A 72,089-nucleotide genomic window follows, 5' to 3' on the forward strand; every position below is an offset into this window, starting at 1 on the left:
CACTCATCTTTGCAGAATGGTTGTAATTCAGCCACATTGGAGGGTTTTCCAGCATGAACCGCCTTTTTAAGGTCATGCCACAGCATGTTTTGGCCATTTGTGGATAATGATTCTCACCGTGGTTCGATGGAGTCCCAAAAGCTTTAGAAATGGCTTTCTAACCTTTTCCAAACTGATAGATCTCATTTACTTTGTTTCTCATTTGTTCCTGAATTTATTTGGATCGCAGCATGATGTCTAGCTTTTGAGGATATTTTTGTCTACTTCACTTTGTCATTTAAGTGATTTCTTGATTGAGAACCAGTGTGGCAGTAATCAGGCCTGGGTGTGGCTAGAGAAATTGAACTCAGCTTTCCAAAGATGTGATAAACCACAGTTAATATATGTTTTAACAGGGGGGGGCGCAATGAATTTTTTTAACAGGGCTATGTAGGCTTGGATTTTTTTTTACCCTAATAATAAAAACCTTCATTTAAAAACTGCATTTTGTGTTTATTATGTATGTATATGTATTTGTTTGATGATCTGAAACATTTGAGTGCGAAAAAAAACATGCAAAAAAAAAAGAAATCAGGAAGGGGGCAAACACTTCATCATACAACTGTATATAATGTATACACACACACACACACACACACACATTTATACATATATGTGTGTATATACATATATGTGTGTATATATATATATATATATATATATATATATATATATATATATATATATATATATATACATATATATACATACATACATACACACATATATGTATACATACACGCATTATATAAGGATCACCTGCGGAGTGTAACCATCCAGCTGTTCACCAAGGAACACTGACCGACCAGACCAATCTAGTCTTTAACTACAAAGATCCACGTGAGAGGCTGTTTTGTGTCCGGGCAGAGAAACATTGTTAAAACATTTAACAAGTTTAGCTGTACATTCACAACTGTCACAACTGTGTTTATTAGTTTAAGTGTGTTAGGTTTATTTTATCGTTTGTCTACTGCTACATCCACGCTGCTGGATCTTGATGACATGTTCTTCCACAACAGAAAACAAGAGTGCACATGTGAAGCTCCTTTCCTCCGTTTGTATCTTCTAGACTAGATTACTGTAATGTGTTATTAGCAGGATGTCCAAGTTATTTGCTGAATAGGCTCCAGCTGATCCAAAATGCAGCAGTGCGAGTGCTGACAGGAATCAGCCAAAGAAGCTCAAGGACTCAATACAGAGTCAGATGACACCACCCACTACTCTCTATGTCAAACCATTCAAAAGTTATAGCAGAAAATAGGGACAACCAATCAGAAGAAGGGGCGGGGCTAATTGTCACCAATTATGGTCAACGACTCAATACTGAGTCCGATGACCCCACCCACGACTCTTTATGTCAAACCATTCAAAAGTTATGGCAGAGAAAAGTATTCTAGGGGGCGCTGTTGAGCCGTTAGGCCACGCCCATTAATGCAAACCATGAAATATCAAATTTATCCCCAGGCCTGGCTTGCATGCAAAATTTGGTGACTTTTGGGGAACTATCAAATATGGACCAATCAGATGAAGGGGGGCGCGCTTTTTGGCGTCTAGCGTCGCCACGGTAACACTTTTGAAAGTAATGCGCGTCGTTGCAGGATGGAGACGCATATTTTGATGTATAACACACCTGGGTGCACGTTACGGTTCGGGCCGTATTAACTGTCGAAGGAATGACATAAATTGCTCCTAATTACGCGATTAATTCAGAATGTTCAAAATGGCGAATTCCTGTTCGGTTTCGGCTATGGCGCCAAGAGACTTTTCTTTAAGTTGCGACATGATACAGGTGTGTACCGATTTTCGTTCATGTATGTCAAACTGTATTGTGGGGCTTGAGGCACAAAGTTATTTCTGTCTGAACCAATCAGATGAACGGTGGGCACGCTTTTTGGCGTCTAGTGTCGCCACGGTAACGCTTTTGAAAGAGAAAAGTAATGCATGTTGTCGCAGGATGGAGACGCACATTTTGATGTATAACATACCTGGGTGCACGTTACGGTTCGGGCCGTATTAACTGCCGAAGGAATGGCATAAATTTTGCCAAAATGACACGATTCAAAATGGCCGACTTCCTGTTCGGTTTCGGCCATGGCGCCAAGAGACTTTTCTTTAAGTTGCGCCATGATACAGGTGTGTACTGATTTTTGTGCATGTACGTCAAACCGTATTGTGGGGCTTGAGGCACAAAGTTTTCTAGGGGGCGCTGTTGAACCATTTTGCCACGCCCATTAATGCAAACCATTAAATATCAAATTTTTCACCAGGCCTGGCTTGCTTTGGTGATTTGGTGACTTTTTGGGTACGTTTAGGGGGGAAAAAAGGCCCTCCTTTCGTCAGAAGAAAGAATAATGAAGAAAAAATTCCTACAGATACAATAGGGCCTTCGCACTGTAAGTGCTCGGGCCCTAATTAATATAAACACACAAAAAAGGTTGTTGTATGGTTGCTGCACAGCTTTTTTCTCAATTTGAAAAGTACCAACAGTTGTAGAAATATTATCTAAAAGAGAGAGAATTGTAAATTGCTTTGCTGTAAATAATGATTAATGAGAAATATTGAAGATATTCTCTTCATTAAAATGTATATATACAAGAGGAAAGCTTTTCAAAATAAAGTGGGCTTGAGTCTTTATCCAAAGACCCAAGAGCTTGTGTGGTGTAACAAATCGCTCACGCTGGGATTACAGTGTTTAATGAAAACTTGAAAGCAAGAAGGAAATGTAATTTTCATGCTGTTGGATTAGTTGGAGGCTTCTTCATTTACTTCAGAAGATTAAAAAATCTGTGGTTTGTGTAGTTGATCTTCACTCTGCTCCTGCTTTGTTTGCCGGCAGGTGTCTAAACAAAGCTGACGCAGTGAAAGAGAATGGAGTTTAATAGGTCTTCACCATTTAATGTTGAGTTTGGGGCACTGCATGTCCAGGGAAATTAATTTATAAAGTTCTCCAAATGAGAGGATTTGGAAATTAATTGAACTCCAGTGGCTGAGCATGTTGAGTTCATTGGCTGTCTGCATGGTCGGATCTCGTACAAGCAGCTGTAGGGAATGAACAAATCTTTCCATTATTTTTAATTAGTGTCAGACCCTTTTCATGAATGGTGACTGATTAAAACGGTCTGGTTTACACCAGTGTGACTGTTTATAAAAAGCACTGTCGCACACCAACCTGTTCTCAGTCCCAACCCATCACAAATGAAGCTTGATCAGAGGACTACTGTGTCTTATGAGCTGTAATAGTCATGAGATGTGTCACCATGGTGACATGAAAAATTCCTGCAAAGCTTTCTACGATATTTTATTGTATATTTTAATGTCTATCATATTGATCTCATATCAGCAACGAGAGACATTTAGTCTTTCACTTTCCTATCACATCTTTTCTGTATAATTAATTTATTACATTAAATCAAGACTCCTCTCTCTCTCTCTCTCTCTCTCTCTCTCTCTCTCTCTCTCTCTCTCTCTCTCTCTCTCTCTCTCTCTCTCTCTCTCTCTCTCTCTCTCTCTCTCTCTCTCTCTCTCTCTCTCTCTCTCTCTCTCTCTCTCTCTCTCTCTCTCTCTCTCTCTCTCTCTCTCTCTCTCTAAAAATGAACACAAAGAATTGACTGATCTGAAGTTATAATTGGGTAACATTTTATGTCCCTATAATCATCTGCAAAAGTTAGTACCACCTCTTTTAATTGTATAATAACCATAACAAAGATCCCCTGACCATACTAGGCCTTAGTTACTTTTTTCATTGTCTTGTGCTATGATTTACTTGACAAAAACAAAGCCAAATCTTAAAAGTATCATGTTAGCTCACCTGTGTTACCTACTGTGATGAACGACATTCCAGTTCACACATGATCTCTGGTGAGTTCAGCCACGTATAATATCCAATAATTTCTGACCTCCTGTTTATTTGAACGGAGTGACTATTTGCACCAGGGTACAAATAGCAAGCCCCCACCAGCTGAGCTATTCACACCCTGTTAACATATGAAAACAAATGCGTTGCCCATGCGCATGTGCACCACTCTAAAATTGGAACCATGTCAAACAATAGAGCCAGGCAAACGTCTTCTCTCACACTTTTGTATGAACAATTTTTGCTCTTATGTCATTGTAAGATATTTTGAAGAGATTAAATTAAGTTTATCAAAAGTGGTGTGAATACCTGTCCATCACTGTTGAGCTGATTTAAAAAAAAATTTTATAGATAATTTTTTTAACATTTTTTTTCCTAATAATACATGGGTGCAATAGCATACATTGATGTTGGTAGCAGGGTGTAAATAGCCTACACATCAGTACATCAGCCTTATTTGAACTTGACTGAATTCTGTTTTTTTTTTCTTTTTTAGGGCCCGAGCAAATGACAGTGCGAAGGCCCTATTGTATCTGTAAGATTTTTTATTTTTTTTTTCTAGTTTTTTATTTTATTTTTTTCGACGAAATGAGGGCCTTTTTGGCCCCCAAATGTGCCCCAAAAGTGACCAAATTTTGCACGCAAGCCGGGCCTGGCGAAAAATTTGATATTTAAAGGAGCTTGAGGCAGGATTGAGGCAGGATTTATGAAAAAAATTCGTATACGTTTTAAGTTTTCTAGTAATAATGTCAGATGAAGCGTTCCAAATCAAAACGAATGAGCCCTCTAGCGTATCTCTCCATTGCCTTGAACAGGCTGTGTGCTGCAAAATGTGCTGCAATTCGGAGGCCAAATTTCCCGCCCTGTCCTGCGGATGTGACGTCACATAACGCTGCATGCACGTTCTCCCCGTTCTCCCCGTGCCGGCTTCGCTGTTGGCTGCAGTACCCCCGACGGCCGTCGTGGCGAAGGGTGGCGCTAGAGAGTCTCATTTCTTAAAAGGAGTCTCATGCTCCTTTAATGGTTTGCATTAATGGGCGTGGCCTAATGGCTCAAAAGCGCCCCATAGAAAACTTCGTGCCTCAGGCCCCACAATACGGTTTGACGTACATGCACGAAAATCGGTACACACCTGTATCATGTCGCAACTTAAAGAAAAGTCTCTTGGTGCCATGGCCGAAACCGAACAGGAAGTCGGCCATTTTGAATTAATCGTGTAATTTTGGCGCAATTTATGCCATTTCTTCAGCCATTAATGCTGCCCGAATCGTAACGTGGACCCAGGTGTGTTATACATCAAAATGCCCATCGATCCTGCGACGATGCGCATTACTTTTCTCAGTCAAAAGCGTTACCGTGGCAACGATGGACGCGCCCCCCCCCCCCCCCCCTTCATCTGATTGGTCCATATTTAAAAGTTCCTACTTTCTACCATAACCTTTGAACGGTTTGACATAAAGAGTCATGGGTGGTGTCATTGGACTCGGTATTGAGTCCTTGAACATAATTGCTGCAAATTAGCCCTGCCCCTTCTTCTGATTGGTCGATATTTGATAGTCCCTATTTTCTGCCATAACCTTTGAATGGTTTGACATAGAGAGTCGTGGGTGGTGTCATCTGACTCGGTTTTGAGTACTTGACCTTCATTGGCATTAATTAGCCCCGCCCCTTCTTCTGATTGGTTGATATTTGATAGATCCTATTTTCTGCCATAACTTTTGAATGGTATGACATACAGAGTTGTGGGTGGTGTCATCGGCCTCGGTTTTGACTCCTTCACCTTAATTGGTGAAAATTAGCCCCACCACTTCTTCTGATTGGTTGATATTTGATAGTTCCTTTTTTCTGACATAACTTTAGTGGTTTGACATAAAGAGTCATGGGTGGTGTCATCGGACTTAGTTTTGAGTCCTTGACTTTTATTGGTGAAAATTGCACGCGCGAGGGCCCGTTCATCGCTGCTTGCAGCTTTAATTTCAATTAACATTGTTATTTAATAACATAACAATTCGAGTTCGGCTGTTTCCTACTTTTACTTTGAATATTTTAACTACATTGGGATAATAGTTTTGTACATTAACTTAAGGATAGTATTACGTATATATATATGTATTATTAAACCTAATTTCCAATATGTTCTTTTGCTTAAGTAAATGATCTGAGTACTTCCTCAATCAATGTCTAGGCAATGAGCAATGCATTGTTACTAAATGTGTTAAGATTCAAGGTGATGATTATAAGATGTGGTCTATACATAGAAGACAGACACTACTGCATTAATGTTAGTAGATGATTGCCAGCTGTAGGAGCATCGGTCTAGATTGTTTCAAGCTGAGAAAGTAAAGGGTCCCACTAGGCCTGGGACGATAATCAATAAATCAATTAATCGCACGATAAATGAAAATGGACTCGATAATTTTTACGGCCTCGATAAATGGCCATATGCACGCATATTTGTTTTCTTCGTCTCCGGCCTCCAAACACACTGGATGACAAGAGGGCTCACTCTGTGCAAAAAAATGAACGGAGTGAACCATCTTGTCAATCATTCAGACTCTTTGTATCTGTGGGGGGAGGCGGAGCCTCGGGTTGAACTGAGGGAATCCTTGTTAGTTTCTTTTCCTCCGCTTAGTAATATGCTTAAATTCAGCAGGTTGTCTCGTCTGATCTGAGGTCGTAAAAAAAAAAGGAGAGCGCAGGTGGAGAGGAGAGGGGCGGTGGCGGCCCGGAGGCCGGCCGTCTCTCTCCCTCCAGCCCGCGGCTCAGTGCTCGGGTGATTGCCGGGCGCGCCGGCGCGGCGAGGGGACGAGCCGGAGCTCCGTCACCCCACGCGTCAGCCGGCAAGATCGCCCAAGTGGATGGGAGCGTGTGTCCGCCTCCGCCGGCCTTCGCAGGCGCAGTGGTACGCGGTCAGCGCGGAGACCTGAGTCCACCGACAGCCGCGCCCACCGCGCAAGCGGGGGGCTCGACGGAGACGGCACTCCCTTTTTCCTCTCACCCCCGCGGGTGAGAGCTGCTGTTTGGGGGGGTGGCGGTTTCTGCGAGGGGTGCGGAGATCCCCGGGCGGGTCCCGCACATCGCGACCGGGCGTCCCGACGGTCTGCACTTGGGGGCACGAAGGCTCGAACCCCCTGTTTGCTTGTTTTATTTGTTTTGCAAATTTAAAAGTTCTCCAATGTCAAATAAAGGTTTAATTATTACATTTGAAAGGGTGTACTTGCATTATTATGATATATTAACATTACATAAGTGCTTATTTTGGTCTCGACAATGTCGACAATAATATCGTTTATCGTCAATAATTTGTGGGACAATATATCGTCCAGCAAAATTTGTTATCGTCCCAGGCCCCACACCAGTATAACAGTTTAATTAATTGATGAAATGCAAATACAGTCACAGTACAGTGTACTACAAGGTTTTTTGTAGTACACTGTCTCTCTGAATATTGGCTATAAGCACTGGTATGTCCTACAGGTGTATTTATTATTATAATAAATATTATTAATATAAATTATACAATTATTAATTAATTTCTGGAGGTTGAGTCTGATATATCGCCATCACACATCACCAACAACAAACGGATTATGGACTCAATCGTCATGATCTTCTCAGAGACCTGGCTAAACAGCACGGACAGTGCCATCGAGCTAGCAGCCGTGACGCTCACCGGGCAGACAGGACTGCAGTCGGCTCCGATAAAACAGAGGCGGAGGTTTGTGCATTTATATAAACAATGGTTGGTGCACTAACTCTGTTATCACTGAGAGTCACTGCTCAGCTGATGTGGAGTTTATCATGGTGAAATGCCAACCTTATTACCTCCCAAGAGAACTCACATCAGTTATCATCACTGCTGTTTATATACCACCGGATGCTAACGCTAAACTAGCAATGAAAGAACTGCATGCAGCCATTAGCAAACAGCAGACAACACACCCGGAGGCTGCTTTTATTGTTGCGGGTGACTTCAATCACTCCAACCTGAAGACAGTCCTCCTCAGATTTTTTCAACATGTTTCCTGCCACACCAGAGGAGATAAGACTCTGGACCATGTTTATTCTAACATCTCAGGAGCATACAGAGCGACACCCCTCCCCCACATAGGACAGTCTGCATTTTAATGCCAAAACTATCTTAAAATATTGCATTTTTCAACAAAAATAAAATGAATGTCAACTTCTGACACCATGTTACGGTACTATAAGCTTAAAGGAACATGAGGAACATCTTAAAATAACGAGACAGAGAAAGTGACTTGCTGTTAACCGTTTACTTCCACGTCTATAGCAACAGTAACCAATGACCACACATCCGGGTCCCTACATACTAACAACCAGCCCCCTGATTGGCTGAGACATACCAAGCATATACTGTACTGTAACAGGTTGGATTAAATTCACACAACACTACTGGGCTACACAAACAAGGGATCATTGAAACAAATGGCTGATAACAGTCTCATGAACCTACTAGCAGGTTAATAGGCCCCTACTAGCCCATACTTATGGGACTAAAGTGTGCTGATAATGCCTCATTCAATGGGCTTATAATCGGGTGCACCCGATCGGGGCAATCGTCACGTGTTCAGGATCCCGACTCGTCGACATAGAGGGGACGCCCAGAGGGAATTCCCTGTGTCAAACGCTGACGAAATGGGAGAATGGTTAAAATAATTAATTTAAATATCGCCTATCTCCACTCCCTGGTTCAAAAGCCATAAAAAATGATATTTTGTGTTTTGACGACGCTCTGGTTAAGGTGTGGTTAGGTTAAGGCACCAATCAGACGAAGGGGGGGGCACACTTTTTGGTGCTTATTGTCGCCAAGGTAACGGTTTTGACTGAGAAAAGTAATGCGCGTCGTCGCAGGATCGAGACGCACATTTTGATGTATAACACACCTGGGTGCAAAAAAATTACATGATTAATTCAAAATTGCGGACTTCCTGTTCGGTTTCGGCCATGACGACAAGAGAGTTTTCTTTAAGTTGATACATGTGATGATACAGGTGTGTACCGATTTTCGTGCATGTACGTCAAACCGTATTGTGGGGCTTGAGGCACAAAGTTTTCTAGGGGGGCCGTTGAGCCATTAATGCAAACCATTAAATATAAATTTTTTCGCCAGGCTTGGCTTGTGTGAAAAATTTGGTGACTTTTGGGGCACGCTTAGGGGGTCAAAAAGGCCCTCATTTCGTCAGAAAAAATAAAAAAAAACAAGAAAAAAAATTCCTACAGATACAATAGGGCCTTCGCACTGTCAGTGCTCGGGCCCTAATTATTTACTTTGAAAATACAAACAGATTTACTACTTCTAGAAATATTTGTGTTTCTGGGAGGATTTTGTGTAATGCACACCATATTCCTTCTCATAGCTGACAGACTGAAATAGAAACCATTTAAGTTTTGATGTACTGTCGGCCTCCAGAATAGCTTCAGTGCTCACTGGCATACTGGTGATTAATCTGGATGGATCAACACCATGTGTGTATTGCATATAGCCTACTGTAGTTTTCACCATGTCTGAAAATACACCATTTGTTCCCTATTGAAGTGCTTCCCTGCAAATGTACAGATTCCAGACAATACCGATTTCACTGAATCACTTTACACCTACTTGTGGATGCATTAAAAATAAACACATTTGTAAAGAAGATAATATTTCTACAGGCCAGCTGCTTAACTGCTTTTGTTCAAAATGCCACATGAACACAAAGGAAAATGCAAGATGGTTTCAAACAAGGTACAAGGAAGCCATTAACCTTCAGTACAATGCATGGATCAAAAATGCTACGTTGAGTTATTCAGACATGCAGTCTACAAATCCAGTTCCAAAAAAGTTTGAATGCCGTGTAACATGTAAATAAAAAAAGAATGGAATGACTTCAATGGCCCTGAGCAGACTAGTTGCTGAAGTTTTGGGGGAATGTTGTCTCATTCTTGTCTTTTATATGATTTAAACTGCTCAATAGTCCTAAGTATTTTTTGTCATATTTGAAGTTATATTGCATCAAATATTCTTTCATCATTGAAAAGTCTAGACCGTATGATAGTTTAGAAATAAGACTTCAACAAAATTGTACTCATGCAGTTTAACTCTGTCTTGCTGAAAGATGCAAGGTCTTTCTTGAAAAAGATATTGTCTGGAGGTGAATGTTGTGGAAGTCAAAATCATGGTTTTCATCCAGTTTCCTCAAATTAAACAGTGACAAGACTGAGGTAGTCCTCATTGGTTCTAGGTCCACCCTCACCAAACATCCCAGTTTCACCCTTACCATAGACAACTCCTCGGTCTCCCCCTCCCCTCAGTTCAAGAGTCTGGGTGTCGTCCTTGACAGCACCCTATCTTTCCACACCCACATCAACAACACCATCCGGTCCGCCTACTTCCATCTCCGCAACATCAACCGCCTCCGCCCTTCACTCACTCCCAACAGCGCCGCAATCCTGGTACACTCCCTTGTCACCTCCCGCCTGGATTACTGCAACTCCCTCCTTTTGGTCTCCCGCACAAACTCCTCCATAAACTTCAACTGGTGCAGAACGCTGCAGCCCGCATCATCACCAGAACACCTTCCACCAGCCACATCACTCCCGTTCTTCACCAACTCCGCTGGCTCCCCATCAAACACCGGATCAACTTTAAAATCCTCCTCCAGACATTTAAGGCCATCCACAACCTCGCTCCCCCATACCTCTCTGACCTCCTTCATATCAATGTCCCCACCCGGTCTCTCAGTTCTGCTTCTTCCATCACCCCTCACCGTCCCCCCAGTCTGTCTGTCTACCATGGGGTCTAGAACTTTCAGCCACTCTGCCCCCCCATCTCTGGAACTCCCTCCCCCCTGACCTCAAGAACACTGACTCCTTCTCCCGTTTCAAGTCCCTCCTCAAAACCCACATTTTTAGACTGGCATATGAGACCTGATGTTTCATCTGTTTGTTGCTGCTCTGCTACGGGTTCTGTGCAGTCTGTTTTTTTTTTTTATGAGTCTATGAATTTTATGAGTTTGAGATTTTATTTGTTGTTGTACGGCGACCTTGAGTGCCTTGAAAGGCGCCATATAAATAAAATGTATTATTATTATTATTATTATGGGCATGCCAAGTAATGGCATGACCATATTGCAATCGTCCAGAATGGCCCAAAGGGAAATGTTGCTAGCATTTTGCTAACAAGCTAAAGTCGCAAAAGTCCCACGTCACACCAGCGGGTGTACAGCATGACCCGGCTCTGATGTGGAAAAAAAGAAATCCCCAAAAAATAAAACACGCCCGAAAAAAATGAGGAAAAACATGAAAATGAAGTCGATATAAATGGTATACAGAAAAGGTTTCCCTTTTCTTATTCTTATTCTGCACTCTTTTTTCGTCCGTTAATACGGCCCGAACCGCAACGTGCACCCATGCATGCCATACATCGTTGGATGCGTCTCCATCGTGCCTCGATGGGCATTACTTTTCTCAGTAATAGGGCTTACCGTGGCAAAGCAAAAAAAAAAGCGAAAATTGGGACGCTTATTGCTCGGCCGAACTTTATCGTAGAGACATTGTTCAAACTTTCAAACACTCGGCCCGATTGGCACTAATGGAACGTACAACCTCATTATGCCAATTATTACAGTTTTTGCGATATTGACCTTTCATTTTTTTTCCGTTTGACTTTGGACGCTTGTTGCTAGGCAACAGGTTATTGTAGAGACATCGTACAAATGTTCCCCGACTCGGCACGCTGTGGACTTAAACATATTCAAATTTCATGAAGCTGTGATTTAAGACATTTTTTTGTCAAAATCCATGCCAAATGGCCCCATTCATTCGGATGGGTTTTTTTACCATGGTGAAAAAAAAACCTATCCGTTAACGTAGCCTGAACCGGAACGTGCACCCATGCATGGCATACACCGTTAGATGCGTCTCCATCGTGCCTCGATGGGCATTACTTTTCTCAGTCGATAGTGTTACCGTGGCAACGCTAAATGCCAAAAAGTTTTAAAAAAGGCGAAAATTCGGACGCTTATTGCTCGGCCGAACTTTATCGTAGAGACATCGTTCAAACTTTCAAACACTTGGCCCGATTAGTACTAACCGACCCTACAACCTCATTATGCTAATTATTACAGTTTTGCGATATTGACCTCTCTTTTTTTTAATTTCCGTTTGACTTGGACACTTGTTGCTAGGCAACAGATTATCGTAGAGACATCGTACAAATGTTCCCCGACTCGGCACGCTGTGGAATTCAACATATTCAAATTTCATGAAGCTGTGATTTAAGGAAATTTTATGTCAAAATCCATGACAAATGGCCCCATTCATTTCATTCAGGGTTTTTTACCCTGGTGAAAAAAAATCCTATCCGTTAACGTAGCCTGACCGGAACGTGCACCCATGCATGGCATACATCGTTAGATGCGTCTCCATCGTGCCTCGATGGGAATTACTTTTCTCAGTCAAAAGCGTTACCGTGGGGGGCACTAGACGCCAAAAAGCGCACCCCATTATTAACTATTGGGAGCACAGGAATGAATGCAATACAACCGTAAACACCTCAAATTGACATAAAACCACCCTAAACACAACCCCTACAGCCCCAAACCAAAGCAGCGAGAGGGGACGAATGGGCAGTAGGGCATGCCCATATCAAAATTTCCTGAAATTTTCTAGTTATTATTATTATTATTATTATTATTATTATTATTATTATTATTATTATTATTATTAAAAGCGGTAGTGATTTACCAGAAAGAACACTACATTTCCCATGAGCACCAGCGCGTACTGCCGGAAAGATCCTGTCCCCGTCGCGTGCATTTGTTTTGATAGTGAATGAACGGGACAGACTTTCAAAACCACTTTTCTGTTTTCAGCGGTCGTTTGCAGGATGGATAGCGAAGAGGTAATGTATCTATTTTTGGCTAAACAATATAATATGACGATGTTGAAAATAACTAAGTTCAACTTGGTTTTATTAGTGAAGTCACTCCCGCCCCCCTGTCCTGTAATGCGAGATAATGCGTCTCCTCCGATAAAACTTTTATTTTCTTCGGTTCTTTCGCTGCTTCGGCCATGATACCAGCTTCTGCTGAGCTCTGCGCTCCACGCCCCGCCCAGCTTTCGTCTCGACTACGAATCGGGAAGGAGGGGGAAGTGACGTATGCCGTAAAGCAGTCAAAGCCGTAAAAACGTGCAGTTTTTTTGTGTGGAAGGGTTCCTACCATGCACCTCAAAGTTACATAGTGCCAATGAAGGCGATACAGACCCCTCAGACCATGACAGAGGTGTCATTAAACCTGTTGTAAGTTGATGTACCATCACAATGACTCTGGAAATATTATATTAAGGTGGAAAAGTTACATAGTGCTGCTTTAAAATTGTATTACTGGAAGACAATGTTAGGCTATATGTTGCTCTAAATCCTATATGTAGCTTTCAGTCTTGGTATTTTATTTTCTAGATGTAAACTGCCCAAACTGCCCACTTTTGTTTTTCACAAGCCTATCATGATGACAAGTAAATCGAGGACCGTTACGTCGCCCGGATCGGCGTCACCGGGGCCCCGCCCTGGAGCCAGGCCTGGGGTTGGGGCTCGTAGGCGAGCGCCTGGTGGCCGGGTCTTTGCCCGTGGGACCCGGCCGGGCTCAGCCCGAAACGGCGACGCGGGTCCACCTTCCAGTAGGCCCACCACCCGCAGGAAGGACCATGGCAGGCCGGTGCATTGTGGGCTGGGTAGCAGTCGTGGCGGGGTGCCTCGACGACCCAATCCCTGGACATCAACCCTCACAGTGGGGACATGGAATGTCACCTCGCTGGGGGGGAAGGAGCCGGAGCTTGTGCGTGAGGTTGAGAGATACCGGCTAGAGATAGTCGGGCTCACCTCCACACATAGCTTGGGCTCTGGAACCCAGCTCCTCGAAGGGGGCTGGACCCTCCACTACTCTGGAGTTGCCCAGGGTGAGAGGCGGCGGGCTGGTGTGGGCTTGGTTATAGCCCCCCAGCTCAGCCGCCATGTGTTGGAGTTCACCCCGGTGAACGAGAGGGTCGCTTCCCTGCGCCTTCGGGTCGGGGATAGGTCTCTCACTGTTGTTTGTGCCTACGGGCCGAACAGCAGTGGGGAGTACCCGGCCTTCTTGGAGTCCCTGGGAGGAGTACTTGATAGTGCTCCAACTGGGGACTCCATTGTTCTACTGGGGGACTTCAACGCTCACGTGGGCAATGACAGTGATACCTGGAGAGGCGTGATTGGGAGGAACGGCCTCCCCGATCTGAACCCGAGTGGTGTTTTGTTGTTGGACTTCTGTGCGAGTCGCAGTTTGTCCATCACGAACACCATGTTCAGGCATAAGGGTGTCCATCAGTGCACGTGGCACCAGGACACCCTAGGCCGGAGGTCAATGATCGACTTTGTTGTCGTTTCATCTGACCTTCGGCCGCATGTCTTGGACACTCGGGTGAAGAGAGGGGCTGAGCTGTCAACTGATCACCACCTGGTGGTGAGTTGGATGCGCTGGCGGAGGAGGAGGTTGGACAGACCGGGCAGACCCAAACGGATTGTGAGGGTCTGTTGGGAACGTCTGGCTGAGCCCTCTGTCAGGGACATCTTCAACTCCCACCTCCGGGAGAGCTTCTCTCGGATCCCGGGGGAGGCGGGGGACATCGAGTCCGAGTGGACCATGTTCTCTGCCTCCATTGTCAACGCGGCGGCTCGAAGCTGTGGACGCAAGGTCTCCGGTGCCTGTCGTGGCGGCAATCCTAGAACCCGGTGGTGGACACCGGAAGTACAGGATGCCGTCAGACTGAAGAAGGAGTCCTACCGGGCTATGTTGGCCGGTGGGACTCCTGACGCAGTAGATAGGTACCGGCAGGCCAAGCGGGCCGCGGCTCGGGCAGTCTTGGAGGCAAAAACTCGGGTCTGGGAGGAGTTCGGGGAGGCCATGGAGGAGGACTTTCGGTCGGCCTCGAGGAAATTCTGGAGGACCGTTCGGCGCCTCAGAAGGGGGAAGCAGTACTCTGCCGGCACCATTTATGGTGCTGGTGGGGAGCTGTTGACCTCGACTGGGGACATTGTCGGACGGTGGAAGGAATACTTTGAGGATCTCCTTAACCCGACTGACATGCCTTCCACTGAGGAAGCAGAGGGTTGGGGCTCGGAGGCGTGCTCATCCATCACCCAAGCCGAGGTCACCGAGGTGGTTCGTAAGCTCCTTGGTGGCCGGGCACCGGGGGTGGATGAGATTCGCCCTGAGTACCTCAAGTCTCTGGATGTCGTAGGGCTGTCTTGGCTGACACGCCTCTGCGACATTGCATGGAGGAAGGGGACAGTACCGCTGGGGTGGCAAACCGGGGTGGTGGTCCCTCTGTTTAAAAAGGGGGACCGGAGAGTGTGTTCCAACTACAGGGGGATCACACTTCTCAGCCTCCCGGGGAAAGTCTACGCCAGGGTACTGGAGAGGAGATTACGGCCGATAGTCGAACCTCGGATTCAGGAGGAACAATGCGGTTTTCGTCCCGGTCGTGGAACACTGGACCAGCTCTATACCCTCCGCAGGGTGCTCGAGGGTTCATGGGAATTTGCCCAACCAGTCTACATGTGCTTTGTGGATCTGGAGAAGGCATTTGACCGTGTCCCTCGTGCCATTCTGTGGGGGGTGCTGAGTGAGTATGGAGTCCGGGGCCCTCTACTAAGGGCTGTCCGGTCTCTGTATGATCGAAGCAGGAGTCTGGTTCGCATTGCCGGCAGTAAGTCAGACTTGTTCCCGGTGCATGTTGGACTCCGGCAGGGCTGCCCTTTGTCACCGGTCCTGTTCATAATTTTTATGGACAGGATTTCTAGGCGCAGCCAGGGGCCGGAGGGGATCCGGTTTGGGAACCTCAGGATTTCATCTCTGCTTTTTGCAGATGATGTTGTCCTGTTGGCTTCATCAGACCGGGACCTCCAGCATGTGCTGGGGCGGTTTGCGGCCGAGTGCGACGCGGCAGGGATGAGAATCAGCACCTCCAAGACCGAGGCCATGGTTCTCGACCGGAAAAGGGTGGCATGCCTTCTCCGGGTGGGTGGAGAAGTCCTGCCTCAGGTGGAGGAGTTTAAGTATCTCGGGATCTTGTTCACGAGTGAGGGAACAATGGAGCGTGAGATTGACAGGCGGATCGGTGCAGCGTCCGCAGTAATGCGGTCGATGTACTGGACCGTCGTGGTAAAGAGGGAGCTGAGTCGAAAGGCGAAGCTCTCGATTTACCGGTCAATCTACGCCCCTACCCTCACCTATGGTCATGAACTTTGGGTAGTGACCGAAAGGACAAGATCGCGGATACAAGCGGCCGAGATGAGTTTCCTCCGCAGGGTGGCTGGACGCTCCCTTAGAGATAGGGTGAGGAGTTCGGTCACCCGGGAGGAGCTCGGAGTCGAGCCGCTACTCCTCCACATTGAGAGGAGTCAGCTGAGGTGGCTTGGGCATCTGTACCGGATGCCTCCTGGACGCCTCCCTAGGGAGGTGTTCCAGGCATGTCCCACCGGGAGGAGACCCCGGGGAAGACCCAGGACACGCTGGAGAGACTATGTCTCTCGGCTGGCCTGGGAACGCCTCGGACTCCCCCCGGAAGAGCTGGAGGAGGTGTCTGGGGTGAGGGAAGTCTGGGCATCCCTGCTGAGGCTGCTGCCCCCGCGACCCGGGAACGGATAAAGCGGGAGAAGATGAGTGAGTGAGTGAGAGTAAACTGCCCATTCCATAAGAACTCCATACCATCAGAGATGCAGGCTTTTGAGCCAATACTCCTTTACAGGACCACTTTAACCCTGCCATACCTGTTTTTAATTGAATGCTGTCTGAGGACTGCAAAAGTCGCCGACCCGTATTGATTATTAGGTTTGTCACATGCACACAGACATCTGTCCAGATTTTCAGATTCAGGATTTGAATAGTCCAAATGATGAGACCAAAAGTCTTTTAGACTGAGAAACATTATGCTTTTTGTAAACTCAGAAGAAAAGTTGGACAGAGATGCACCCGTCTGCCAAATAACTGAGTCTCTTCCTTTCTAAGATGGACTTTTTATTCCGAGTTGTGTCACTGACCTTTTCAATGTAATTAGTTTCAAAATACTTTTTGCAAATAAATAAAAAAAAAATATTTTCAAGATATTTCTTTAGGTGTTTAGACATGTTGCTGGCATCAAATTCAAAATAAGTTCTTATGTCTGTGTCTGAAAAGTGTCTGACTTTAAACATTTGATATGTTTATATTTTCCATTATGAATTAAATGTGAGTTTGTGAAATTTGATGGTCATTGTTTATTTACATATTTTCCCAACAGTTTTAGAACTTTACATTCATTTTTTGTGTATTTTCAACAATGAGTGTAATGAACTTATCAGGGAATAGTTTGTATTTGGAATTAGGCACAGAAACAATAAAACTTCAAAATTAATTGACATATTCCTTCTCCTATACGTCAGGAATGTTTTTGAAAATTCATTGAGTGTTTTAACTGTGTCTTGAGTTGTCATTGATTCTTCTTGCAGTTTTGGATTCAATCTGGATCAATTTAAATATTTCTCTAAAGTTCATTGCAAAATATCCATCTCATGTGAATACATCCAGAGGATACACATTATGGCTCATAGGTCTGAAGCAGCACTGGATACATCACATCTCTGGTGACCTGCACTCTGCCTGTGCAGCTTCACGATGGTCCATTTCTCCATGCCCATAAATGAGTTTGGCATGGATTTGTTTCCCTCCCTGGATGTACAGCCAAGGAGCCTGACAGTGAGACCACTGTGATGAATAACCTTTTAAAACCATGAAGTACAGCACTGCCATTGTTCTCTTCACTTCCTCCTGACTTGCCCCTTTTCCTACCTCTTCTTCTCCATCTCCCTCAGTATCCTTTTTTTCTTGGTGATAAATTGTTTTAGCAACAGATGAGATTTGATGCCATTAGCCACAGGAGCTGTCCAATGGTGTTGCAGTGGAGAATGTGTGGAGACAGATCAGAGAAAGAACCGTAATTTCCGTGCAACAGGGCTTGGATGCAGGCAACACAAAACCAGTAATGGTAGACTCATATCAGACAGCTATTGATGTAAAATGGGATTGTATGTAACTGAGCAGGCAGGCAACACACATATGCACAACAATGGAATCTGGTCATAAAAATGATGTGATACGAAGCAAATGTAGGAAGGTGATGCGATTGTAGGCCACATTACTAGTTAAGTGGTCCACAGGAAGAAGAAATTCTTTGTACACAGGCATTAGGGTAATTGATAAAATTGTCCTTTTTTGTGCATTTTGGTCTTTCATCCTCACAGAGAATGTAGAAAGTAAAAACAGGGCACTTCAGCAACTGATAATGTAGACACCAACATCAGTTTGCTAATTGGATTTAATCATTCAATTCTTTCCTGATTCTCTGGGCTACACGCACGTGACTCTTTTATAGAAAAAAAAAATCAATACAGACATCACAGAATTTATTTTTCACCTTCTTTTGCTGTATTTACAGTAGCAATAAAACAGATGTAAACCCCCTGGAATTAACTGGCTTTCTGAATTAATTTCCCATGTAAATTTGATCTGATCCTCTTGTGTAACAGAAAAACAGACACAATGTGCTTAAGTATATAATATATTAAATTGTAATTCCTTGAGTCTCTAACAAACACACCCATTAAACATTCAATGTACTGATAGAAAACTCAAGTGAACTTACAGTTTAATTTCTTAAACAAAAGCTAATTGTAATCAGTCGATGGCACACATGGGATCCATCCATCCTCTTTACCTACTTTTGCCTCTTCAGAGTCACAGGGATCTGCTGGAGCCTATCCCTCTCTTTGGGTGAAAGGCATAAGTACACCCTGGACAGGTTGCCAGTCCATCACAGGGGCAGATATAGACAATCATCCACACAAACTCCTTTGTGCAATTTAGAGTCACCAATGAACCCAACATTAATGTTTTTAGACTGGGAGGAAGCCAGAGTACCTAGAGAAAACTCACGCAAATGCAGGGCAAACATGCATTTCATCCGCCAAGGTTAGATCAATTGTCCATAAAAGGACACAATTTATTACCCTGGCTACTCTTCCAAGAAGTTGGCTTCCAGAAAAGAAGACTCCAAAGATGCAACACAGAAAAAACCTGATGAGGTAAACAAGAAATTACAAGTAACAGCTGAAGTCTAGAAGACATCACTGGAACTGGGAAACGTCTCTGTTCATGTGTCAACTTTACATTCAGATTTCACTGGACAGGCATTGTGTTTCCTTAGGTGTTTCACAGAGGAAGAGGAGACTGCTTTAAAAAAAAAAAGAAGAAATAACTAGCCAAAAATGATTCCTGCACACCTAAAGTGCGACGAAGAGTATACTCCCTTGCAAACTGCCATGCTTTTCAAGAAAATGTTTTGTGGACTGATGTAAATTTTTGGGGGAAATAAAATATCATTGATAAGGGTGACGTACAGAAGAGGGGGCATCATGATTTTGATTGCTTTGCTGACTAGTTTAGATAAAATATCAATCTGGAGTCAAATGTTTACCAATCTATTCTAGAGGATAATGTCAGTATGTCTACCAACCAGTTGAAGTTTGGCAGAAGTTGGGTGATACAGCAGGACCTTATACATCATAAATCCACCATGAGGAAAAAAAAGACAAACAAACCCACCCTTCAGAGTTATGTTGCATGGTGGAGGTTTTATTGTATGCATGTTGTGATTTCTGCATGGTTTCATTCATTTTGTTCTTCGTCATGTTTTTATCTGCTTTTATTGCATGCTGTTGTGCACTTCCTGCCTTGTAGTGAGTTTGATTACAGATAAGCCACACCTGGGGCTCGTGTACAAAGAGTGGATTTCATCGGGAATCCTTGTGTGGAAATTTTGCTTACACAGAAAAAAATTAAGATCTTCAAAACTGTGTGTACACCCAAATCCACTCATGTTTCATCACCAACCAACGTGAAATTGAATGTGGATGCTGGAGCACAACACTCATTCATGTCTCCTCCCTCAAGTAGATCAATTTGAATATGATGAGGAGGATAAATATCCATGAAAAACCATTCATCCAAACAAGGAACTTATCAAAGCAAGTGAAAAAAATTGGAGAAAAAAAACATAGCCCATGAGCTCAATAGGCTCCTGTCAGAAGTTGAGGCTTGGAAAAATTATTTATTTAGCAGCATTTCCTCCTATTTAAGCTGTGTACTGTAGTTGCATTGCATTATGGGTGTCATTGTTCCTTGTTTTGTGTTGCGTTCCGTGTAGAGTTTTGGGTTTATTATGTTTGTGAATAATTTTTTATTTAATCTTTAGTGCATTATTACACTCTTTTCTTGTTTGAATTTTAAGAAGCGAGAACATAACTTAAAGGGGACCTATTATGAAAAACATGTTTTCTCTTGCTTTAACATATATAAAGTGGTCTCCCCTCAGCCTGCCAACTCAGAGAAGGAGGAAAGCAACCAAATTCTGCAGTGTCTGTACAGCCGCCCGGATGAGCCATCCAGTGTGATGTGGCTTCTACGAGCCGTTTAGATTCTGCTCCCGTCGTTACGTAACCAAAATGCGATTTACATAGGTTAGCCTCCAATGCGTGAAACCACGCCCACAATTAACTCCGCCGGCCGAAGCTTCCGCGATTTTTTCGTAGCGGTGTATCGCGTCATTCAGGCAGCCAATCAGCACAGTGCCTCATTATCATAGCCTCCCAGCCCACTCAGAATCCCGCATAGATAAAGGGGTGCACTGGGAAGCTGCAGACATGGCTCAGACATGGCTCAGAGGCTGAATTTCTAATTTATTTAGCAAAAACAATCAAAAGCTTGTTTTTAAGACATGCAAGGCCTGTTTAAAATAGGTATTACAGTAGATGCCATAATAGGTCCCCTTTAAGTTGGTGGGACGAAAACAATGACTCTCCTCGTACCGATTTGCTATCAAGATATTGACCTACTAACACAGGGGTGGCCAACCCTGGTCCTCAAGAGCCACACTCCTGCATTTTTTATATGTTACCCTGCTTCAGCACACCTGATTCTAATTAATGGTCCTAATTAGCTTGTCATCAAGGTCTGCACAATTCTGTTGATGACACAGATACTTGTATCATGGTGTGTTGAAGCAGGGAAACATCTAAAACATGCAGGAGTGTGGCTCTCGAGGACCAGGGTTGGCCACCCCTGTACTAACAGATTAAGCCCCATATATGTGTTATGTGAGTCTTACAACTCGCACAATACGTGTCCACGATCACATTTCTCATAGGTATAGTATGGTTTACAACTTGTATCAACTCTTAAGAGAGTGAAATGTCTACTGTTGTCTGTATTGGCACACTGCACATGTTGTGTTGTACATATAATTGAGAAAAAAAAGCTTAAGCTAGTAGGCTACACTTACTCTTTGTAAGCGAGTCTAAGTTGTCTCTAAGAGTCTGTAGAGCAGTGTTTCCCAACCCTGGTCCTCGAGGCCCACTGTCCTGCATGTTTTAGATGTTACCGTGCTTCAGCACACCGTGATACAAGTGGCTGTGTCATCAACAGAATTGTGCAGGCCTTAATAACAAGCTAATTAGGACCATTAATTAGAATCAGGTGTGATGATGAAGGGAAACATCTAAAACGTGCAGGACAGTGGGCCTCGAGGACCAGGGTTGGGAAACACACTGTAGAGTGATATATTGCACATTGCCTCAGCCTGAAATAAAACAGTAGTCAATTCACTTTCTCATCTCCTAATTTTGATAATCAATACAATGTCAGTGTTGTGTACATGAGACAACACAACCAGGTCTCACATCAAAATGTGTAAAAAACTGAAAGCAGGTCTTGCAGGTCGGAAATCAGAGCTAAACACGCACGCGTGCCTTTTGCAGATGCACATTTATCTCATAAATAGTCAAACTTCTCAACAATAGAAATTGATATAAGACTATAGCCAACTTATATCTTTGATAGGAAGAATAAATATATTAAAGATGAACATATTACCCAAATTTATGTAAAATGTATCTCTTTCAAAATATCCCTCTGGCACCACCTACAGGAAAATTATATCACTTGTAAGGAAATTTGTATGGAATAAGAAATGTCCTCATAGCAGCACAATTAAGAACTATTATGTTCTATTTTTCCTCTGGAGAAATTCCGTCATGGGTAGATATGGAGTCATGCTCCTTTAAGATACCACTGCATTTATTCCTGTATTCAGATAAGCTAAACGATCTAAGAACACATACCACTCACCCTATAGTTCTTAATATGGTTAATATATGGTATGAGATAAAAAAAATATATGAATATACCTGACTCCTTATTTAGTCCTTTAATGTATGACATCCCAAGGAAACATTTTTTTAAATATTTGCAAGTGAGGAATTATATTTCTTCTATGCAAAACCAGTCAGTGGGTATTCCTGTACTATCACCCCTAGAAGAAACTCACAAAGAATTGCGATAATAGGGGCTTGATTTCATCAATATATAACTGGCTTGCATCTGGCTTTAATGAAACCTCAAGGACTAAACTTGTGACATGGAGGGCGGTCTTAAAAGAGGACATTTCAGAAGATGACTGGAAATAATATGTGAAAAATCTCAGAAACAAACAGCAAATACAAATCTAAAGCTACTCCAATATAATTGGTGACATACATAACTCCTGTCAAATTAAATAAATATAACAGTAATATACCCGATAGTTGTTTTAAATGCAATGAGGTTCAGGGAACATTTGTGCACTGTGTCTGGGAATGTGACAAAATTAAAAAATTCTGGAGGGAGGCAATTAATAAAACCATGCTTATCCTGTCCTGTATGAATATTCCACTGGAGCCTACCTTATTATTGCTGCATTTATATCCAACAGATCTCAATTTGAAACCCCAAGAACATAAATGTATTGATTTTGCTGTATTGCAGGCAAAAAGGATTATTGCTCTTAATTGGAACAAAACGGATGCACCTACAATCGGTGCTTGGATCAAGGCTATGGCACAATGTAGGACAATGGAGAAAATAACATATACATTAAAAAACAAACTCAGGATGTACGAGGACATCTGGAATCCGTTTGATCAATTTATTAAAAAAGGAGATACAGGGGTGCTTCTACGAGAGGAAAATGCAGGGCAGGTTACCTAAATTTCAGAATAATGGTGAACCTCGGAAGGAGAAGGATTTTGGAGGGAGACAGTAAAAGTGTAATTTTTGTTTACTTGTTTTGTTTATGTATATCTTTAATTTGCTAGGAGGTACCATCAGACTGTATTTACAATATTGTTGTATGTTATTTTGTACTAATTTTGGATCTTATAACAAGAGAGATGTAAAGAGAGAATGGACGTGGGTGGGGATGGGGTGGTTAAAGGAGCTTGAGGCAGGATTGAGGCAAGATTTATGAAAAAGATTCGTATACGTTTTAAGTTTTCTAGTAATAATGTCAGATGAAGCGTTCCAAACCAAAAAGAATGAGCCCTCTAACGTATCTCTCCGTTGCCTTGAACAGGCTGTGTGCTGCAAAATGTGCTGCAATTGTGGGGCCGAATTTCCCGCGCTGTCCCGCGGATGTGACGTCACATGACGCTGCATGTGCGTTCTCCCCGTTCTCCCGTGCCGGCTTCACTGTTGGCTGCAGTACCCCCGACGGCCGTCGTGGCGAAGGGTGGCGCTAGAGAATCTCATTTCTTAAAAGGAGCCTCATGCTCCTTTAAAGCAGCACTATGTAACTTTTCAACCTTAATATAATATTTCCAGAGTCATTGTGATGGTACATGAACTTACAACAGGTTTAATGACTCCTCTGTCATGGTCTGAGGGGTCTGTATCGCCTTCACTGGCACTATGTAACTTTGAGGAGCATGGTAGGAACCCTGCCATACTACTGGTAAAGCACTACCGCTTTTGTCCAAGGGAGCCGCCAAACTCAACAAAAGCTGAAAGTTACGTTGTGCTGCTTTAAGACTGCCTCCCCGCCCCTCAGAATGAAGCACAGAAAAGAGGTCAGAAGCGGTAAAACTAGAGACATGGCCCACAGGCTGAATTTCTGTTTTATGTAGAAAAAGCAAGCTTTAGATTGTTTTTAAGACATTCAAGGCCTGTTTAAAATATGCATTAAATGCCATAATAGGTCCCCTTTAATGAAACAAAATGTACTGTGTAATAAGAACAGAAATACACGATGAACATAACTCAGGTATTGCAAGAGTTATTTTTCTTTCGCTGTATGACCTCTATCTCTATATTGATAGAGATTTCTCGATGGTGTGGTAAAGAGTAACAATTCAAATGAACTCTTAAAGGGGACCTATTATGAAAAACACGTTTTTTCGACATTTACCCTCATAAAAGGATCAGTTCCAACAGCATGGACCCGGCAACTGCACACGAGTCAGCGGTAAGTGACGTTAATTTTTTACGTTATTTATATTTGTATGAGCTTTGCATGGGCTAAGTATTTAGCTGAGCTCCGGAGCACCGGGGCCGCTCACGGAGCTGCCGGAGCTGCCGGACCGGTGAGGAGCCCCCGGGCCCCGACCTCCGAACCCGGTTGCCGGCGGCTCTATTAGTACCGTAATACATTTTCTTCTCTTTCAGATCTTCCAAGCAATGCACCTGGAGCTGTTCAACGACACATTCAGAAGACGCACGGTCCTTCCTTGAGCCAGCAATGTTATTTATATATTTTAACAATAAAGTTGCCATTTGTGAAAATTCCGTGTTGTGATTTCTTTACAGTTAACATGATTCATTTGTCTTGTAACATAAATGAAATGAGGAATTGGAGTAAATAACTGTGGTGTAACTGTTTAGAATTAAAATAAATCTTCCTGTCTGAAGACGAGGTGACTAAAGGCTGATTTATGGTTCCGCATTACACCAACGCAGAGCCTACGGCGTAGGTACGCGCCAATTTAACGCAGAACCGCGGACACGCTTTGCTACGCAGCAGCAGCACTTCTCCCTGGAGCGACGCTTATTCTCCTCCCCTGCTACACGTCATTCAAGCAGCCAATCAGCGCAGAGCCTCATTATCATAGCCCCCCCTCCCCTCAGAGTGCAGCACAGAAAAAGGCTTTAGAAGCGGTAAAATTAGAGACATGGCCCACAGGCTGAATTTCTGATTTATGTAGAAAAAACAAGCTTTAGATTGTTTTTAAGACATTCAAGGCCTTTTTAAAATATACATTAAATGCCATAATATGTCCCCTTTAAAGGCAAATGGGATTGGTATCAGGGGGGCTGATCTGAGCTCTTACTGTATAAATTAATGTGAATAGTGTGTCTCTTTATTCTACTTTCTTGGTCTGCACATTAGAATGTTTGGAAAAAACATTTTAACAGTCCATTTCATTCTTTTTTTTTTTTTAAACAGTGAAATATACTGAGAGCTTATACTCAATATGCCACCAACTAAAAGGAGTTGGTAACATGCAATCAGAACGTTTTATGAACAGATATTGAATGTTTCTGGTTACATAAGAGCATCGAAGACAACTTTTTAAATGGATAAACACATACAATATAGTCTTAATACAACAATAATAAAAATATCAACCAATAATAGGCCATTGCTTCACTTCTTGTAAAGTATGAAAAAAACATCAGTACTGGGACTGGTGCACGCATCAACCTTTTCTTTGCTTGAAAATGCTCTACATCTGTTGGAGACACTTATATCGTCAAAGTGACCATTTATTTCAAATTTTTGCAGTTTGAACAGTTATATTTGAGAGAAAATTATTTCTTCTCCTGGAAAGCCTTTTTCTCTGAGATGCTGACATTATCTTCTTGATACTCTTCACTGATTGACAGGCAACAAAACCTTTGTGGATATTAGAGTTTCCACTGAAGCAACAAAAACAAATCACATCCTAATATAACAATGACACGTTGACTCAAGTAGACCTAGTGATTCACTACTGACATCTTGTTCAAACTGATAGACTGTATATGATAAAGTAAGAAAAATATATTCTACTCATAAAAGGAAAACCCTTAGATCCCAAGAGAAAATACAAATGACAGTGATTGTAATAAAACAGAAGGCATTTTTCTTTCAAATTAGATTTAAATAACTCTTTAAATGGTGGTGGTTCATTGAGTCTGAAGAATGCTTGTAAGTAGCTCTGCTGGCACAGAGCTGGGAGTAGTGGGGGCACTGGATGTCAGTAAAGATCACTGGGTGACTGTCAACATTATTAATGTATTAATGTTTTCAAAACTGGTTTTGTCTGTGTGGATAATTGTTCCTTAGGAGCTCACCCATGCAGATGCCATTCCTACTCATCACAGTTGAGCCTTAGAGGTTAGAATGTTTGTATAGAGGGCTTAGTCCAGGATTTCCAGGTTTGCGGTTCAGTCCTGCAATCGGAAATATGAAATGAGCTTGTATGTAAGTTAGGGCTGCAGCTATCGAATATTTTAGTAATTGAGTATTCTACTGAAAATTCCATCGATTAATCGAGTAATCGGATAAAACTTTTTTTTTTTGTTAAAGAGCAATTATAAATTTACATAAGAAAAATAAGACATTTTACCTAATAATGAACCACTCGTTTCCTTTTTTTAGACAATGTCTTTATTTTTAGATGAACATTGTTGAAAACAGTCAACAGCAATTAGGAATTAACAATTAGGCACATTCTTAGGAAATGTGACTAGAACAAAATAAAATAAATAAAACACAACTGTTTCCCTGCAAGTACCAAAAACATTTGGCATTAATACAAATTAAAAAAAAAATACTTTGTCCACAAGTAACAGTCATAACAGTCTTTCCCTTTGGGATTATTTGTGGCATATAGGCAGCAAAAACATTTGAACTAGAACGAGTCCATGCATTTATGTTGTGCAATATGCAGAAGAATCAAGACAAGGGCCACACCTTTTTATCTGTCTCTCTCATGGCATGTGTGTGCAAACCTTTAAAGGAGCACTTTATTGCAGTGAAGAAAGGTAAGCATATCAACATGCTCAGGGGTGAGGCTTGCCCTCTTCTTTGATACGATGTTACCTGCAGCTGAAAACAGACGCTCTGATGGCGTTGATGTGGCTGGAATACACAGCAGGGACCTTGCCAGCTCTGCCAATGTTGGATACCGTGCTGCATTCTTTTCCCACCAAGTCAGTGGATTCTCCTTTTTGGACAGGGGATGTTCTCCAAAATACGCAAAGACCTGTGGAATAAGTGTGACAACAACAATTTTAAAAATATTTTATTTATACATTTTTTTGCACTACTTTCAGATGTATAACAGTTATTATCTATAGTAAAATTTTTCTATCACCATTATTGTGAAAATTGTTTGAGACAAAATTAAAAAATATTTCCTTCACCTCCTGATGTACAGCTTGGAGAAACTCCTGCTCCTCATCTTGTTCTTCGTCACTGGTGGTGGAGTCTGAATCGAGGAAAGATGTAGTCTTCTTTGCATGTGCTGCTGGTGGGGAGTCCTGTGCTGTGCTGTCTGCTCCATGTATACTTGCAGTGGGCTGCCTCACTTGTTGTTTGGCTGCAAGAGCCATGGCTTGTACTGCGCTTTGAACCTTGACTACTTCCTCAGCAACCAAGAACCTCAGTTTTCGAAACCTGGGATCCAGAGCAGCAGTGAGTAGGGTGATATTTGGAGATTCGGGAGTAAATTCAAGTAGTCCTTGCCATCTTTCTGTGACCTGTTGTGTTGCATGAGTCTGGAATGAACTCACAGGTGCAGTCTCAAGTTCTTGGCTCTGTATGTTTTTTTTAAGTTTGTGCACAAGATGTGGAAGTGCAGAGAGTGTGACATATTGTTGTCCACTCAGAAACACTGTGGCTGATTCAAAGGGCTCAAGGACCTGATTCAGCTCCTCAATAAGAGTCCATTGTTCAGGTTTGAGGTCCAGGTAGTAGGGGTGGGCGGTACACCGGTGTCATAGTCATCACCGGTGTGAAACTGCGCCACGACATGGATTTTGCAATACCGTCAATACCGTAATAAATCAATTATAAAATAATAAGCCTAAATAAGGAATTAAAAACGTCGGTGATATGCAAGGTTTGCTGCCGTGTTGTGACAGCAAGAGGGGGAAACACAAGCAACCTGTTTCATCACTTAAAAAACACGCACGCCCGTGAATATGAAGAGCCAACCCGGGCCAAAACGAGCGCAAGCGGGACCAGCAGCTGGTCCCGCTGGGACCGCTGCTCCGCTGGTGCTGCTGCAGAACCAGCGGAGCAGCGGTCCCAAGACTACACAGCTTTCACTGCAGGCATCGTTTACTGCTACACCTTACGACAAGAGTAGTAAGAAATGCAGGGCTTAAAGTATTCCGGCACCGTGCCGCATCTCCGGCGTACGGAGTTTTTTTTCTCGGCGTGCGAGTTTGACTGCTTTAAAAAAAAAAAAAAAAAAGGTTTGAGAGAAAAAAAAAGGTTGAGTCAACCGAGTTCGTCTACCAATGGAATGAGAGGAAAGCAGCTCTGGCGCTCAACCAAACTAAAACTAGCCAATCAGAAGTGGAGCTGGGCGGGTCTTTGACGGCAGCGGAGCGCATAGCGCTGTTTCAACCTGCTGGAATACCAGTCACCGACTTCAAGATGGAGAAAAAAATAATGAATGTCGGTTTAAAAGAATCTTTTTGCCCAAAAGAAAGAAAGAGTGACAAAAAAATACCCATAACCATGTTCTTCTCTCGAAAAAACACACCTGTACCGCGGGCTTTAGAAGAAAATTAGAGAATAAGAGAATAAAATTAAGGGAAATTTTCCACCACCCGCTGTCCAACCAGCCCAACCGAGGTCCAGTATTACAGGTTTAGGTTTACAGTATAGGTTTACAAAATATTTAAAATATAATATAATAAAAATAAATATATATATATATATATATATATATATATATATATATATATATATATATATATGTATATGTAAGATCTTTAGGTTTTTTGCCAAATAAATATGTTGAGAATGCATAATACTCTCCCATGTCTCTTTTTGATAAGGATACTACCATTTACTTATTATATTATGAAAATATTAACCTCATTCACATAAAGGGACAGGACAGGCTACTCCTCCCAAAACGTACCAAAAAATACCGTGATATTATACCGTCACCGTTCAAAAGATGAAAAATACCGTGATATTAATTTTAGGTCATATCGCCCACCCCTACCAGGTAGTGTTTCCCTCTCTGGGTCACTGCTGGGTCGGAGAGTGTGGCAGTCACTGGCCATCTCTGTTCTTGTAGCCTGGACAACATGGCATAAGTGCTGTTCCACCGTGTGGCAACATCTTGCACCAGCATGTTTTCCTTGCAACCCATTTGTTTCTGCTTGTCCTTCAACTTCGTACATGCCAGTTCACTCTTTTTAAAATGTTCCACAAGGCTTCTCGCAGCAGCAACACACTTGGAGATAGCCTGGTGGAATTTCAGTGAGCTTTGCACAACCAAGTTGAGGGTATGCCCTGCACATCTCACTGATGCCCATCCGTGTCTTCCTTCCAAGATCTTTGCTGCTGCTACGACATTGGCACCGTTGTCATGGACTACAGCCTTGATTTTCTTTGCTGGAATATCAAATTTGGCAATCACCTCCTCAATCCACCCTGCAATATTTGCAGCTGTGTGTCTCTCCTCAAGGGGCATCGTCATCAGGGAGTGGGACACCATGTTCCAGTTCTTCCCAATATAGTGGCATGTCACCCCCATATAAGCCTCTGTTGAGATGCTTGTCCAAATATCAGTAGTCAGTGCAACGCTGTCGGTCTCTTGTAGAGCTTGCTTCACCTTGGCTTTGATGACTTCATACTTTTTCTCCATCTGTTTTGTGAAGTACGTTCTTGATGGAAGCTCGTACTTGGGATGGAAGGTTGAAACCATAGCTTTAAAACCACTATCCTCCACCATGCTTAGTGGGCGCATGTCTGTGACTATCATGCTCGGGGCTACATAATGGCGCTTTGTAGAGGAATTTATCCATGCGAGACTGTGATGATTGACTGAAAAATAAGAGAAATAATACATTTGTTAATTGCAATTATTAAGACTAAATTATATAATACAGTAGGTTCATGGCTGTGCATTTAAAAACCCTGAAGTTGACCAAATCCACTGCCTTCACTCAAAAAACTAAGGATCTTACCAAGAAAATGTCTTATGTCTAACCTAAAAATGCCATTACACCTGATAACACAAATAACTTAAAAGGCTGTGTTTTTCCCACATGTTTCAATTGAACTTTCATTTGTGTCAAGCATATTTTAAGTTCTAGTTAAGTTTTAAGTTAAAGTCTTGATAAGATTTTGAGTTTTGGCAGTGTTCAAAAATAAAATTGAGCCCTGCTCTATTGGAGCACATTAGGCACCAGCGCTACTGGATGTTTTATCCATCAATGAGTACAGAGTTAAAACTGATAACTTCCCAGTTCGCTTTATTACGTTTTTATTTTTCACCCTCATCACTCTCCAGCTCTGTGTTTTTACAGATTAATTAATTAGCGCTACAATAACATAAATTTACCTTGTCCCGGGTGACGGTCCTCCTCCGCTCTCAGAGTAAACGGGGTGCCTTCGGTGGAGATGCTGCAGCATTGATGACGTGCTGTTATGGTATGCAAGCGCTGTCTTGCAGTGAATGCAAGTTACAGTGTTCGCTTTGGTGTCCAACTTAAAATGCTCCCACACTTTAGACATTTTCTGTCTTTTCTTTGTGCATTTGTCTTCGCTTTCGTCGCCTTCTCCTCTAGAACCAAACATATCTGCCGCCTCCTTCTCCACGTGCGTGGCGTGAGCGCGTTGTGTCGCATTAAATGATGTCCGGGCGGAACAAAAAAAAAAAAAAAAAAAAAATTTTTTTTTTTTTTTTTTTTTTTAATTAAACGATTCCTCGAGGCAGAGAAAATTCCTCGAATATTTTTTGTAATCGAATTACTCGAATTATTCGAGGAATCGTTTCAGCCCTAATGTAAGTACAACCTCCAGCTTTGTGATGACTCGCAGCCATACAAGAGTAAAGGAAGAACCACAGCATTATCTAACTTGAGTGTTTTGCTGTTAGGCAGTTGGTTAAGTTGGTTCAGAACTCAGTTGCAATGCCTGGCCAGTCTGACTGATTCTGCTGTTGATTTTTGTCCAGAGAGGCATCATAGGAGATGGTGCTTCCAGTGGTACTTTAAGCTGCAAGTGATGATCATTGGTGGATGTTGATTGGTTGGCATTGCTTGATTGGGCACTTCAGTCTGATTGTCAGACCAGTTTTGAAGCTTCAGAGAAGTGATCAAGTATCAACTGCAGGTCAGAGTCCTTGTGGGCAATGAGTGTTGGATCTTTGAATTATGAGTTTGAAGGAAAGCTTTTTTCGTTATCGCTCTCAAATGTACAGTAGTTCTGCTCTCCCTTAAAGGAGCTTGAGGCTCCTTTTAAGAAATGAGACTATCTAGCGCTACCCTTCGCCACGACGGCCGTTGGGGGTACTGCAGCCAACAGTGAAGCTGGCACGGGAGAACGGGGAGAACGCACATGCAGCGTCATGTGACGTCACATCCGCAGCCCAGCGCGGGAAATTCGGGACCGAATTGCAGCACATTTTGCAGCACACAGCCTGTTCAAGGCAAAGGAGAGATACACTAGAGGGCTCATTCTTTTGGGTTTGGAACGCTTCATCTGACATTATTACTAGAAAACTTAAAATGTATACGGATTTTTTTCATAAATCTTGCCACAATCCGGCCTCAAGCTCCTTTAAAACTCTACAATCACACTCAAAATGACCATACCTTTGTACAACCGTTCTTCTTCACGATTGTCCTTACAAAGGTCATGGTTTACAATTTTAGCCTCTCTTCTTGCACTTAAGCTTCTACCTGTGCTAGTGAAACTTCTAAATTTCAATTTTAGATTTTTGCCCTAAGATTTCTGTATAATACTATTAAATGTCTCAGCCAGAAGAGTGCCAGATACAACCCTGGCTCCTGTAAAGATGATTACTGGTTAACTCGATTGAGCAAATCACTTGCCAAGATGGATCACACAATCCATCTAATAAATACAGTCAATCACAACTTTGTTAGAAGGCAGAAACTCTGTGAAAACCATTGTACACTCTTACACCATCCAGCAGCTGTATGCACCAGTTAATGTGTGAAAAAAGTTACTCAAGTACTGTCAGGGTATTTTTTTTCAACCGTTTCTCAAACAAGAAGCCCTAAAGCCAATATGCGAAAACTCCAAGTACGTTTAGTCAACAAAGTATTTGATTTATAACAACTTCAAAATGCATATGCAACAAATGATGGCGCCCCCAACAGGAGCAACATCCGCAACAAAACGCAAAAGAACGCAAGATCCATTTTCTCCACCCCAACGTAGTGGGTATCATATGAAACTATAAAAAGTTACACTTTCAGATGATACAAAACATAATCTTTTCTGGGACGACCACTTCATGCCTAGCTCAAAACAAACAGGAAGCCAAAATTCATATTTCACAGCCAGCACATCAGATTGCGTTTTCATCGCACACTACGTCAGCAAATCCCAAAGCTATTCCGGCCAAAGGCAGTATGTTTTATTTCTTTCTTTATTTCCTTAGCGTTTCGTTGTCATTTTCAGTCTATCCACACCATTCTTTGACCAAACTTCACGGCTTAATCCTTCATAGTAGTGAAACTGCTTCATGCGCCGTCATTTCATATCCTGCCGTTCGCGGCCATTTTGTGGACTTATCGTGGCTTTTGGGAATTTACGTAAACTTTGTTGACATTTAACATATCCCGAGCATTCAAAACCTTTATAAAATCTATGTGCTTTAAACTATTCTCATGTAACGTGGTACAGTTGTACTCAAGGAGTTTCTGAATCCAGGCAGTGGTGTCTTTTATAATAAATGCATTGCTATCCTGGTGTTTTCCACTGTGCAAACTAAAAAAAAATTAGACGAGGATACAAATTTCATTTTTTTTCTTTGGTTTATCACAATTTGCTCAGGCATGTGAACATTCACAATTTTGTTGACACTGGAAATGTATGCTGTGAGGTCTTAGCTATCCATTGAGACAAGGATTATGCATATTGTCCTTATAATTGTGGAGATATTGTTGATTTAATTCGGATAGTCCTGTTCAGGCGAAATTCACCTCCAAAATCCCTAGGGGTCAACAGGTTAATTGCCTTTTGATTATCCCTTATATTCCTTCTCCTCCCTCAGCAGTGCAAAACTATACTGTCTGACAGTGGAAAAACATTTTTAAAAGTCAACTAGAATTAAAATGTATAACTTAAAATAATAAACATACCTGTGAGAGGACAAGTAGGACAAGATTCACAAATGTATTTCTGATGCACACAAAAATATAACCTGATTTACAAATGGCTTTAGGTCTTTGGACTTTGGACATATTTGTGTATGGATCTTTGAGACTCCCCTGACTCGCCTCAACCCACAAATGTCTTTTTAGATATGGAATGATCTGCAACCAATCAGATATCTTACTTGACCATCGGATCAGTCTTTGCTACATGATTCCGGGGGATAATGCAGCAGTTCACAGAAAACATACAAAATATTTTATAAATTAATGTATTTCAAATTGTTTTATTCATTTTAACCTGTTCACCCCTAGGGATTTTGGAGGTGAATTTCGCCTGAACATGCCTATCCAAATTAAATCAACAATATCTCCACAATAGGGCTGCAACGATTCGTCGACGTTGTCGACAAAAATCGATAATCAAAATTGTCGACAATGAATTCCATTGTCGACAATTGTCGCCAGATGTGTTTTCGAGTGAGGCGTCTCACTTCAATACAATCTCTGCCGAGAGTCGCGCATGCACGATAGCGTCTCAGTGCAGCTGCGGGTAATAAAACTTAAAAAGTTTGGGAGCATTTTAGCCTGGATACCCCGAATACAAAGATTACTTGCAAGAAAAGATTTAAGAAGTCTGGCGGTTTTGAAAGAATAACAAGAAGATGCAATAACCTTAAAAAAGCCTGAGGCATGAAATCATTCACATAAAATCCTAGGCCCCATCCATCCATCCATCTTCTTCCACTAATCCGGAACCGGACTTCCCTCACCCCAGACAATTCCTCTACACCGCGTTCCAAATTATTATGCAAATTGTATTTAAGTGTCATAAAGATTACATTTTTTGTTTTTCAATTAAACTCATGGATGGTATTGTGTGTCAGGGCTCTTTGGATCACTGAAATCAATCTCAGACACCTGTGATAATTAGTCTGCCAGGTGAGCCCAATTAAGGAAAAACTACTTAAGAAGGGCGTTCCACATTATTAAGCAGATGACCATTTCCAAGCAACATGGGAAAGAAAAAGGATCTCTCTGCTGTCGAAAAGCGTGAAATAGTTCAATGCCTTGGACAAGGTATGAAGACCTTAGATATTTCACGAAAACTTAAGCGTGATCATCGTACTGTAAAGAGATTTATGGCTGATTCAGAGCACACACGGGTTCGTGCAGATAAAGGCACAACGAGGAAGGTTTCTGCCAGACAAAAACATCGGATTAAGAGAGCAGCTGCTAAAATGCGATTACAAAGTAGCAAACAGATATTTGAAGCTGCTGGTGCCTCTGGAGTCCCTCCAACATCAAGGTGTAGGATCCTCCAGAGTCTTGCAGTTATGCGTAAACCCTCTATTCGGCCACCCCTAAACAACGCTCACAAGCAGAAACGGCTGCAGTGGGCCCAGGAATACATGAAGACTAATTTTCAAACAGTCTTGTTCACTGATGAGTGCCGTGCAACCTTGGATGGTCCAGATGGATGGAGTAGTGGATGGTTGGTGGACGGCCACCATGTCCCAACAAGGCTGCGACGTCAGCAAGGAGGTGGCGGAGTCATGTTTTGGGCCGGAATCATGGGGAGAGAGCTGGTTGGCCCCTTTAGGGTCCCTGAAGGTGTGAAAATGACATCTGTAAAGTATGTGGAGTTTCTGACTGACCACTTTCTTCCATGGTACAAAAAGAAGAACCGCTGAAGAATGCTTTCCGTAGCAAAATCATCTTCATGCATGACAATGCACCATCTCATGCTGCGAGGAATACCTCTGCATCATTGGCTGCTATGGGCATAAAAGGAGAGAAACTCATGGTGTGGCCCCCATCCTCCCCTGACCTCAACCCTATTGAGAACCTTTGGAGCATCCTCAAGCAAAAGATCTATGAGGGTGGGAGGCAGTTCACATCCAAACAGCAGCTCTGGGAGGCTATTCTGACATCCTGCAAAGAAATTCAAGCAGAAACTCTCCAAAAACTCACAAGGTCAATGGATGCAAGAATTGTGAAGCTGCTATCAAATAAAGGGTCCTATGTTAAAATGTAACTTGACCTGTTAAGATGTTTTTGATTGAAATAGCTTTTGATTTCAGTAAATATGACCTCCTAATGCTGTAAATTCTAAAGATGAGCATTTCAGTTCATAACAACCTATAAAATGTTATAAAACTCTGTTGTGCGTAATAATTTGGAACAGTGCATTTTAAGTTTTTTATTTTTGACAAATTCTGTTATCATTGGGAGGTTTGTTCAATAACATTCGAATTCATTAAACTAATGGTTGATGACTTGAAAATTATGCTGACTGTCATTTGCATCGACTATTTAGGAAAATCTGAGAAAAATATCATTTGCATAATAATTTGGAACACGGTGTAGTTCGCCCGGGGGGAGTGCGAAGCATTCCCAGGCCGGTCGAGAGATGTAGTATCTAGAGTTGTCCCGATCCGATCACGTGATCGGAAATCGGGGCCGATCACGTGATTGCAGACTCGATCCGGACTCTGACGTTATGAGCCGATCAGGAATCGGATATATATATATATATATATCAGGGTTTCTGTTGCCCAGTAATTGCCGGACTTTGTCCGGTAAAATATGCCGAAGTCCGGTATTTTATAATCTCTCCGGTCAAAATGTCCGGTGAAAATACTCACTGGCGCCGACATCCACGTGTGCGTTGATTTATGGTTCCGCGTCGCACCGACGCAGAGTCTACAGCGTAGGGTTCGCGGCGACGCGCACCCTACGCCAGACCCTACGGCGTAGGCTCTGCGTTGGTGTGACGCAGAACCATAATTCCGGCTTAAAAGTAAACAACATGTGCCCAAGTACCCGTGCATGACAGGCAGACACACACGGGGAGAAGAGACAATTTCTTTAATTTTTTTTTTTTTTTTTAAACTTTATCCTTATGAACGCAATTGTTATATAGGGTAGTCCAACTTTCCTTATTTTAATCAGAACACTTTCTTTTTTCCTCTTCGGCGTGGAGCGGCAGCCATCGGTTAGTTTTTTCTTTTTAGATCCGAGGCTTTGCGTAGATGGTGGCTTCCGCAACTTTCAGGCGCTTTTTCTGCACAAGCAAGCTTTATAGATGAGGCCCCAGGACTGAAGCGGAGCTGCGGCGCCGACATTATGGTTCCGCGTCGCGGAAGGCTCTGCGTTGGTGTGACGCGGGACCATAAATCAACGCACACGTGGAGTAGTGGGCTCGGAGCGGCAGCCATACACCGCATGCGCGCAGAGCACGCCTGTTTGTTTTGAAGCTGAAGCAGCCCTATGCTAAAAAAAAGAAGAAAAAAAAAGAAAAAGAAAAGAATTTTTTTTTATACTGACTTAAGAATGTTCAAGCTGCCTACCTCCTATGTGCTCAGTTTACAGTGCACATGTTAAAATATAATAAAAGGGTCATCCTGCATAATTTTCTTTTCTCTTCTTCATTTTTTATTGTTTTATAAAAATATCGGATCGGGACTCGGTATCGGCAAGTCCTCAAAATCAAAGGACTCGGACTCGGGGGCAAAAAAACCTGATCGGGACAACCCTAGTAGTATCTCCAGCGTGTCCTGTCTTCCCGGGTGGGACATTCCTGGAACAACTCTCTTGGAAGGCGTCCAGGAGGCACTGATCCGATACAGATGCCCAAGCTACCTCAGCTGACTCCTCTCAATTTTAAGGAGCAGCGGCTCGACTCAAAGCTCCTCCCGAGTGACTGAGCTTCACACCCTATCTCTAAATGAGCGTCCAGCCACCCTGCGGAGAAAACGAATCTCGGCAGCTTGTATCAGTGATCTTGTCCTTTCAGTCATTACCCAAAGTTCATTACCATGTGTGGGGGTGGGAGTGTAGATTAATAAATCGAAAGCCTAACCTTTCAACTGAGCTCCTTCTTCACCACAGTGGTCCGGTACACCGACTGCATAACTGCAGACACTGCACCGATCCGTCTGTCAATGTCATGCTCCATCTTTCCCTCACTCGAGAAAAACACCCAGAGATATTTAAATTCCTCCACTTTAGGTAGGACCTCTCCATCCAGGTTTGGATGTGCTGATTCTCATCCCAGCCGCTTTGCACTCGGCTGCAAACGGCCCCAGCACATGCCGAAGGTCCTGGCTTGATGAAGTCAAAAGGACAACATCATCTGCAAAGAGCATAGATGAAATCTTGTGGTTCCCAGACTAGATCCCCTCAAGCCCCTGGCTACACCTACAAATCCTGTCCATAAAAATTATGAACAGAACCGGTGACTGTTTGTCACTGGTTCTGAGCAAGGCCCTTAACCCTGATTGCTTCCTTGGTACCAGAAAAAAACGTTCCTAGTCTAACTAGTGATGGGTTAAAAGCAGAAGACTGATTCTGTTTTGTGAGATGTATACCAACAAATGAAGATTATGAACATGTTTTTATGTAAATAAAGACTTGTAAGACCAAGACATGTAAATGTCACACTCAGACCTAGAGTGAGTGTAGTAGCCTGGAAGCCTGACTGGAAAAGGTGTAAATTAACTTTAATTGTCTTTAAAATGTCCAATACAAAGTCCAGTTGATGCCCAAATGAAGTGGTTTATTGCCCTTTCAATACTGTCCATAAAAATATGGGCAAAAAATAACACAAAAAGAATACAGTCAAAAAATATATTTACATATTTACTTAGCACTAACCCAAAAGCACCATTGGGTCTACACAGCACTACAGCTCTGCTCTCACTGCCCAAGCAGTTTAGTGCCCCTCCATTTTAAGACTTGGCCCTTCTCACTGGAGAATACCACCTTGATTGGAATCAATTAACCCCACAGGTCATTTTCGATATCCTGAATCATTACCAAATCTATCTACACTCATTTACCACGCAAAGGCAGTCCTCAACGTATTTACACAAGATCTCCATCCAAAAATGAAATTTACAAAACACATTTCAACTCCACAGTTTCTATGGTCCAGTGAAATGGACTAAGCATGCTCCCTACAGGTAACTCAGACACTATAAAAGACTGAAACAAGGGTCGTGTCTTTGTCACTCCCCAACACCAGGAAATACCGTGGTAAGAAAACAATATAATTAAATACAAACTCATATCCAACCCTCAAATAATATAGAGATACCAGAACAAAAAATGTCTTTGTGTGTGATTCTGCAAACTTTATGGGAATAAATATCACAAAACTTGCTTGGATGTTAAATGTGGCTCAGTGTGTGCACTTGCCAAACTAACCATAGCATGCTACCTGGCTAACATGTGGTCTGTGCAATTAAGGTTGGTGTGGTGTGCTGGTGTGGTATATTAACATTGGCAGGGGAAACTGCTACAGTAAATCAAGCCACAAAAAAAGGAAATTGCAGCAACATTGTAATATCCCTCTGGAGGAAAAAAAAGGTAAAGTATTTTTCTACATTTTTGTTTTTAAGTGGTTAAAAAAGAGCCTCTCCAAAAACAAAGAAAAAAATGAATAAAAACATCTGTTTTACACTAAAATATGCTATTTCAAATTTTTAAACAATGAAATTGCTTTACAACATTAATCATTAGATGAAAGGTCAGAGATCAAAAACTACACAGCGCTTTGAAACTAAAATATTTTTCAAAGAAGCGCACAATACAATTATTCATGATCTTGCAAAGATCTTTGATGTGCTGGGTGGTATGGTGCCCTTGGTTAGTTTTCCAGCATCAATTCACACCACCCACCTTGCAAACGCTTGCAGCAAGCTGACCTAATCCCCAGTTGTACTGCAGCCTGAGCAGCAATGAATACCACTATATTGAAAATGATTTCCACATCAAAATTTAAAGAATAGCTTTAAAAGCATCTTCAGAAATAAATGCAAAAGAACATTTTAGGCCAAGAATAAACAGGAGTTTGATAGAACAGTATTTCTCACCTTTATGATGGGAAGGGGTCCTATAATGCTTCAGTGTTTCTATTGGTGGTCTAGTAATAAAAAAAAAAAGAAGCCACTGAAGGTTGGGTGTTCTCTGGGGAGTTCCCATGTAAAAACCAAACAATTACATCATAATTACACATATATAGCCACATAGAATGGGCAGCTGCTCCACAAATCCCCAGAAAGTCTCTGACTGGAATGCCAACTCCCATCCATGGCTTGGTCTGCATAAAGCATCAGGTGCAATGCTTTATTTGCACCCAGGGGCTGCAACAGGGCTGGACTTAGCGAGGCCCACTAAGGTGGGCTGACTGAAATGTAGGGTGGGCGACGCCGAAAAAATTTTGGGGGGTCAAACTCCCGAAATGCATAGAAAACTATGCTAACATCATATCAGTTCATTTATCTTCTCCTTCTTTGACCAACAGTATGCTAACCTAATTGCCCTTCCTGACACTACCCTCTGCATTTACCCGGCCTTGGGACCGGTGTTCTGCCAATTTCTGATGCTTTGCCAAAAAATGCTCCCTAATGATTTTTCTACCTTTTGTAGAGCTACAATTTTACTGTGTTTTACTCCCTAAACCACTTCCTTTCCCCCCCAAGTGGTCCTTGTCACTTGCCAGGCCTTCATTGCAAATAAGAATGTTCTTAATGACTTGCCTGGTGTTTAACCGTTCCTGCTCCCCGACCGTGGTTAGGAAGCACAGGGGAGATTTGTTTTCCTCCAGGGCCGAAGTTGATAACGGGACTTCGGGGTTAACTCCCTCCACTTTAGTTTAGAAATGAAACACGCGAGCTACCTTTACACTGCACTTTTCCGGCTTAACTAAACACTTTTGCTGCTTTCTTTTCTGCTCTATCCTGCTTCCTCAGTCACTCGAACACCGCGCGCTCGTTATCCGCTCTCTCTCTCTCACTCGCTCGCTCTCTCCACACACGCACGCTGCCACGTCCCTTAAAGGAGCCACGCCACTCTTATAACACTGGTTAAATAAAGGCCAATGACTGAATGAATATCAAATAAAGCGATATAATCGGGGTTTTTTCTCTCTTTATCGTAGAATGTTCACAAAGTGTAATGCAATTCATGTCATGGGTAGTGTATTTTGAAGGATCAAATACTCAACATCCCATATTATCAATTTTACATTGTGCAAGAAATGATTGGCGTGGCAATCAAACTTTGAAAATCGTCTGTGCGCATGCGCAGAACCACAAAGTAGCATTTCTCGGCAGGTAGCATGGATTGGCAGAACACCGGCACTAATAGGACACTGGCTTGTGCCCTGTTGAGGCTGCATTCATTTTATGTTTTTTGCTTTTTTTTTTTTTTGCTTTTTTTTTTTTTTTATCAATCAATCGTACCTTACGGCGTAGGCTCTGCGTCGATTTAAAAGGTCCGGCGGCAGGCTGGTGGCTCCAGAGCCTGCACGGCACCGCAGCGCACTGCCACCCGCACCGGCGATCTCCGCCCTTTGCCGGGATGGAGAGAGGCGTCTCGGAGGCTTTTGCTTTTAAAGAAACGATGCATGTCGGCGAATCGGCGATGTCCCTCTCTTTCTTGATACCAGCAGAGTGGGCAGATGGGAGCACCGAGGCAGTGACTATAAACTTTATTTTCTTTTAGACAAAAAAACACTAAAACGTATTTTCTCATTTTCTGTTGGTTGAGCATGTAGAACTCCTGATTCGTGGACCTGTTGCTGGAGGCATGATTATGTGTAGGGGGTTTTCGACACGGCTCAAGGCTGATTTATGGTTCCGCTTTACACCAACGCGGAACTCTGCGTCAATTTAACGCAGAACCATAATTCACACTTCTCTGTTGTGCACATTTTGCTGGGACGCTTGGTCTTCGCCGAGACACAACTTTTGCGGTATCCCCACAACCTTTGATTGGGTGGGCAGGACGCACGTTTGGGTGGGCACATCCCACCCCTGTCCCCCCTAAAACCGGCCTCGGGCTGCAAAAGAATTCACTTTTTTTTTTGCTCAGAGGGTGTAGGGGTGGAGGCTTAGTCACTTTCATGACACTGGTTCAGGATTTAATCTTATTTGATTTTTTGCATGTTTTTTTGCTTATTTTCTCTTCTGTTACCACTTACTGTACTTGGGTCTCCACTGCCAGCTATACTAGATGACTTTGCAAAAAACTAAATACATACAAAATAAATGAAGCGCTTATTTAAAAAATAGAGCGGGAGCAAAACCTCTGTTTCTGCATTAAAGAGCTCCGCTAATTCAGCTGCGCCAGTCCGAATTTCCTCGGTGTCAGTCACTTTCTGCACAACAGTAAATAAACTTTTCATACCCCGTTGTGCGGATCCTCCACCGCGCAGAGCCCGTCTCTCCCCAGCGGGGTGGAGCAGCGCGCGTCACAGCGGCTTTAACCGGGAATGTGACCTGTTCGGACCGGCTGGGACCTAAGCCACCCACCTGTATGGGAGCAGGGGCTCCCGGGGAAAGACCAGCGGCATTTCGGCCGGATCTGCCCCGGGGATGGTGCGCCCTGGCCCGGCAAACCCGCGGCGGGAGCCTGGCGGCTCCTGAGCGCATCCTCTGCATCTTGGTTACCGGAGATCAAACCGACACATTTGCCTGAAAATCTCGCAGGGTGAAGTTGATCCGACCTGGGACAGACCCCTGAAATCCCTGCTCCTAAAGCGGGTGGGAACCAGGAGAATTTGATCTGATCCAGCTTCGGGAACCTGGAAGTCGGGTTGCAGCAGCGCGCGTCACAGCGGCTTTAACCGGGAATGTGACCTGTTCGGACCGGCCGACACCGAAGCCACCCACCTGTATGGGAGCAGGGGCTCCCGGGGAAAGACCAGCGGCATTTCGGCCGGATCTGCCCCGGGGATGGTGCGCCCTGGCCCGGCAAACCCGCGGCGGGAGCCTGGCGGCTCCTGAGCGCATCCTCTGCGTCTTGGTTACCGGAGATCAAACCGACAGATTTGCCTGAAAATCTCGCAGGTTGAAGTTGATCCGACCTGGGACAGACCCCTGAAATCTCTGCTCGCAAAGCGGCCGGGAACCAGGTCATCGGACCCCGCTTGGGGAACCAGGAAGTCGGCTGCAGCAGCGCCCATCACCGCGCTGCTCCAGCCGCTGCTTTAAGCGGGGAACGTGGACGGTTCCGACCAGCCGGGACCGGAGGAGCCCGCCTGCACTGTTGTAGGGGCTCCCGGGGAAAGAGCACCGGAATTTCAGCCGGATCTGCCCCGGGGAACCGGCGATCGGACCTGCAAACCCACGGCAGGTGCTTCCTCGGTTCCCGACATGCAAAACACACGCGCGCTGCAGAACAAGTGTGCTTATTTAAATAGAGCGGAAGCAAAACTTAGTTTGATTGTATTTTATTTCACTTTACACATCAAGCAAATCCTTAAACGTTTTCATCATCTGTTTCGCATTAATCAGCTCAGTGGAGTCTCATTCACGTCGCAACTCACGGGGGCTTCCCCCGCCCCCTTCTCTTTTTACCATTCACATGGTGGCCGGCCTTACATTACCGTAATTCAGGTAATAGACATGGCGCACCGTTTCTTAAGGCGCCCGGCACATTTAAAAAAAAAAAAAAAGTTGCGCCTTATGGTCGCGAAAATACGGTATATAAAAAAGCCATTCGTAAAGCCAGAACAGTTTATTATTCAACGTTGATAGAGGATAACAAAAGTAACCCACGTTTTCGGTTCAGCACTGTAGCCAGGCTGACAAAGAGTCACAACTCTGTTGAGCCGTGCATTCCTGCAGCTCTCAGTAGTGAAGACTTTATGAGCTTCTTTAACAGTAAAATCATGAGAATTAGAGAAGAAATCAACCAGCCGGTTGTGGGCGTTTCTTCAGCTTTAGCGACTTCCCTAGGCTCTGACTTCACTCTAGACTGTTTTGATCCTATAGACCTCCCTGAGCTGACCTCACTCGTCAATAGAGCGAAATCAACCACGTGTATGTTAGACCCCATCCCGACTCGACTATTCAAAAATGTTTTTTCTCTTATTGGTGCGACAATACTAGACCAAATCAACCTATCCCTAAACTTAGGATATGTACCACAGGTTTTCAAAGTTGCAGTGATTAAACCTTTACTTAAAAAATCCTTCTCTTGACACAGACACCTTAGCTAATTATAGACCAATTTCCAACCTTCCATTTGTATCTAAAATTCTGGAAAAGGCAGTTTCAAGCCAGTTATGTGACTATTTGTATAGAAATGATCTGTTTGAAGTCTTTCAGTCAGGGTTCAGAATGCATCATAGCACAGAGACAGCACAGGTTCTAGTTACGAATGACCTTCTTATGGCCTCAGATAAGGGATTAGTGTCCATACTGGTTCTACTGGACCTCAGTGCTGCTTTTGACACTGTAGATCATGGCATTTTACTGCACAGGTTAGAGCATGTTGTTGGGATTAAAGAGACAGCTCTACGTTGGTTGAAATCATATATATCTGACAGGTTCCAGTTTGTTCATGTACATGAGGTTTCTTCAGAACAGTCAAGGGTCTGTTATGGTGTTCTGCAGGGTTCAGTGCTAGGGCCAATCTTGTTCAGTTTATACATGCAGCCATTAGGAAGTATAACCCAGAATCACGGCATACACTTTCATTGTTATGCTGATGATACGCAGCTCTATTTGTCTATGAAGTCGGATGAAACAGAACCGTTAGTTAAACTTCAGGCATGTCTTAGGGACATCAAGGACTGGATGTCCAGAAATTTCTTGCTTCTAAATTCAGATAAAACAGAGGTTATCATTCTTGGTCCAGAGCATCTTAGGAAGGGACTAGATGGTGTTGCGATGGCTTCCAGTGCCACCGTGAGAAACCTTGGTGTTGTTTTCGATCAGGTTTTGTCATTTAAACCATATGTTAATCAGGTTTGTAAAATAGCATTTTTCCATCTCCGTAATATTGCAAAAATTAGGAAAATCCTCTCGCAGAGTGATGCAGAAAAACTAGTTCATGCGTTTGTATCTTCTAGACTAGATTACTGTAATGTGTTATTAGCAGAATGTCCAAGTAATTTGCTGAATAGGCTCCAGCTGATCCAAAATGCAGCAGCCCGAGTGCTGACAGGAATCAGCAGGAGAGACCACGTCTCTCCAGTGTTAGCGTCGCTCCATTGGCTACCCGTAAAATTCAGAATCCAATTTAAAATTGTATTACTTGCATATAAAGCCCAAAACGGCTTAGCTCTGCATTATTTGCAAGACCTGATAGTGCCTTATCTTCCTGACAGAGCTCTCCGCTCTCAGAGTGCAGGTTTACTCGTAGTTCCCAGAGCAGGGGTGCCCAATCCTGGTCCTCGAGAGCCCCTATCCAGCATGTTTTAGATGTTTCCCTGCTTAAGCACACCGTGATAAAAGTAACTGTTTCAACAACAGAACTGTCCAGACCTTTATGACAAGTTAATGATGACGAGTAATTAGAATCAGGTGTGAGGAAGCAGGGAAACATCTAAAACATGCTGGATAGGGGCTCTCGAGGACCAGGATTGGGCACCCCTGTCCTAGAGTATCCAAATGTAGATTTGGAGGGCGGGCGTTCTGCTATCAGGCACCACTACTATGGAACCAAATTCCAATCTGGGTTAAGGAGGCTGACACCACCTCCACCTTTAAAACTAAACTTAAAACCTTTCTGTTTAGTAAAGCCTATAGTTAGTGTTTAGTAAACCTCTAGCTGGTGTTGGTAAATCTCTAGGTAGTGTAAACTCTAGTGTGTTAGACTCAGTAGTCATAGTTGCAGCTATAGAACAAGACTATAATAGTTAGTCTCAAATATAGCTTTGCGGTAGATATGCTGCTATAGGTCTATGCTGCAGGGGGGCACCGACATGATCCACTGGGCAGTGCCTCTCACCCTTCTTCTCCTCCTCTCCTCTTCCCTTCCATTATAAATATCTCATAGCTATCATTTTTGTCCATCGCTCCTGTAGTCACTTGTGCTGCAACGCAGTATAAAATAAATCAAAATTTGTGCGGGCTGCATTGTTTTAATATCTCATTGCTTGGTGTGATATTGATTTGCCTGACGCGGCTGGATCTGTGAGTCTTTGTTCACTAAGATGGTTGGAAAGACTGGGTCAGCAGCATCTTTCATTTCCTTCTTAATGAAAGAGATACTTAAGCTAAGAGCAACTCTGGGAAACGCGATCTTCTTTCACAGGCTCCTTAAGAAGGTTTGAAAGAAGTCTTTCGCTGTTAAGAACTACTTAACTGATCTGGGAAACCCGGCCAACATCTGTTGTATTATAACTGAATTTGAACTAGTTCAAAGTGAAAATGGTGAACTATGAACGTGAACTATTCATTTTTAAACTATGTGAACTGAACTTTGAACTAGTTCATGAGAAGTACAGTATGAACTTGCACAACACTGACAGGTTGACAGTCCATGGCAGGGCCACATATATAGACAAAAAACAGTACACCCTCACACTCACGCCGACAGGCAGTTTAAAATAAATCAACCTAACACATTTTTTGGGACTGTGAGTAGAAGCAGGAGCAGTGGCAGATGGTGATAAAAAATTTTGGGGGGGGCGCACTGGCGAGTGGGGATGACAACACAACTATAAACTCTACTTTTTTGTTTATTAAGATTTTCAGTTTTTTATAAAGACAGGTACAAAAAACAAAGACAAAAAAAAACAAGATTGTAGGTAACCACTAGGTGGAGGCAGAACATGCATTAACTGCAATATAAAACATGTTATGTACAATAAAGTAAGTGATACCCTCAGCAAAATGTAACTAAACTCTACTTGAACATACATTTTGCTCTCCTCTCCTTCAGGCCAGCAAATTTTTCAATTACTTTCTGATTGAAATCTGTCATTTCGCAAACAAGTCTCTTTCCATGATAATAATAATAATCAAAAGGGGCAAAACAGATAATGATGTAAAAAGTGATGATATATTACTAACAGGAATACCTATTACCTGATGTTTTTTATGTCCTGTTCAAACTGCTGGATGCTCCCTTTGATGTGGACTGCATCTATTTTCTTCTTCTGAAGTTTGGCATAGAGGAGGTCCACGTGTGGCTTGATGTGGTGAAAAAGTTCCAGAAGGAACTTAAAGTCCTGATGTTCCAGCAGCATAGCCATAGCTCCTGCCTCTCTGATGGTACTGGGGTCAGTCACCTGAGTCTCGTATGTTCTCGAAACACTGAATGAGATCCTCTCTGTGTTCAAACACAGTATTGATGGCTCGGCTGTGAAAGTTCCATCTGACATTGCTGGATGTTGGCAGTCTATGGGCCACCATTTTATCAAGAACAGCTGTACGCTTGGGTGATCTGGAAAAAAAGCTGGCAAATGGGGGGGGGGTAAAAATTAAGAAACAAAGACATCGTTTTATATAAGCTTTTGGCAATATCGTTTTTTTCACACATCAGTTTAAGAGACGCTAAGTACAGTTTACATTCATTTTTCAGATGTTCAATGGAGGGTTTGCTGTTATTCCATTTGCATTTATGTATGTGATATTTACCTAGTAAAATAATTATGTTGACCATGTTTGATATATTTTTTGGAAGATTATCCATATAAATTAAGATTTGGTTGGAGTCAACAGCTCCTGCTTGGAGGTGCAAACACCAACAGAGCTGTTCTGCAGAATAAATGAGTGTTGCGTTCCTCCAGGCCACCGGGCAACGACGTTTGACAGAGACATAGTTGCATCGCAGATTATTTGTGCATGGATTTGAGAAAATCCTTTCATGTTCACGTAACTTAATTCATTGTGTGATGGTGATTTTATGGCGATGTGGGTGCAATCTATAGCTCCAATTATGTTTGGGAATCCGGCGATGGCATGAAATCCTCGTTTAATTTCGACTTGGTGATGTGTGTATGGAAACTGGGTGTAAATTAGGGCCAGAGAAATTATTGCATACAACACTGCCGGCATGATTCTGCTAGTGTCGGCTGCGAAATGCCGCATATGTCTCCAATCCCTCTCTGAAATGTTCCGGTGGTCAAACATCCCAGGGTGGACAGGAGCTGGATGTGACTGGGATGCGTTTGGTCTCTCACTCCAACATAGTTGTGAATCGCGGTATAGATCCATCAGAATATTTTTGGGGAAGCGGTACCTGTTGAGAAGCCGCTCCGTGCTCTCACTGAACAGATCAGCACACTCTTTGAAAACGCGCTCTCTGCGGAGCGCGTTTTTGTGGAGCGCACGGTCTCTAAATCCTCCAACAGTGCAAGATAAGCCATGGTACTTGTATTTTCTTTTCAGGTCGTCCTGCCAAAGCTGTCTTTTATAGCTTGTCACACCAATTATTCAAAATGTCTAAATTACTAATGGAGAATTTTTATTAATTGGAGGAAACGGGGAAAACATGTGTGAAGTTTGAGATCGCTGAACACTGTGACTCTTTTAATGGGTTCTATTTGTAGTTTCACTGCTTTACCACTAGGTTTTGTGTGTATGCATGGTCAGAGTTGTGCTTACATTTACACGCGTTCCTGCGCACAGGTACATGTTGATAAATTCCATACTTTGCGTGGGAATGTTCTTATGCACGCTTTACGCACATATCTGTGCGTACGAACGGTTGATAAATGAGGCCCCAGGAGCTCATTTTGAAAAGTTTTTGAAGTTTCAAGGTGCTCTTTCAAAGCTCCATCCAGAGAGGCAACAAAATTCACCAACCCACGAAATATCCCGGGATTTACAGAGCTCTCACTCTCATCATGGCAACGTAAGGCCAACTCAAAGGCCCCACAAAATTTCACACAGTCTATTATCCTGGACAATATGTGACGATTTTTTGTCACCTCTTCGTTGTGCCTTCTAATGCCAACTCTATAGCCCTCATCTAATTGTTCAGCAATGCTAATTCTGCCAAAAAACTGTAGCTTCATGCTGTTGTGAAGATGGCTACGGCTACTTTCATGCCGTTCGCATTTTTTAGAGAGATGTTTCAGGTCTCTGACCCCCGTTGTTGTCCACAGACGTTCAGTGCCAACACTTTGAAAAAGCAAGCAGGGAAAGCAATAAAGAGCATTGCTAACTTCACATCCAGCTAGCCAACTGTGTTTGGCATAGCACATGCGGGAAAAGCCCCGGGTGTAACTCCGTCCATGGTCACTTGCCTGCTGCTGGATTTTTAGGTCTGGTTGGTCCGTTCCAAGCTCCTTTTTCCTCCGGCGAATGCCTCGTGAAATTACTATTTTTTAACGAAACAACTGAGTTTACTTTTTCTGCTGCCAATTTCCGAGATGCTGGCGTCGGGACGCCCGTGACGCTTTCAGTGTGAATGTAGGGTTACAGTCATCATAAGCTGTCATGGTTGGTCCTCCAGCCTTCAGTACTTTTCCACTCCCCTCTCTCGTGCTCACCTCATCTGCCAGCCACACCCACCTTGTCACTCCCTTCACCTGCTCTCCCAGCTGCAGATCCTCAGCAATCAAGACAGTATATAAGCTCCACTCCCCAGCACACTCACTGCCAGATCGTCTCTATGCATCTTGATGCAAGACCCGCCAGCATTCCCTGTCCTGACTTCCCGTCGCCGACCCTGCCTTGTCTCCTGGACTCTGCCTTGTCTCCTGTTCTCTGCTCGTCTCCTGTTCTCCGGTGCCCGGCCTTGTCTTCCGAACCTGACACTGATTGCTGCCTGATCCTTGTCCCTCATTCCTGCCTGCTCTTCATTCCTGTTATGGGAAATAAAGCAAACCAGACAAGCGTGTGCTCTGTGTGCTGCATTTGGGTCCAAAACCTCAAAAAACTTGCTGTTGAATCTCAATATAATACTAGTATTAATATGTTGCATAACTACACAGTCATATAATTCATGCAACAGCTCAAAAAACAGTTTTAATGACACTAACCCAAATTGATATCGGAATCGGCTCGAATCAAATCGTGATAATCGACTCTGAATCGGAATCAAATCGATTCTTGACATTTGAATCGAGCCCTAATGCTGCCCTTTTATCTGGTGTTACCATTTTAGTTTTACATTATAAAACGTCACATTGTTCTTGTAATATAGGACACTGTGCAAAGACATAAACCCATAAAGAAAGCCAGGCATGTCCACACAGTGGGTCTGGTTAATGATACCTTTGTAAATATGAGAGTAGATGCAGTAAATAAATCACCTCTGTACTAAAAATCAATCAGATTCATGAGTATCGGCTAAAACTTGGTAGGAATAGTCACAGGTTCATAAATGTTAATTCTCAAATAATTGAAGAATCGTAAAAACACTTGCATGGAACAACTAATGCAATTATCCCTGACCAGTATATCAAATATGTTTTGGATGTGACTGGACTTGGCTTAAAAGTCTTCTTCTTCTTTCATGTGAGGCAGCTAGGCAATGTCGCTCAGCCGCTGCAGCCAGCTCTCTGTGTCGGGACTCAGGTCATTCAGGTCAAGGTCATTGGGTGGGGGGAAGGTGGGGCACTCGTGGATGATGTGGTGGGCGGTCTGTTCCTCGGCTCCGCATGGGCAGGCTGCTGATGGACGCAGGCCCCAGCGGGGCATGGTGGTGTTGAAACAGCCCACACCCGTCCGTAGCCGGTTTAGTGTTGACCAGTCCTTGCGAGGAAGGTCAGCGCCCGGTGGTAAACTCGTGTTTGGGTTGACTGAGAGTTGAGGGGGTCGGGGGGTCTCCTGCCAGCTGGTTCTCCATACTTCAAGTGTGTTGAAGGGGGGTCCACCAGAAATTGCTGGGTGGCGGGAGAACGGGCGCCGGGAAGGTAGACGCTGGCGACCAGGGTCTTGGGAGTCTGCCACGAGTTTGTGCAGGAGATGTGTTGGATCCTGCAAGGCCTTACTCACAAGTCTGTGTGTGTGGTTTTCCCTGCGTAGAGCGGCTGGTGCGATGCCAGATAGTACCGGGAGGAACTCCGTTGGGGTGGGTTTCAAGCAGCCGGTGACAATCCTCATGGTCTCGTTGAGGGTGGTGTCGAGTTTCTTGGCATGCGCACTGCGACTCCATGCAGGGGAGGCGTATTCTGCCGCGCTGTATACCAGGGCAAGGGCGCCGGTTCTTAAGGTAGAGGCACTTGCTCCCCAAGACGACCCTGCTAGTCGGCGTAGGAGGTTGTTCCTGGAGGAGACTTTGGCATGCAACGATTCAAGATGTTGTTTGTACGTTAGCTGCCTGTCCAGTTTCACTCCGAGGTATGTGGGGGTTGGGTTGTGCGGCAGGGGTGACCCATTGACGTTAACTGTGAGTTGGCGGCGGGCCTCCTTGGTGTTGAGATGGAAGGCTGTGGAGGATGTTTTTGCGACACTCAAAAAGTTTTTTCTTAAAAGGCTTAAAAGTTATTTCTATTTAATCACAAATGTATCTATTTAATATGAATTTGAATACTTTCTTTGGTCATATCAGTGCTTGTCTCTGCTTCCGTTGGTCGTATTTGTGCTATAGGCCCTCAAAAATGTGAAGAAAACAGAAGTCAGTCGCAGTTTTGTGAACCAGAGAAGTTGTTGACTGAGCTTTGTGTCGCTTTGGGCCGCCCACACACGTTGTGAACAGTTTGTTTGAGCTGGAGGTGAGGGGCCTCCTTATTGATCCAGACCAGTGGTGAGCTAGGAATATGATGTAGTTGCTGTAAAGATACATACACATGCACCTCAAACACTGATCATTGACATGTGTTCCACCAGCTTAGACACACAAACTCACACACACGCACAGCCTCCACAAGGTAACCGCTATACCGCTAATGTAAGAGGTTTATTTTTAAGATTGATCACATTCCTTTTATTTTTGTGACTGACTTCCTGCCATCTCGATCTGCTTTGATTAGATTTGATTAAATTGATCGGAGCAGAGCAAACAGTCACTGATGGGATATTTCGAAGCTGCACCGCAGCGCTTCCACTCTCATTAACTAGAATCACTGCAACACACAGTCAATCACACAGTGGTCTACTACAGTGCAGGTGGACCACGGTGCTTCTGCAGACGGTGGGATCCAGGATTACTGTTACCCTTGGCCTTAATACGGATTTTTCCGTAGTCCGTTGAAACATAGATAATGGTAGAAGTGGTTGGAGCATCCCCCCTAAAGCATGTGACTTCCCTGATACAACATCAACTGTTACATATTCTCTTGGCATGTGTCGCTGTGGTCTCATGATCATTTTTATAGCTGCAATTAACCTGTTCACCCTTTTGCAGGTGAATTTCGCCTGAACAGGCCTATCCAAATAAATCAACAATATCTCCACAATTATAAGGACGATGTGCATAATGTTGGTCTCAATGGATAGCTAAGACCTCATAGCATACATTTCCAGTGCCATTTGTACTATTATTAGACCCTCCAGGAATCCGCGATTCCGTGATCGCGGAATTTTTCGCGGATTTCACGGCTGTCCGTGGATTTACAGACCTTCCGTGGATTTCAATGTCTGGTGCAGAAAAATCACTGTTACTGGGGTTAATATTGCATATGTCCGCGCTGAATATGCGAATTATGCGGGGCTCGCTTGATTTCACCGCATCATCGCCGACATTTTCGCATAAAGTTTGGAAAAAGGGGGGAGTGTTGTCAGTGACATGTCGGGACACCCGGTCGCGACGTGCGGGACCCGCCCGGGGACCTCCGCACCCCTCGCAGAAACCGCCACCCCCCAAACAGCAGCTCTCACCCGCGGGGGTGAGAGGAAAAAGAGAGCCTGCTTGCGCGGGGGGTGCGACTGCCGGGGGACTCAGGTCTCCGCGCTGACCGCGGACCACTGCGCCTGCGAGGGCCGGCGGAGGCGGAGCTCCCATCCACTTGGGGGATAGTGGCGGCGGACGCGTGGGGTGACGGAGCTGTCTCGTCTCGCCGGTGCGGCCGGCAATCACCCGAGCACCGAGTCGCGGGCTGGAGGGAGAGAGGCGGCCGGCCCCCGGGCTGCCACCGCCCCTCTCCTCTCCACCCGCGCTCTCCTTTTTTTTTTCTCCTTCGACCTCAGATCAGACGACCCGCTGAATTTAAGAGGGAAGAGCTCAGCGCCGAATCCACAACTTCCTGCATATTTCGCATATTTTGCAACTTTCCGTAACTTCCAGCATATTCCGCAATTTCACCGCATAAAAGCACATAAAAAACCTGCACATTTAATCGCATAATCAATTATTTTAGCCCGCAGAATCAATGATTTTAGCCTGCAATATCAAGGATTTTAGCCCGCCGAATCAAGGATTTTAGTCCGCGGAATCAAGGATTTTAGTCCGCGGAATCAAGGATTTTTGCCCGCGTTTTTCTGGAGGGTCTATATTATGCACTTTGATTCTGGATGTTTGTGATGTATGGAAGCATATGAGGGCCTATATTCAAATTAAAATGCATTTGCGGAAATGGTTTTTCATTTTAAAAATGTGGCTGCATTATTTGAGTCAAAAATCAAATTAATATTATATAATCCGATTTGCATTTTAATTTTCTTCTTCAAGACTGCTCATTCTTGTACTGTACTTAATTCAAATTAAAAAGAAAAAGAGGTTTGAGATTTAATTTTCAAATCATGCCTCAGCAAATAGTTAACAATATTCAATTTTAAATCTAAAATGTGAGAATTAAAATTGCATTTGCAGAAATGCTTTTTCATTTTAAGAATGTGGCTGCAATTATTTGAGTCAAAAATGAAATTAATAATATATAATCCGATTAGCATTTTAATTTTCTTCTTTATGCTGCACATTTTATGTCATAATCAAAAAGAAAACAAAGAGCACATTGCTTTTTTATTTCATGCTCTGCCCGCAAAGTAGTGGTCAAAATTCGAAAACTAATTTGCAATCCCAGCGGCGCAGGAGAGTGACATCAGGGCCCGCTCCTTTCAGCTTCTCCTGTTCTCTAGCCGCAGCCCAGAAACCCAGGAATCCGGTCACGTTTTTTACGGTGACATCGTATTTTGCCGATTTCTCAAAGTCTGTTAGAAAAGGTCTGATGTCCTACAACTCTAACAGAGTTATAAATGTCAACATAATGAGACACAGACAATAGCGCGGCGTCACTCTATAAAGACACACACAGAGAGACACATACTCATAATCACACACATTATTATTTTTGCTTTAAAGCACCATTACGTAGGAATCACAGTTTCGTGCACTTTGGTGGCCACTAGAACAAGTAGAAGCGCAACACTGCTATCGTACAACAAACGGAGCGTTCTTGCCGGGCTGACGCTTCCTATTCAGAAACGTGTATTTGTTTACAACCTATGAAGCACGAAATGCAAAGAGGAGCAATGTCGACCGACAAGGTACAGTAATATTACCGGATTTTGCCACAAATATGACTTTACTAGCATTTTTGCTTGTTATTAGCATAATGCGGTGCATCTGCACAAACTGCAGGGACATGCCCACAGACCTGGAGAAGCTCTGCATAAGTAATCATATGGCACACATGCAGTATTTTATATTAGAAGAGGGGGTTTTGCGGCTGGCCAGGGCTGCCTGGAACGATATCTTCGCCACCGATGACCACCAGAAGCCTGGAGTGGAGCTGAGACAGTTTCGGCATGCGGAAGGAAATCAGGTTGTCATCCCAAACTGTGTAGTTTGGGTCAGGAAACCTATCTGTAATCTTCCAAACAACCAGTACACCGGATTTCTTTTGCACTGGCTGGTGTGAATAACAGTGTTTAGCTGGACTACACTTTCAATATAAATAGTTTTTATTTTTATATATTATGTACAAGTCAGAAATGTTGAGTTCTGTCCTTGTTTACAGAATAAAAAAAAATATTACTTTCCGATTCCGAATTATATTCATTGTGAAAAACACCAAATGCAGAGAATCTCCAAGAGGTTTTGATTCAAGTGAGAAGTTATGAAGAAAACAGGTTGTGATAATCAGATCATTTGCAATTACAGTAACATTTGACAAATATGAACAAGAAATTATGTCAGTGAATTATTTTACTCTGTCCTGAAATCCTGGAGCTTTGCTCTTAAGGGCCCGAGTAGTGAGACAGCTATAACAACAGGCAATCAAAGTTTTAGCTGTCATCATGAGGACCTGCATCTCCACGTGACACCTTAGTTTTTACCAGTTCATGTGTAGGAGGTGGCTGTGATGTGGCGGCAGACCCAGGGGCCTTGGATCTCCAGGCCTCAGACTCTGTCTCCTGGGAAGGCCCTTTCCACTCTGAAGCCTCTTTGAAAGAGTGGCCTTCTGTAGTTCAGGGATGTAGCCATAGTCCTTGTTCTCTTTCAGGGTATACACACTCCAGCTTTTTGAGTTTTTATTGTAGAACCATTGTTAACTTGGGGAAAAAACAACAACATAATTTCAAACAATTTCACAACAAAATATGGTAACAGTGCCAAAAATCTATTCGGGTGTCAGACAACTATGATATAAAAAACCCCGACAACTTACATCTTGTGTCCCATCACAGTTTCGTGCAGGAAGGTGGCGGTTGTAACCAAGTGTTGCAAGCAACGTCTGAGCTGTGTATACAGGTGGGCTAAAGCCAAAATGCTTTTCTGCATACATCAGGATGTGATTTTGGAAGTTCTCAAAGTCTGAAGTTGTCCTGTTAGTTGAGAAAAAAACAACAGCTCTGTTACTGTCACATTACTCACTTTTATATCATACAGTGTTAATAGTATTTTATCATTTCAAATATAGTCTGTACTATACATATTATATCATATGTATATGATATGTATATATCATAATACATATGTAATTTTATACATTTTTTAAATACTTGATATACAAACAATAAGTAAAACATACCATAAACAAAGGTGAGGAATATATTCCTCATCAGAGCTGTCTCCTTTTCCTGAACCTCTGACCAGGATCATCGATGTCAATGCTGCACATGAGCATACATAAACACAACAGAATGGAATTACACACCAGTAAAATAAATAGGAGACAATGCGCTCAACTGGGTGCTGAATTCCTAATAAAGTATAGTTCAAAAGGATGAAAGGAACAGCAATTCCAAGTGTAAGAATATATTTATTTGTCTGGACTTGATGCAACTCGTCTATGTACAAAGCTGGAATAAATAAAGTCATTGGTTATGATTGTGTTTACATAGAAGTCTTCAACAGCATTGGATTAAAACTATTGCCCTACAACAAAGTATGCGCAAGCACCGCTCCTAAAAGTAGTAGACGTGTACGTCTGCTATGTAGTAACTATTGTAATCTCAAAACGGGTCAATATCAATATAATGACGGTATAACGCCAACCTATAAAGCTGATATGGCCTAACTTTGCTTTCAAACAATAGTTGGTAAGTCAACAAATTTTCTTGTCGTGAAGCATAAAGTTCACAATAAGAGACAATCCGAGGAAGAACATGCTACCTCAGGCAAATGCTACCACTACTTCGGCTAACCTTGTTTAGATTATTTTACCATGTTCTACCACATGGTGTTGGCCAGTGCACTCTTCTTTGCTGCAGTGTGCTGGGAAGCAGCCTTATTTGAATGGGCTTATCATTGGAACAATAACTATATATAGTGACTGACTACACGCGATAACACAGCCAACAAAAACAATGTGTGACAAATTAAAAAAGGCATGAGTATATAACTCACCTCTCAATCAGCAACATAGCCAGGTCAGCGTCGGACTGGCAGCGCTAATGCTAGCTAACGTTAGCTAACGATTGCTACTGGCTCGATCAACTTCAACCAGCCACTTTTTTCCCAAACCTTATTAACAACCAAGCGCACAGAACAGAGAACAAAACCTGACGTCATTCTCGTGCGCCGCTGGGATTGCAAATTCGTTTTCGAATTTTGACCACTATTTTGCGGGCAGAGCATGAAAAAGAAAAAGCAATGTCTTCTTTGTTTTCTTTTTGATTATGACATAAAATGTGCAGCGTAAAGAAGAAAATCAAAATGCAAATCGGATTATATATTGTTAATTTGATTTTTGGCTCAAATAATGCAGCCACATTCTTAAAATGACAAAGCATTTCTGCAAATGCATTTTAATTTTCAAATTTTAGATTTAAAATTGAATATTGGTAACTATTTGCTGAGGCATGATTTGAAAATTAAATCTCAAGCGTCTTTTTCTTTTTAATTTGAATTAAATACAATAATGAGCAGTCTTGAAGAAGAAAATTAAAATGCAAATCGGATTACATAATATTAATTTGATTTTTGACTCAAATAATGCAGCCACATTCTTAAAATGAAAAACCATTTCCGTAAATACATTTTAATTTGAAAATAGGCCCTCATATGCTTCCATACATCACAAACATCCAGAATCAAAGTGCATAATAGTACAAATGACTACCTGGACTGCATGGAAATGCACTGAAAGTAAAACATCAACAACAAAGGCATACTTTTAAATGGTTAGCATTTCATGTGGCAGAACACATTCAAATAACTTGGCATATGAATACTTAATCTGCATCAAACAATTCACCGGTAGCGGCTAAGTAAAACTACGTAAATAACATTAGCTTGACTCACCAATTTCAGGATTTAATCAGCACACGGCTCGGCATTCACCCACTCAGCGGGTCCGGTAGTTGCAGGGTCGGCGTCATGGGGGGTCATCCGCGGGCCATGCCCCCCCAAATGAGTTATTGTGCTCCCCTCCACTCGCCCACAAGCATGCCAAGCCTTTGTGCCAAACTTTGTATTTTATTGATTACTTATCTTATTGAACGTGAAATCATCCTTCGTAAATTACATTTAATTAAAACCCGTGCTTATTAATCACAAAACACAGGTTAAACATCATGACCAAATCCGCTCCGACCCGGTGTGTCAGTATCAGCGGAGACAGACTGCAGCTTCGCCTGAATTATGGTTCCGCGTTAAATCGACGGCGTAGGGTCGCGGTGCGGTGTGCGTCGCCGCGTACCCTACGCCGTCGGTTCTGCGTTGGTGTGACGCGGAACCATAAATCAGCCACCGGGAGCAAGGGGTTGGGGGAGCTGGGTTGATGTTGATCCGCGGACCAAACTTGTTAAGGAGCATCAAACTCACTCTTATATACGCGGAAATAACGCTAAAATATAAAGAAGGCTTCCCAAAGTGTGATCTATGGTGAAATAGGAAAATTAAGATGTGCAACTCTTCTACTCTGACACATGCATTTAATTGACTTCATGGCGCCAGCCTTGGCGTTTATTATTACGCAAATGTGGAATGTTTGGGTCTGTCTAATTTCGTCAAATTAAGTTTGGAGATTCACCGTTCACATTTTTATGTGTATGCGTTGTATGAGAGAGAGATGGAGAGGGCGAGGGAGGGAGAGACGTGGCCTGTACGTCGTTGTTTTTTGTTTTTTTGCAGTTTGGGTGCACAATACACTTGTGTGTGTGTGTGTGTGTGTATTCAAAAGTGATTTTGCAGTATGTTGTGTAATTGAAACTGGTTTGCTGTGATCGTTGAAGGCAAACTCATATTAAGCATTTACATATTGCGTTCTTGAACGGCAGTTTGTGCCCCCCCGCTGGTTATTATGTGCCCCCCAATTAGATCTGTTCTGCCGCCGACTCTGGGTAGTTGGCTCCTATATTTCAACCGTGATCTCATAAGTTTCGGCGAGGTAATGATTAGGTTAAGCTACATAAATAGCATTGGCTTGACTCACCAATTCCGGGATTTTCTCGGTGCACGTTTCAGCAAACATTTTCTCAGCGTGCTCCTCTCCTTCCTCCCCGCGGCGAGTTACACTGGGCTATATTACAGGTGTTGACGGCTTAACGACGTAAAATAATGCAAATAATGCAGCCACATTCTTAAAATGAAAAAGCATTTCCGCAAATGCAATTTAATTTGAATATAGGCCCTCATATGCTTCCATAGTAATGCTGTTTTGACTGGTGAATAGTTTAATGTAACAAACATTGTGTTAGTTATTCACATGGGATTATGTTAAGATTTTGATTATATTGTAGAGTATTTGAATATACATTGCTATTTATTTAATACAATGTACTATTAGAGATATGATTGTGTGCACACTAAGTATCTAATCGGTCCTGTTTTTATACAGGCCAGGTTTGATGGTGCCGCTTCTCTCCCTAACTCTTGCCACACCTGCATGACCTACACCTTCATTTTACACACTCACCCTCTAACACTGACTTTTTTCCCACTGGACATTCAAATATTGGGTCGTTGCCCTATGTGCGAACCTCACTAGTACGAGTGAGATTGAACTTTCCCTTTATGGAAAATTGTGGAACTAGACACTGCAACATTTAATGAGAAGTGATGAAATGAACTGTATATATATTGTTGTTATGCATGGCCATTTGTATTTGTATTCTATTTATCACTGCTAAAATCTATTGTCAATGCTTCACATTTATATAAATTATGGTGCATTCAGTGTCTTCTTCTCCACTCCTGAGTCGACCTCGGTCTTCTGAACTTAGCCCAAGTGATAATTGTGTTGTGTATTAACTACTGGGACCTACCCTTAAACAGGGTAGTGCCCTTGTTACATCAACACCATGCAAACCGCAGCCAAACCGCAGCCAAACTGGGGAGTCATGTGTGTTCCATACCAGGGAAGTTATATCCTGACTCTCACAGGTGCAGCCAATTACTCCCATGCATTGACTTCTGCACTGGTGCTGCAAAGCCATCAGAGATGCAGAGGGACATAACAATGCACATAATCACTGAAGCTGTATTATGTCAATAATAAATGTTACCAAAAAGAAACGTATGATCACTATCATTGTATCTGCTGTTTTGTTTTAGCTAACCACATACTAGTTTGCATTTATTAGGGCCCGAGCACTTACAGTGCAAAGGCCCTATTGTATCAGTAGGAATTTTTTATTTTTTTTCCTTCTTCCGACGAAATGAGGGCGTACATCCACTAGAATCGGTACACACCTGTATCATGTCGCAACTTAAAGGAGCTTGAGGCTCCTTTTAAGAAATGAGACTCTCTAGCGCCACCCTTCACCATGACGGCCGTCGGGGGTACTGCAGCCAACAGTGAAGCCGGCACGGGAGAACGGGGAGAACGCACATGCAGCGTCATGTGACGTCACATCCACAGCCCAGCGCGGGAAATTCGGGACCGAATTGCAGCACATTTTGCAGCACACAGCCTGTTCAAGGCAAAGGAGAGGGCTCATTCTTTTGGGTTTGGAACGCTTCATCTGACATTATTACTAGAAAACTTAAAATGTATACGGATTTTTTTCATAAATCTTGCCACAATCCGGCCTCAAGCTCCTTTAAAGAAAAGTCTCTTGGCGCCATGGCTGAAACCGAACAGGAAGTCGGCCATTTTGAATTAATCGTGTAATTTAGGTGCCTTTATGCCATTTCTTCAGCCGCTTCTTTGCCCGAACCGTAACGTGCACCCAGGCATTGGCATGAATTAGCCCTGCCCCTTCTTCTGATTGGTCGATATTTTATAGTTTCTATTTTCTGCCATAACTTTTGAATGGTTTGACATAAAAAGTCGTGGGTGGTGTCATTGGATTTGGTTTAGAGTCCTTAACCTTCATTGGTGTAAATTGGCTCCGCCCCTTCTTCTGATTGGTCGATATTTCATAGTTCCTATTTTCTGGAGGGGGGGGGGGGGGGGCGGTGGCTGCGGCCATGAGTGTAAGGTGGGAATGGGTGAAATTCCACATAACACTGAATTGTGTCTCTGCTACACCAACTTACCCTTCCATCCCAGAACATATATCCCAGAACATATTGCAACATGGTAGAACTTGGTGTGCAAACCCAAACTAGATGAATACAAGTGGTAGGGACAAATGCTGAAATAGGACTTAACCACAGTTCAACAAATGTTTATTTTCTATGAACAAACAGTAACAGGAAATGCAAGCGGTTTTCCTCATAGTGCAGCAATGTTGGAACAGCTAAAAACACTTAATAAACACAGGCTGCCCATTAGCAAAAACACATGGAGAACTTGACCACAATTTTATAATTAATTCCTTTGTCTAGACTTCATGATCACGATGTCCAGGTTGTCTCTTACAAAACTAACTACATGTGTGGTAACTGGCTGCCATATTGATCCTTTCTTCTCATCCTAACACATACAGGCACAAAACCCGACACAAACTCACTTATAGACATATGCATTTCTCATGCTGTCTGTCATTGTCATGTTTTATAGTTGCTTGAATTCTTTAGTGTGATAGTGCAGTGGGCTATAGTGTTCATTAACTTAAGTATCATTGATATGTAATCATCATTGCTGAAGTAAGTATTAGTGTGCTATTTTAAAGAAGCGGTCTGGAATCAATGTGTAAATGTACTGTGATAACTCCTGTTTGCATAGATCAATGCTTGGATTCAAATGGTAATTATTTGCTCTGTGTATGTTGTATCTGGCCCAGATTAACACAGAGACCAACTGACACTTGGAACATTTATTATTGCTGCGTCATTAGTTCCTGATAGGTTCCTGTAGTAAACTATTCTAATTAACGTATTAAATATGAATAAGACACTTAGACACGTATTGATTGCTACTAAGGTACTGTAGCTCATACTATATTCCCAACACGGCAGAGAAAAAGATTTTAATGAGCCTCAGGACAGGTTAGATCACTGCACAAAACATTTCTCCAGCTTTATCTCTGTCACCTTCTCCCTTGCTCAGTCAAGAAACTGTCAGAAGAGATGTCCAAAAATAGAAAGGGACACATTCATACACCTGTGAGCCAAATGGCAGAGTTCAGAGTCCTGCAAAAATGAATTTCAGAAAAGGAGAGGTTGATAAACATTCTTAGTGGACATTTCTGTTTTATGCTGCTGTTTGGATTTTGTTTGCTGCGTCTTTTTTGTTTAGTTTTTTCAGGGAAAAACTGTTATGCTTCTGCTTCGTGTAGAAATGTATACCTCCTTCAGAAGGTTAAGGCTGCTTATATAGATCTAAGTAGGTTTAAGTAAATGTGTCTAAAAACTTTAAGCAGGCACAGCTCATAACTTAAGAGCCTGACTTGTATGGTAGACAGTATCCTTTAAAGTTAAACAAATTAAATGGTTAAGTATTGTTTTTGGTTGGATGTTGCAGTAACAATAATGATCACATTGTCCCTGAGCAGTGCATTGCTGGCAAAGATGAGCATCACAATCCGAAATCGGAAGACTCATTCAGGAAAACAAAAAATGTGTCAAAAACTGCGACAAACATATGAAACATACAAATCCAGGAACTGCTGGCTGCTCATGCTGACAACAGAATCTCTTGGTCGATGAGTCTAAATGGTGGCTATTATTATTTTAATGTATTAAACGGTCTGTCAGAATGATCATATTTTTTCTCCTACAGTGCTGGAAAATGGCAAATAAAAATAATTTCTGACTGTAAGCAGCAATACTTATAGGCTATTTTTAAATCAGGACAGTTTAACTGCTGTCTCATAAAGCACTGATGTAACCTCAGCCTACTCACACAGCCTACTTTCCTGCTACAACATAGAATTATTGTGTAGACAGAGCTGAAATAAAGTTGATTAGTATCAACATTGTGTAGAAAGTGTGGTTAGAAATGCATGTTCATTTTGATATGAATAAAACAAACCACAGTCATGGAAAACATTGTCTTCTCTCAAACTAAAAACACCACATTGTGTTAATTAGGCCCTGCAACACAAAGCCTTTCTTACTCACATTTCAAGTCGTGTTTGGCTGTTCTGCCAGTTTATGCAATACTTTCCCATTACTGTGAGATGGGGACATATTCATACTTTCTGTTTCAACAGCTTCCAATACTTGATACATTTGTTTTTCATATTGTGCAAACAACAGAAGAACAATGAGAGACATGAAACAGACTGAACTTATTTTTTGACATACAGTAATATATATGCATAGATTTTTTGAGTAAAAAAAAAAATATATATATATATATATATATATATATATATATATATATATATAATCTTAAAAATATGACAGAGGCCTTTGATATTCATCATAAGTACACTTCAACTATGAGAGACAAAATTGGGGGAAAGAATCCAGGAAATCACATTGTAGGATTTTAACTGAATTAATTGGTAAATTCCTCTGTAAAATAAGTATTTGGTCACCTACAAACAAGCAAGATTTCTGGCTTTCACAGACCTGTAACTTCTTTTTTAAGAGGCTCTGTCCTCCACTCGTTACCTGTATTAATGGCACCTGTTTTAACTGGTTATCAGTATAAAAGACACCTGTCCACAACCTCAAACAGTCACACTCCAAACTCCACTATAGCCAAGACCAAAGAGCTGTCAAATGACGTGAGAAAGAAAATTGTAGACCTGCACCAGGCTGGGAAGACTGAATCCGCAATAGGTAAGCAGCTTGGTGTGAAGAAATCAACGGTGGGAGCAATTATTAGAAAATGGAACACACAAGACCACTGATAATCTCCCTCGATCTGGGGCTCCACGCAAGATCTCACCCCATGGGGTAAAAATGATCACAAGAACGTTGAGTAAAAATCCCAGAACCAAACAGGGGACCTAGTGAATGACCTGCAGAGAGCTGGGACCAAAGTAACAAAGGTACCATCAGTAACACACTACGCCGCCAGGGACTCAGATCCTGCAGTGCCAGACGTGTCTCCCTGCTTAAGCCAGTACATGTTTAGGCCCATCTGAAGTTTCCTAGAGAGCATTTGGATGATGCAGAAGAGGATTGGGAGAATGTTATATGGTCAGATAAAACCAAAATATAACTTTTTGGTAGAAACACAACTTGTCGTGTTTGGAGGAGAAAGAAAGCTGAGTTGCATCCAAAGAACACCATAACTATTGTGAAGCATGGGGGTAGAAACATCATGCTTTGGGGATGTTTTTCTGCAAAGGGACCAGGACGACTGATCCGTGTAAGGGAAAGAATGAATGGGGCCATGTATCGTGAGATTTGGAGTGAAAACCTTGTTCCATCAGCAAGGGCATTGAAGATGAAACGCGGCTGGGTCTTTCAGGATGACAATTATCCAAAACACACTGCCAGGACAGTGAAGGAGTGGCTTCGTAAGAAACATTTCAAGGTCCTGTGTCAGTTGGTAGTATGTGAGGACCCAGATGCAGGAGACCAGAAGGTAGGAGTTCCCAAAAACTGTGATTTATTTGCCAAAACAAAACCAAAAGCGCTGCAGTGCAGGATACAAAAACCAGAACATGAACGTGACCAAGAAAAACTACAAAAACTTGACGTGGAAAACAGGGAGGAACAAACAGTACGTACCAGGAGGGAGCAAGGGAAAGACAAGACTAGATATACACAAGAGTTAACGAGACACAGGTGCAGACGATCAGGGCAGATGGGAAACGTCAAACAAGAACTCAAACACAAAGACATGGGCTTCAAAATAAAACATAACCCCCCCCCCCACCCCCCCACACTCCAGGAACAGATCCTAGATGTTCCAAAAAAAACAAATAACCAAACCAGGGTGGGCGGAAGGGGTCCGGAGGAGGGCCCAGGCCAACGCATAGTCAGAGCTCAGGGGGCCGTCCTCGGGGCCGGGCAGACCGGCGAGACAGTTCAGGGGGCCGTCCTCGGGACCTTGGCTTGGGCTGTGGCGCAGGCAGGGACCTTGACTTGGGCTGAGCCACGAGCAGAGTCCTGGGCAGGGGTCTAGATACCGGCCGGGGCGCAGGCAGAGTCCTAGGGGGACACAGAATCGGAGGGGCCAGCTTCGGGGGACACAGAATTCGAGGGGGCGGCTTTTGAGGGACACAGAATCCGAGGGGCCATCTTCGGGGGCCACAGAATCTGAGGGGCCGGCTTAGGGGGACACCGGGTCCTGAGGGGGACACCGGGTCCTCGGAGTCGGCTGAGGGGGACACCGGGTCCCCCGTGTCAGCTGAGGGGGACACTGGGTCCTCGCTACTGGCTGAGGGGGACACCGGGTCCTCTGCACTGGCTGAGGGGGACACCGGGGACACAGGGGCCTGGATGTTGGCTGAGGCGCAGGCAGAAGAAAGGGGACAGGCTGGGGTGCGTCCAGAATCTCTTTGGGAATAAGAACATGGTGAGGTGCGTCCGGAACCACCACTGGAATAGGGGCATGGTGAGGTGCGTCCAGAACCACCTCGGGTACAAGGACGGGAGGGGTTTGTCGCCCCTGCCGACATCGTCTCCATTTTAGCCTGTATTTAGCCTGACAGTTCTTGGGCCCACCGAAAGCCAGGCGCGTTCCCCAGAAGGGGGACTCCTCGAACCGTAGCATGTTCTTCTCTGCCTCCTGGCGGAAAAACTCCCAGAGGGTAATCTGTTCTCCTACTCAGTCCATGCTGGCTGGTCCTTTCTGTCAGGTGGTGGTATGTTAGGACCCAGATGCAGGAGACCAAAAGGCAGGAGTTCCTAAAAACTGTGATTTATTTGTCAGAACAAAACCAAAAGCGCTGCAGTGCAGGATACAAAAACCAGCCAGCTGACCTTTGGGGGGCATGTTTCCTTGGTTTCCCGGTCTTGCCGGTTTGCTCTCTACAACATCAGGAAAATCAGACCCTACCTGACAGAACATACGATACAGCTTTTGATTCAGGCGCTGGTCATGTCACGTATTGACTACTGTAATTCCTTGTTGGTCGGCCACCCTGCGTGCTCAGTTGAACCTCTACAGATGATCCATACTGCAGCAGCACGTCTTGTTTTCAATCAACCCAAGAGAGCTCATGTCACTCTGCTGCTAATCTCTCTGCACTGCCTTCCAGTTGCAGCACGCATCAAGTTCAAAGCTCTGCTTCTGGCTTACCAAACAATTACCCAAACGGCTCCTCAATACCTTCACTACTTGATTCAGAGCTACACTCCCTCTCAACAGCTCCGCTCAGCCAGTGAAAGACGCCTGGTGCTTCCACCACCACATGGCGTGAATTCAGTAGTCAGACTCTTCTCCTGCATTGTTCCCCGATGGTGGAATGACCTACCAAACTCTGTCCGATCTGCAGGGTCTGTACCATATATTCTAGCAATGGCGTGACAGCACCTGTGTCCAACTGGACTCTCACCAGTCTGACCAGCAGTTATCCAGCTGTACCCTCCTATGTGATTTTGTGCTTGTGTTGTTCTCTCATATGTAAGTCGCTTTGGATAAAAGCGTCTGCTAAATGACAGTCGTATTAGTAGTAGTAGTAGTCTCTCATAATTGAGATATACCTGTGATGAAAATTACAGGCCTCTTTTATATTTTTAAGTGGGAGAACTTGCACAACTGGTGTCTGACTAAATACTTTTTTGCCCCATTGTATATACACTAAATGCTAATTATTTATTTATAGCAATTATTAAAAAATACAGATGCACCAAATAAGCTGTTGTGCCACACAGGTTAGCTTGGCTGTCCAGTTATCGAAGGGTTATTAATAATTTTATTCAAGAATTATTCATAATTAATAAAGTCGACTATTTATCAAATTGAATGACCAATATGATAAATAAAATCCTTGGGGCACCACCCTGGGCTTTAATCCAGGGAAATAATAACTTTTAACAGCAGAAAATCAGTCTCAAAATAGGGATTATCCACCAGAACACAGTAAGAGCTGTTATTACTGGTGAATAATGTTGAAGGTGTGCAGTTCGAGCACTGGCTCTGTTCAAACAATCAGTTGTGACCAAAATTGCATGAAATAACAACAACCGCTCATTAAAAATCAATCAGAATTTATTTACATACGGGTATCAAAGCAGATGTAAATAAATACCCAAATAAATCCTGATGGCACACTACATTATTATAAAACCATTAATTAAGGAAAACAATCCATAAAAATGAAATGAAAGTTAAATGCATGGAATGAAAAAGAAATCAAAGCAATAATAAAGATGATAAAGAACATCTACAGTTCAAACATTTAAGGATGGCGGGGCTTCTGTGGTATTTAAAGATGGCAGAGCCCCCTTTCGGCCACGTGCGATCAGACCAGATGGCAAATGCAGCATTTAAAACGTGCCTACGGCAGAAAACAACGACTACCAAATAATCAACACGATAATGATAACAATGATGATGGCGTATGCAGTAATCTCAGTTCGGAACACAGATTTAGCTCTGAAACGCTCCAAGTTACTGATAACTAGGGATCACGACTTCATACTCAGTTCTGAACTGCTCTTAAGTCCTACTGATCACCAGGGCTCATGACCTCACGTCTCCTCGGGATCCGGATCGGGTGCCTGCGGGCTTTGTCGACTGCGGGTCGCGGTCCTGCTGGGGAACTTTCCAGTCAGTCTCTCGCGTTCTGTCCCTTCCCCTGAAACGGAATAGACAGCGGCGGGGCCGCCTCGTGCCGGGCCGTGCTTCCGGACCAACGGAGGCTCTCACGCATTCCTAGGCGCGGCGGGGGACCGGTCATTCGTTACCGTGCGTCCCTGCTCGCCGGTCGCCGACGCACGGCCGTCCGGGCCCCGGGAAAGCTCACAACCGGGCGAGACGCCGGCCGTCCACCCAGGAAACCGTCCCGATTCCTGCGCGATCAGCAAACAGGGGCTCGGACGGGGAAGGTGGCTTCAGTCGGAGCGTTCAGTCGCAGCGGTGTCCCAATCTGATGGCCGGGGGCGCGTGGGCGTCGTGAGCTCGGATCTGTAAAACTTAAACAGGACAGAGTTTAGTGGGAGCCGGAGGGATCCTCCGGCGATCGCGGCTCCAACGGGTCCGTTGCGGGCCTTCCGCCTCCCCCCAGCCGGGGGGGAGAAAGGAGATGGGATCTTGGCCCGCAGCCAAAAGATCCATTTGCTCAGGACGGAAGGTAGATCGGAAAAGAGCCAATGAGCGTCAGGTGGCTGCTCATCTTTATAGTCTTTTTGGGGCGGGACTGGCCAGCAGGCAGTGCCCCCCTTTTTTTGGTCGTGCAGAGGCCTGGCTTTTGGGCTCCGCTGCGTCCGACCCCCCCCAGGTGTCATAAACCCCAGGGAGTCTGTTCTCTGGCAGGAACCCTGCTGGTTTCTGGGGTTCCACTGTGTTTGACCCCCTCTAGGTGTCATAAACCTTAGTCCTGGCTCCGGGGGACTTTCTCTGCTTGCTTTGATCTGGGGCCGTGCAGTGGGGGTCATAAGCGGACCATCTCGAGCCAGGCCGCGGGGGTCATAAACTGGCCAGGAAGTTAGCAGCAGGGGCCGTAAAACTCTTGCTTTCAGGAAGAAGGCTACCGTCTGGCTTTCACCAGAATTTTTTATTTTTTTTGTAATTTACTGTTTATTCAGTTTTTTTCACAAATACATAAAAACAAAGACAAACACTGAACAACCACAAGTGAACAGGGAGGACTACAGACAGATACTGACTAGCAAACCTATACACTGTACTGTATATAAGAGTGAGTATAACTATACGCATGTTGTAGACCACTGAATGTTAAACTATAAAGAAAACAGAAAAGCAGAAACAGAAAAAAAAAAAAAGTATGCACACCGGCTTACTGTAGGATGTCCAAATAAGCCCCCCAAATTTTCACATATACATCCTCCTTGTTTATCATTCTATAGCACAACCTCTCATAAGAGGCAATCTTGGACATCTCATTAAACCATTCCATCATGGATACAGGTACTTGAGTTTTCCAATGGCGCAGTATTATCCTGCATCCAGTCATTAGAGCTGTTCGACACCATGAAGATTGGTGGGCATTTAGCCCGCTTCCCTGTGGTACCACACCCAAGAGACAGAGTAGAGGTTGGCGTACCAGAGCAGTGGTCAGCAAATTGTTGATAAAAGACACTATCTCAGACCATAAGGAATCTATCATGGGGCATGAGTATAACATATGTAAAAGAGTGCCACACTCAGTGTCGCATCTCCAACACACATCTGAGTTTCTAAGCCCCAACCTTGCCATTTTCGATGGGGTCCAATAAATCCTATCGATATTTTATTAGTTTGGTTTATTACACACACACACACACACACACACACACACACACACACACACACACACACACACACACACACACACACACACACACACACACACACACACACACACACACACACACACAAACACACACACAATCACTTAGTCACACGCATACACACACACACACACACACATGATCATATACATACACACACACACACATAGACATACACACTGGCTTGTTCACCTGCATGCTGGCTCTCTAGTTTTTGGGTTTAGGTAGCGGTAGCGATAGCTTAGCTCAGACTGCAATCAGATCTCAAGATTTAGGTCGATTGCTGTTATTGTTTTGGTTGGCTCCGTGCCGGTTTCGTGCTTTGTTTGTGGTTTTTTGTTGCAGATTTCCAGTGCTTGATGTGTGTTTCCGTGTGTTCCTGCTTCCTGGATTGGCAGTGGATGTCGTCACCCCCCCCCCCCAAAAAAAAATTAAAAAATATATATTTATGTATGTGTTCGCATATGTATGCGTATATATATGTATATATATTAAATATAGTAATAATGCACATATATATACTTTTGGTTTCTGCCGTCATGGTATCAATCATTAATTTGTGTGCAGACAAGGGAGAAAAAAAAAAAAAAAAAAAAGATATTTTATAGCGCATCAACCGTGTCTGCATTTGGCTTTCACCGGAATTTGATGATCATGAAATGTTCATCCGATCGCACATGTCATGAATTCATCGTCATATGTTCACATGGGCGGTAGCCCAACAAAGCACAATGTGTGAAGTATAGCTAAATGTTAAGTTCACAGCATTAGATGCTATGTGGGGCACTGTGCTGAAGATTTTCGAGAAAGAGGAAAGATAAATGAATAAAACTATTATCAATAGCTGTATTTTCTTAAAAGCATTGAGCACAGCCCTACTACACATCTCTTCTTTGAGTTATTGCTACAGGTTATTAGACTAATCAATTCGGTGCTCTGCAGCCTTACCAAAAAACAAGACTGTTTACTGCTCGATTTGTGTTCTTACCTTCACTTACATTTGGGAACTTTGGGGTTGTAATTGAAAGAGATACAGCAGCTTAAATGAGTGTCCTTCAAAGATTAGCTGGACTCTAAGATAAGTTGACAAGTTCTGTCATTTAGAGAGTTAGAGTGGAGCTGCTGCTATGAAGCCAGTTGGGAAACTCTTGACATGAAATGGGAATAGGATACATTTTCTTGGGCAAAGGTTTTGGGTGTGCACAACTGGGAGGAAGCCTTGAGGCAGACCCAGAACATATTGGAAAGATTATATTTCTCAACTGGCAAAGTGTCTTCTCTGAAGAGCTGTAGGAGAGGTTATTAAGAGAACCAAGAGCGTAATGAAAGAAGGACCTAGGAAGAGAAAACAAGAGAGTGATTGAGCAAAGTACCAAAGAAAAGTATGTCTCAGACGGCGTTGTAAAAGTGACTCAGGCTTGGAATGTATTTGCCATTTACAATGCATACATGCACATGTGTCTCTCAGGCATGAATCTGTGTTCATTAGGCACATTGACTGTGTGTGTCCTGTACGTTTTTCCATGTGTGGTGTTGTGGTGAGCAAGGGGGCAATCCATCACAGCAAATGTTGTGGAGTACATTGTGGGGATAAAACTGTTGGTGTTTCTCATCATCAATTTCCTCCACTGGCCAAATGAGAGAAACAAACTCCTATTCTGATAGTAATTATTCCATGGCCTAACATATCCCCTCCAGTGGTACTGGTGGTGTTCCCTCTGTTGTGATCCTGACAAAAGTAGAACCCATCTCTTCTTATCTCAACAGTTCCACCATTATTATATTATTGACTCTGGTCTGTATTCTGGCCTAAAGCAGAGACCTCCAGTAGGCCTCCTGTGTAGTACTGAAGCATCATATGTTTACAACACGGCTGGTTGCTTATGCAGAGGTACTTCAACGCTTGTTCAAACTACAAGTATGTCCAAGGCCTAAACCCTCTACACCAGGGGTGGCCAATCCTGGTCCTCGAGAGCCCCTATCCAGCATGTTTTAGATGTTTCCCTGCTTCCTCACACCTGATTCAAATTACTCGTCATCATTAGCTTGTCATAAAGGTCTGGGCAGTTCTGTTGTTGAAACAGCTACTTTTATCACGGTGTGCTGAAGCAGGGAAACATCTAAAACATGCTGGATAGAGGCTCTCAAGGACCAGGATTGGGCACCCCTGCTCTACAACCATGAAGAGACCCACTGAGCTAAAAATTGCAAAAACACCTTTACATTACTTCAATGAAAGGATGGGTCATGTGCAGTTATCAAATCAGCACAGATTCCCATTCATAGTCTACAAGAGATCTCTTAATAACAATTGTTTGATAAAAGTGGTTAACATGAGAACTTTATTAATGTATTGTAGTATTGCAATGCAATAGCTGACTTACACTCTGTCTAGTTAGCTGATTGAACTTTCCTGCCAAAAAAACTTGCTGAAAGGATAATCAGGAGAGAAATGACTCAGTGGGCAATTAAAGCTTTTAACACCTCCATATACTGTACAATCACCGCACCTCACTGCAACAAAAACATGAAAACACACATTTTTTCTTCTACTTATTTTATTTCATATACACTGACCTCAGTTTGTGTCGCTCATGAATCTACCTTTACTTTTATAGGGGGAACCATCTTATGTTCTTCCAGCACTTTGAGTTCAAATGAAATATATGCAAAACTATTAACATTCTGGTCTGTCTCATATTTCTGTGTTTAACACTAATTAGTCAGAGTAAGCTTGTTAAGAGCTCATTCCAAACTGGGATAATGAACAAGGTAACCATATAATGTATGAACCACCAGCACCATGACACTTTTAATGTGAGAGAAAAAAAACATGTGCCTTTGTGTGGATGTAACAATATTACACAGTAAATATGCGATAGCGGTTAAAGAATATGAAACTAATGAATATTTCTGAACTTTAACAAGAAAAGTAACAGTTACCTTTTCTCCAAAATACATGATAATGAACCAGCCAACAATAAAAAGATTAAAATAAGCATGACTTGCATTAAATTTTAAGTATTCATGTGGCCTAAATAACAAATTGTCAACCTTTTGAGAGAGATGGAATCTTTCACTACAAATACTGATATTATGTTCCTGCAAACCCAATGAGCTGGGACTTTTGCATGCTAAATACAGTCAAATTTGAATAAGTAGCGGAGGCATCACAATGTAAAGAGTTGCAATTTATACATTTTGTTTCTATCTAAAAACTCAATTACAGAATTGAACAACAGACAATGTATCAAAATAAAAGAAAAGTAAGAAAAGTTTTTTTTTTTGAGTGCAAAAATGAGAATGTTTTGTCTGTTAGGAAACCTATTTAAAACAGCACAGCACCACAAAAGATTCACCAGATGCAAAAGTGGTGTATTAAAGCTCTAATGTCCCAATTAAAATACTAACTTTCTGCCTCATTGGCCAAGCTGTCAAAACCAACATTACAGAAAGGACTTTCTGTTGTGTTACAAAGTAATATAAAATAAATGATGGCTATTTTGGACAGCTTGAAAAAGTGTTTTTGGATATGCACCTGAGACTTCGAACTAAAGGATACCAACTAAACAGATGCTGTGTGTTGAGGGACCAACCATCCCCCTCTTTTTTACACACCTTTCCTTTCTTCTTCCACTTTTCCTGTGATGTAAGGTCCCACTGGCATTTTTTTTCATCCCAGAAATTCACAAACAACGTCCTTGTAACTTCTTTCTCACTAAACTCCTTTCCACCATCTGTTTTAGAGCAGGTCATGCACTGAATAGAGGAGGAAAATATAGAGGGAGAAAGCAGTAGGAAAGATATGCTTGACGGACTCTTCACATCACCCCCCCAGGCATTAGGGATACTTTCAACAAGATCTGGCATCTTTTCTTAGTTGACAACAACACAAGTACATAACAAAAGCCCTAACTGATGGGCTGCCAGTTTTAGTTTTTATTTTCTAACAAGTACATCGAGTTCCAATTAATGTCCTTGCAGAAACTCAAAAAAGACTCATAAACATTACATCAGATAAAGTGGTGTTAACCACTGAACCATAACCATATTAGGGGCAAGTCATAGTTTCTATTAATTGCAATAGACAGGCAAATGTCAGGGCCAAATGAGTTTTTATATCCTACTTGTTATTCAAGAGAGCAGCAACTCTCCACTATCCCCTAAAAATACAGGTTGATAACTAT

General features: G+C 43.0%; 1 protein-coding gene across 1 annotated transcript; it reads right to left on the reverse strand.

Moving 5' to 3' along the window:
- Nucleotides 1–26,828: 26,828 nt before the first annotated feature.
- On the reverse strand, nucleotides 26,829–29,795 carry LOC133445606 (E3 SUMO-protein ligase ZBED1-like). The gene is made up of 4 exons (XM_061722929.1): nucleotides 29,061–29,795; nucleotides 27,661–27,804; nucleotides 27,241–27,576; nucleotides 26,829–27,080 (listed from the first exon to the last, which is right to left on the reverse strand). Exons 1-4 carry the CDS (start codon nucleotides 29,793–29,795, stop codon nucleotides 26,829–26,831), a joined length of 1,467 nt encoding a protein of 488 aa, XP_061578913.1.
- Nucleotides 29,796–72,089: the final 42,294 nt, after the last annotated feature.

The sequence above is a fragment of the Cololabis saira genome, chromosome 6 (genome assembly GCF_033807715.1).
Source record: "Cololabis saira isolate AMF1-May2022 chromosome 6, fColSai1.1, whole genome shotgun sequence".
In the NCBI taxonomy this organism is placed as follows: domain Eukaryota; kingdom Metazoa; phylum Chordata; class Actinopteri; order Beloniformes; family Belonidae; genus Cololabis; species Cololabis saira.

What these genes read in the sequence shown, in the direction of transcription:
- LOC133445606 (XM_061722929.1), bottom strand. Translation starts at nt 29,795, where the DNA reads ATGGTGGAGGATAGTGGTTTTAAAGCTATGGTTTCAACCTTCCATCCC. An exon ending in TCTCTGCACTTCCACATCTT is followed by an intron (nt 27,577 to 27,660) that starts GTGCACAAACTT and finishes GCAACACAACAG; the next exon opens with GTCACAGAAAGATGGCAAGG. An exon ending in TCCAAGCTGTACATCAGGAG is followed by an intron (nt 27,081 to 27,240) that starts GTGAAGGAAATA and finishes CTTATTCCACAG; the next exon opens with GTCTTTGCGTATTTTGGAGA.